This window comes from Ruditapes philippinarum, unplaced genomic scaffold (assembly GCF_026571515.1).
Source record: "Ruditapes philippinarum isolate M1 unplaced genomic scaffold, ASM2657151v2 ctg7058_1_1_1_1, whole genome shotgun sequence".
NCBI lineage: Eukaryota > Metazoa > Mollusca > Bivalvia > Venerida > Veneridae > Ruditapes > Ruditapes philippinarum.
Genome location: NW_026857052.1, coordinates 1 through 51,474, shown reverse-complemented (window position 1 = coordinate 51,474; position 51,474 = coordinate 1). Strand labels below are relative to the sequence as shown.

Below are 51,474 nucleotides of genomic sequence, written 5' to 3'. Positions count from 1 at the left end.
TTTCATTTTGTGAGTATTTTAATCATTATTTACGAAATATTGATAGCTGATTCATTAGTATAAAAACAACTGAATAAAAATGATTAACTTTTGTGCTTTATTTTTCTTATACCAAGATTATTTGTTTTATTTTGTTTACTATTCATTTTTGATGCATGAATTTTTTTACTTTTATGTAACAATGATGTGTTTTTAAAAAGATACTAATATCGTTTTAACTTATTGATGTCACTTGTATAAAATACTGAATGATTGGTTATATTAAAAAAAAATGGTTCACTGAACGTTCATCGTATGACGAATTTACTTAGAATAGTTCTAAGTTTCAAATATTAGGTAATTTATTTACTCTTTCAATTATATATTTATATGATACATATTAATCCATATTTTGACCATGCAATGACACTCGATGGCACACTGGCAATCATTTGTTGTTACAATAATAGTTGTGGTAACTTAAAAGTTCATCACGTATAAAGACTTAACTCCGTTTGATCTTTATTCGCAATAATATGTTAAACATTAAACTGCAACACATTTAGTTTGTGATCTTGAAGTTTTATTATCTTATAAGCTACAGTGGTGAATTCGTGTAGTAAAACAGTATTAGCCACAGATTTACCACTTTAAATGTATTCAAGAAATTATATTTATTATATGCACAGATGGTGCAGCTTTGACTTTGTTGCATGAAAGCAAATGTCCACACATCGACAGAAATGAAAAGGGAAATTCAATACTATTAAGAAATTACTTTTGAGTTTTAAAGGAATTCCACTCATAGCTTTGTGCATGATTTCCTAAACCCTCTAACTTTCATCATTCTAATTAATACTTTATATTTTTTGAACCTAGTGATATTTATTAGATACGTGAAACCTGATATCATACGTTTAACTTTAATTCGTTCTAAGATATAGGGGTGTCATCGATTCAATCGATATCGGTGTATCAACGATCTTTGTTATCCGATTCGATATCGATTCCATTTTTTAAATATCGGATATCGAATGCACATATATTTCTAGCTAAAGAGACTTCAGCGAACAGGTTTTATAGAACTGATAGACCTGTTTACTGTCGCAAAACGTTAAAATAAAGTACTGGAAGCCAGAAACATTTTTTTCTAAAATGAAAACGGAAATCAATGCCAAAGTTACCTCCCAGTGTCTCTAACGAATGCTGCCTAATTTCGTTGTAATCTCGCACGTCTGCTAAGTGGATGTCAAGACCCCTCAATTCAGATTTTAAAAAGGGAAAATGCCAAGAAAAAATTGTCAGTGTTTCTTTGTAAAAATTATGATTACAAAATGTTAAACTTTAATAATTATTCAGGTTCTCAACACTATAATTTGCCAATTAAACCCAGCTTAATTGGAACAGCAAGGATGGGATTTAGCACCATCAGTAACTACGTAATAGCAACAACAACAACTAAAGTAAAATGGAAAAGGCTTTAAACTTTGTAACTAGTCATTAGTTTTCATTTATAGCTATATGATAAAAAAACAACAAATTGTTCAGTTTTCATAGTTTATCTTTTTTGCATTTGTCTATGACTAACTGCTTTGTCAGTGTCCTTAGGAAACATTTAAAAAGACTTAAAAGCTAAAATTTAGCCTGGCAATTGATATATCGCTGTATCGCCGATAATTCATTACCGATATATCGATACAAAAATCCTTATCGATGACACCTCTACTAAGATATAAAATAATATTATTTACTTATTTTTTAAGTTACTGTAATAAATATATGATATACGGACAACGAGCTGTAATAAATATATGATATACGGACAAAGAGGGTCTGTTCTACTATTTCCATTATGACTAATGATTGTTATGCGTTGAAAATTCGCAAAATCTTTATGCGATGAAAATTCGCAAACTCTTTGTCAATGAAATAATCTTTGTACATTTTTGTTATTGTCATTTTTGTATTCAAACATATTTTTTAAAATTCTAAAAGTCACATTTGGTTTCCACAGACTAAAGGTGTCATTCATTTCTCAATTGAATGTTGAGCAATCTAAGAAATGCATATTTTGTTGAAATAGAAGACATACATTCCGGCTTAAGACAGCCATTTCGGCTTAAGCCATATTTGTTTGATAAGGCGAACAAAAAGTATTTTAGCACCTTTTTTTCGGCACAAGCCGCCGGCGTTGGTTCGGGATATTTACATATACAGTTGAGTTCACACTAAAGGTTACACAAAGTGCACTAGGAGTGCACTAGATGTTACAAACTAAATTAATTGTGCCAGAAGTAACACATTGATTTTCCCATTTGTACCCTAGAAAAATTAAAATACATGGCCATTAAAAAAAATGCTTTAAAAACACTTATTTAATTATCCATTACAGAGCATATTTACATTTAATCTTATTAATTCTATAAATTTGATTTTAAAGGGTATTATTTTACACTTACAGTTAAATACTGGTTAATAAAAATATGATTACAATAAATTTATATTTTTTTTAATTTTAAGCATGATATCACCTAAAATGTTAAAACTGCTGATTTTAAAATTTACTTATTTATATTCATGAATAGGCCATATATTCCCAAAGTTTTTTTTCCTTACAGCAGCTTAACAATGGCCCTGTCATTTGATATGCAATAATCCCATAAACCATTTAGGTGTCACCTTCCCTGGCCAGCCTGGTCATATGGTCTAGTGCACTAGAAGTGCACACGGTGTGCACTTCTAGTTCAGCTCTAGTGCACTAGAAGTGCACAAGGGTGGGAAGTTTAGTGTGGACTCAACTGTATATTTTTGATTGGTTTTTTTTTGTAACGTCAAAGGTTATTGGTTCGAATCTTTTTTGTTTTGTTTTTTTCTTAAAAAGTGTGTATTTCCTTTGTAAAGTCACTTTATGTTGGACTTTACATGTGTTTTATTCTTTAAAATAAAAATAGGAAAATACACATATTCTTCTTGATATTTTAGGTAAGAATTTTATATTTTGATTTTCTGACAGATTAAATTAAACTTGAATTTTATAAATTGTAAATGTGTCTATGTTTCTGTAATAGTTTAACATTTTTATTAGTTTTGTTTGTTAACGGACCCAGTGTAAATTGATAATTCAATTCCGAATCCGCTGATTTATCCTTTTCCTTGATTAGCGCCTCTTTTGGCTAAACTGATATTGTAATGACGCAAGCAAAATAGTTTTCATTGTAATTAAAGTTTTTAATAATTGTAGCAGTAATGCAGGAATATTTAGTACAGGTAATTGCATAATTCGTTCTGAATTATTTAATTGTATGTATTTAACTTTAGCTAGTTAAATGAAACGCACTGACAACGTTATAATTTATGCTTTTGATTATCACTTACTATCCGAAAATATGGACTGTTGATAATTTGCGGGAAAATGAAGAACGTTAAATTTAGCATTTATTTATATATATATTTTATATATATTTGCATTTACTTGTTAATTGTTCTTGTCATTGGAAATAAAAGAAATCTAAGGTTTATGAAACAAGTAGATTATACCGAATCATGTTTATAATTAATAGCAAAATATTTTATAATTAATTGCAACAGGTTTTATATTTCATGACAACATGTTTTATTATTAATTATGTCATTTTAACATGTTTTATATTTCAATCCATATGTTTGATGTTATCATTTTCACTTTATGTTGGACTTTACATGTGTTTTATTCTTAAAATAAAAAAGGAAAGTACACATATTCTTCTTGATATTTCAGAAGTCTTGGAAGAGAGTCACAAACAGAGGCAACAACTCCTGAATTACTTACACAATAGACACCGTGCAACAAAGCACTAAACTAACAATTATTGTCAAACGTTATCATGAGATATCACTGTTACAAGTTATAATAAAATTGTTTAATAATCAAAAACTTCAACGTTGGATACGTTTTGTCTGAATCTTAAAATGAAGAAAACAGGTTGCCTGGCAACCAAACATGACATTTGAATTTTTATTTGCTTAATATAAATGCGTTCATCTGTTTGATATTTATGCGTCCACTTGCTTGTATTAATTGTTTATTAATTCAAACATATCTTAAATATATGATTTGTTGACGACGAGCGTATGTAGAAAAAAATGGAAATATATAGACCTTTTTACGACGCGTCCGTTGCTATGAAAAATCGACGCGTAGGGCACAAAAATGCTTCGCCCTACATAGAAATATAGTAGAAGTTCATATACAATTCTGAGTTAGTTCCAAGGTAAACAGTAGAAAATTGTATATAATAGCTTTCAACAAATATAGAAAAGAAGACCATATAGCTTTGTGGCGAAGAATGCCATAAAAAGGCAGGGAAAAGATACTTGTTTAAGAATTTACAATCATGGACCTGACACTGAGATCATTTTTTTAAGAAGATGTGGAAATATATCTATTAGCAAATGAAAAGTCAACTTATTTGCTGTTGAAATAGTTCTAGAAATTATATAACATGAAATCGAGATTAATAATAATTCAGAAAAAAATATGAGAACAGGTGATAATGCATTTTTATTGTTCAATATACCTGATTATATCCTTTATCCGATTTTCCTGTGATGCAAACAGAAAAATTTAAATCACATAAATAGATTTTAAATATTTTTTTTTCAAAATCTTAAGAAGTTAAGATGGGTTGTTTGGACACATTTTATCCGCTTCTTCGTAATACGTGTTATTTTTGATAATGCACGTCACACAATTTTTCTCTTCTCAAAATCCATAAAACATTGATCGTATATTTAAAAGTTACATAAATTACCATTTTAATAAGCGTAACTGATTAACTATATCATGATATTTTAACGTCCCGGTTGAATAAACAAACGTTCGCGTGCCAATCTTTTTGACACTTGCCGCCTGACAAATCCAGTTATTCAAAGGAAGTGTACAATACAAATTGTGTAATATTATGTAATACAGGGGTAATAAAATTTTATCTTTAACACCCTGCTGTTTCAATTTAAATAACTGATGGAAAAGTCGTCTAATGATACCTAAAGACATGTGTGTGCCCGTTTTGACCATTGAATTATTACTCACATTTTCGTAGATCTGTTAAAAAATAAATTCACGTTTTCAGTACTTACCGCCTTAAGTCATCCCAAAATTAATATTTTTTGGGTGACATAACATGGAATCGCATCTATTAAAGCCTTAAAGTATGATAAACTGTAGAGATCGTTATTGCTTTTTGCCCTACGCAGAATGCGCATGCGCGAAATGCAACATTCGTTGCTATGAAAAATCGTAGTGTAAAAAGGTCTATAACAGTCGTATAAAAAACGGAATAATTGTTTTTTTCCTCTCAAATGGTTATGTTGACGGCGTGATTCAATCAGAGTGTCGAATATGGAACATCGACCCGGGTGTAGATATTTCTTCATTTTTAGAATAAGCATTTTTGCCTGACAACTTAACGGTAAATAAAATTCGATTAGAATACTACAAGTATGACATAGTTATGCATAGAGTTGAGCGGCACTTTTGTAAACTATTGATTATACATTACAGTACCAAACAGCTGTGACGTTTAAACAGCAGCAGCTAAGCACCTAAATTTTATTGTCTAGGGGGATAAGCACTGGTCAATATTTGCGTTGAATCTTGTAAAAGAATTTCTTAATGAACCGTTGTTCGTTTAATAAATCATTGATGGTGGCATGACATAAATCTCTATGATGCGGTGTCACCATACGACTTCGTAATTTGATTTCTTTCCCCTAGGCATGTTCAAGAAGTTAAAAAAAATTAGAAAAGTCTTTGGTTTTGTTAAACACTACAAATATATTTATCTGATATATTGCAGTTTAGGTCAAGGAGGATTATAAACAATAGGGTATATTCTCATCTTTATAATTGTCCTTAAAATATAAACCTGGAAGTGTACTTTCAAATGGTTCATCATTTTACAATAACAGCTTTGTTGTTATATGAATTTTGGCCTTTTTTCACTTTGGACAGACTTTAGTGAAAACAAACATGGCTGACAAAGCGGAATCACCTTAATTGGCAGATACTCCAAGTGTGTAATAAAATAATGAAATCAATAGAAATGTTATCATTTGTAAATTGTTACAAAATATTTCTTTCAAAAATGGTACTAAATACAATCAACATGATTATTATGGTTTTATAAACCTTCCAATATGGACCTCTTCACTTTAAAGTCACCAGTTTTAATGAATACTAAAAATAATTTAAATATGCTGATATTTACTAGACTAAGCCAAGCTAATGCATATGAACAAATAATATAACATAAATAGCAATAGATAAAAGATTCCATTGCATTGCATTGCATTTTCTGTATCATTGGACTGTTGGTTTGCCTATTTGTTGGGCGCCATCGGTTATTTTGTTGATGTCCGTGATGTTTCTTTCATATATGTCGATTTGTTTCTATTTTGGCTGACAATATTGCTAGTCAAACGTAAAACTTTGTATCTTAGTATTTAAGCTGGTCGCGTTAAAAGCTACGGGCCCTTTGCCTTTAAACTTATTTTTAAAATTAAAATTTACAAGTGTTTGAAAATTTATTTTTTTATAAAAAATTCCTCCGTTTTTTTTTGTTTTGCCTTTAAAAGTGATCACTTTTTTATTTAAACATTCTTTAAATTTTCAGATGCACAAGTATATTGGGTTACGATTTTTACATAGCTAAGCCCTTTTGTTATTTAAAAACTAATGCCTACCCTCAAGTCAAGTTTTATTTACTAAATATAAAACGTAATCATTACGGAATAGTAATTTAGTTTTCATTATGTATCACTGTTTTGTAATATCTATACATTTGTGTTTGGAAATGTTTCGATTTTATAATCCCCCAAGAACTAAAAGCAGTATGCACTTTTGGCTGGTTAGATTTCCATTTATATGATAAATGATGTAATACCCTTATTTAAAACAAATCTGGGATTGATTCATTGCTGACAATTGTGACTTTTTATTATTCCCCGTCCAATATTCCTAACATCGCTATATAGAAAGGCAATTTCAGGCAAAATCCAGTTTTGGACATTGCTGCAGTAATCTGTTGCATTAACTGTTCGGTAAGCTATTTGTACTTAATGCGACTGTGAGTAATAAGGCCGATTTTATTATCGTTGTACAACTTGATTTATTGATTCCATTAGTAAACATTTCTGTTATATTCCACAAACGATACTGACTTGACAAAAATCTACCCCGTATGTACACCCTAAATGCTGAAAGTTACACAGATGAATGTTAACGTGCGAAATATAGACACAAGTAAAATGCTACATTACTGTGTCGTTTACTGGATAATTTAGATCAATAATTTTATAGCAATAACATAACGGATGCTAGTAGTTTTGTAACTATGCGCCATTCAAATGAACATTAAGTTGCTTAAACAATGATTGTTGTTTTCCTAATGGATAATACTAAATTGATAAGCGTAAACGAAAAAATCAATCAAGAATCAACAAATAATGGATTTCTGAAGAAGTTATTTCTTTCCAACTTATCATTAGAATTTAAAAGCTATAAATAATTCGTCAATATGCTCGATATTTCATAATAACCATGAATTTCAAGGACACTTACGATATTTTATTTTGTTTAAAATTCATAGATGGATGCATTAGGACTTCATTCTATAACAGTATAGTGAAAATATTTCAAAACAAAATAAATGCTCCTCCAAAACCACGATTGCTATAGCTGTGGGGAAGGTTTTTTTTTCCTTTTCACCTTTGAATATTGTATTACAGCAAACTTAAGTAATTTCATAATTATACTATTAAAACAATTTTCAAACATCAAAGAATATGTTAAATATGTACAGTAAATTTACTATTCAAATATTCCCTTATAATATCTTTATATTAACTCCTTGAAAGTAATTTATTCATCACAAACCACCTCAGTTTTATTGCTACAACGATTTGCCATCCTGTTTTATGAAATCCTGAGATCAATCTATGAGAAGACATCAACAATGTTGTAACTTTAAAGAAAAAGCGGACTTGATTATACATGTAAATGTACATTTAGTAAAAGGTTTCGAATTGAGTACAAACTCCTGTCAAATTTTCTCCGATCACATCATCAAAACAACATTTAATTAAGAGCATCGCATGGTTTGCTAGGAATAGCGTATAAGTGTACAATTTGCTCCTGCAGAATTACGATCATGGTTGAGTGAAAATATTATTAGAAAGGCATTTTAAGAACCAACTTAACTAAATGGTAAATATGTAAAGACTTCGACACTATTTAGTGTTGAGAATTGCGTACCACTCCAGTCGGTGCCAGGGGGCGTGAGAGATGTTGCACGTATTCATTATCCCTCATGTACTGACTCAAACCGAGCCTGCTATTCTCTTGTTATTTTGTTGTGATTAATGCTACCGAGGGATCATTTTGTTTCCAGATTTTTAAACCCTTATTAAAGGTTTTCTCTGAAATGTATCTGATTCTTGAATTAATTGCAAATAATGTTAACTGCGGACCGATTTATATTTATAAAATTTAATAAGATAAACTCAAGTCTAAAAATGTCTAAACAATATCATTTATCATGTGGCACTCAACGTGAATATGGAAATATATTCATTAAAAATTAAAATGCTTATTGCTTCGGCAGACAATTTATTTGAATCCAAAGAAAAGTACAAATATCTTTGAGTTTTTACAGACATTTAACATGCATCCTTAAGACAATTTACGTACAGCTTTTGTTAGACAATTTATAAATTTAGAAATGTGGATATTGGTAATATTGCTATATAATATTTTGCTATTTGTATCCCGAATCATCAATAGACTTATGAATCTGAAGACTTTCTTATATCACGATATGTTATAATATTTTTCAAATATCTAACAAAATTTAATAATTATAATGTCAATATGTATCATGCCAATACATTGATTTCTGACAACAAAGTGCATACCTGGTAAATTGAGCTTTATCAGTCATCCTCAGCTTTACACACCCCTCAATACATATTGATTTTAATAAAGTGATTCTGCTATGTGTTTGAAAATATCTAACTGCTAAACTTTGAATCTTATAGACATTTAAACATTTAAATCTGTCTACATTTTATTTAAATAATTCGGGACTATTTCTTATCGATATGACCCATTAGCACATTACTGCCTGCGGCGTGAAGATGTAACGAAATGTGATTTAAACATGATATCAACATAAGCCTTGTCTGATTAATTTTGTAATATCAGACACTTGTATAGTTTTCTCTATATCACTTTCTTGTGATTATATGCCATTATATTATTTATATTTTAAGTTTTATTTGTTCTATACTGTATATGTATAACATTTGTACAAGAGTTATAATGGTGCCTGTGCACCTATTATCATTTAGTTGTCGCCCCTTGTACCCTCTCACGCGTTTTGTTAGGTGTCCTTGTGTGGCTTATGTGTGGATGGAGTATGACAGGGTGGCTTTATTTGCCCATTGCTCTGCTTGTTTTAGGTTCAACATATATTTATAAAATAATTCTCAAAAAAATTTATTGTTTTTATTTAAAACGATTTCTGGATATGATTTCCTTCATTAAGTGTTTTTTTCTGTTAATTGTGGTTTTAATTGAATGATTTACATATATTAGGTAAATTTGTCTGAATAATGAGGGTGGGAATTCATTTTACCAATAAGTTTAATTCCTGAAAGTCGGTAACAAAAAAAAATCTTTTTATAATCAGTTGCAAATTAAGGTTATGTACAGGTATGCATTGAATCACAAATGTTACTTGGTTCACTTTTCATATATCACCAAATATGAGCTTTAACATTGATAAAATAGTTTCCGAGAATGAACTGAATGACTTATTGGTCATTCTAACATGCTTCACACATCAAATAAGTACATAATTGTTCAAATGTACCTTGCAAAAAATAGCATCATGGAATGGAATTATGGTTTTAGTTCGGTCTCAATTTGTCTATGACTTCATATAAAGTCCATGAAGATGAGAAAGACAATAAATCAACTGTTATGTCGATTTAACATTACGATTATGACTGTAAAAGAAATCACAGAAATCAGTTTATTACTTGTAATTCATTTCTGAGCAACATTTCTATGTGTTTTATTGTATTGGACAATTGTGACGTATTCAAATACTCGATTTTGATTTGTTGATTTTTAAGGTCCATTTTGCTCAAAAGGCTATTCATAAAACAATTGAGAATGATCAAGAAACTTTCATGATTTTTATTCTTTGTGTCCTATTTCAATTTCAAAATGTTGCTTTTTGAACATAAAACCAAATAATCTTATGAATAGTTCGCGTTTTTAAACTAAGTACAATTAAAGTGATTATGAAAGTTTAAATATCATTATGTTTACATTTTGCTACCTTTATAAAAAAAATCGTTTTACATCTACACTATTTACGTCAGATTATAAGCATTTCCATCATTAAAACATTATAAAAACAAATGTTTGCATATTGTACAGACAGTAAAAAGATAATGTGCTTCAGATAAATATTATCATAATTGTCAAAAATGTCCAATTTTAATATTTTTGATTTTCAATATGTAAATGTTTGCATTTGCAATTACAAACACCAAAATGGTTTAGATATTTGGAATATATGGCATATTTATAATAACAGTTGAAATACAACACACACATGGAAATTGAGACCTCGGATAGGTTTCAAATATACTGTACACGAAAAAAATGTTCAGTTTCATATCTGTGTTACTCAAACAGAGACCACAGACTTTTTCTTACTCAACAAGTCTGAGATTAGAAATTAGGTTTGATAATCTATCAGCTACTTACTTGTTTTACATATTAACCTTAGTAAGACACATATTTCTTTAACAACGAATATGTCGTTAAAAGATATTTAAGCATAATGTTCCCGGTTTGCGCTATGGTTATTTTATGCTAAAGTGCTGTTTCTATTCGATCACTGTTACTAATGTCTGCCAAAACGGAAGGTGTAACTACATATGTAAAGGATGCAAACGAACGAATATTATAATAATACATGTCTCGAATCGGAGGTTAGATGTACCTATAAAGTTTATAGATAATCAATATTTTATTTTTTTCATTTGAACTGTCGTATTGACAGATTGCTTTTTGCTTGAAATTTAAAAAATATTTCAATATGATAACCATAAATTTTTACTCAAATAAAATTTAATTGTTAAATACGTACAGTTAGTAGTCTTTTAGGGCGACGTAGCATCGCTAACAGTTTTTCAATTCGTATTGTATTAACTCTTGCAAAATAGTATGTTCTTGTTATAAGGAATGAAGTTCACTATGTGGTGCTGAGAATTCCCCAATGTATTGTTTTAATTTCTGCCTGTGTGCAGACCATTTCTTCTCATTCTGTTCTTATGTATTATTAGCTTCACATGTATATTAATTCTTTACTTAATGAAATACAAATTATAAAATAAAACTACATGTAACCGATCTCACAATAAAGCCAAAGATAGAGGTATATGTAAAGGTTCTTCATTTTAAAGTATAATGTCTGTTTTGTTTAGCAGAAACATATAAATTTAACATATTTTTGTTGTAAGTGCATAACATTCATTAACATTCATTTTATTCCACAACAAGTGAAAGTTGTTTGTTTTATACACCTCTAAGAGAATGAATCACATGTTTATGAGAAAATCTTTGATATCCTCTAATTTTTAATTTTCATTCATTGAATGTGTTATTCATTTAGAAATAACACTGAAAAAGAATGTTTCAATTTTTGATATAATTAGATGAAACATAAACATATTTTGCATCTTCTACAAAAAATTTTTCTTCCATAAGTAAATTTTACTTGTTTATTGAGCTAAATGTATTTCTTTCTTTATATACAAGAACATTATTTTATATTTTTGAGGTCAATATGTTATTTAGAAGTGTTTCTCTCGGTCCATGTACATATTGTATTTACTTTATTTAAGTGTAGCTTTGTATATTGTAGATATAGTGTTGAATGTATTACTGTAAATATAAGTTATGAGTAGTTATGAGTAGTCTGAATATTTTCTCTTACAATTGTCGAGGTTTAAGAGAAAGATGTTTTAGATTTATTTCAGTCAAAAAAAGCTGATATTCTTTGCCTACAGGAAACACATTTTATAAAAGAAATTGAAAAGAAAATTTATTTTAAATGGAATAGTTTATGTTTTTAAGCCATGGTAGGTCTAATGCCAAGGGTGTGGCTATCTTATGCAGAAAAGGTTTAGATATTAAAATTAATTCTGTTAAAACTGATGATTCAGGAAATTTCAAAATTTTACATAAATTTAGTTAAATAAATATTTATGCGCCAAACATAGACAGTCCTAGTTTTTTTAAAAACATTTTTTATACTTTAGACTCTTTTGATGATAATGACTCTCTAATTATTTGTGGAGATTACAACCTTGTTCAAAATACTGACTTAGATTATTATAATTATAAATCAAAAAAGAATAATGTAAAGGCAAGAAGTATTATTGGAGAAAAAGACCTCATTGATCCCTTTAGAGAACTGCATGGTAATATGAAAAAATATACATGGAGACGAACCAACCCTATACTACAAGGTAGACTAGATTTTTTTCTTTATATATCAAATAATTTGTATCAGTATGTACGAAAATGTGATATTGACATTAGTTATAAATCTGATCATTCAATAATATATTTAGATTTTTGTTTTGCTTCTGTAAGTCATGGAAGAGGTTTATGGAAATTTAATAATGCTCTTTTATATGACATTGAATTCCTTGATATTATAAATAAAAAAATGAAGTAAAATTACAATATTGTTTACCAGTATACAATATAGACTATGTTTTAGATAAAAAAAAACAAAGATGTAAATTTTGTTATTAATGATGAACTTTTTTTAGAAACTCTTTTGATGGAAATAAGAGGTAAAACTACATCTTACAGCTCTTATAAGGTCAAGGAAAAAAATACCTATGAAAAAAAGTTAATTGAAGAAATTATTCTTATAGAGCAAAACCTGACAATTGAAAATAAAGACTTTTACACTTACAGAATGAATTAAATGAATTAAGAAATAGGAAGATAAGAGGTGTTATGATAAGGTCAAGGTAACAATGAATTGAATCTGGAGAAAAGCCTACTAGTTATTTTTTAAACTTAGAGAAAACACATTGTTCAGATAAAGTTATTCCTTTTATAGAACTCGATGATGGATCCTTTATATATATATATGATCAGAAAGATATTCTTACAAAGACATGTAGTTATTATGAAAATTTATATAAAAATGTTGATATAACTGAAGAATCTAAAATTAATATGGAATTAGAAAATTGTAATGTTACCAAGTTGTCTCAAATTGAAGCATTGAATCTTGAAGGTCTACTTTCATATGATGAAGTTTCTTTTACATTAAAAAATATGAAAAATGATAAAAGCCCAGGTTGTGATGGATTTACAGCAAATTTTTTAAAAATATTTTGGAATAGAATATGACATTTTGTTGTGAAAGCTATAAATTTTGCTTGTACTGTTAATTCTTTTTCTAGAAATCAAAAGCTAGGAACAATAACATGCATTCCAAAAGAAAAAAAACAAAAACAATTTTTAAAAAAGTGGAGACCAATAACTTTATTAAATGTAGTTTATAAATTAGCTTCAGGTTCCATAGCAAATAGACTTAAAATTGTTTTAGATATTTTAGTTTCAAAAGATCAGACAGGATTTGTTAAAACTAGATATATTGTTGAGAATACTCGATTATTGTATGATATTATGAAATATACTGAGGATAATGATATACCAGGTTAAGTAATGATGATAGATTTTGAAAAAGCGTTTGATACTTTATCTTTTACATTTATAGAGAAATGTCTAGAACTTTTTCACTTTGGTCCTATGTTTAAAAAATGGATATCTTTATTTTTATATAATACTGAAACTTGTGTTATTTTAAATGGATTTTTATCAAAGTTTTTCAAAGTTAAACGAGGTTGTAGACAAGGCGATCCTATTTCACCTTATATCTTCATTTTATGTGCAGAGATTTTAGCAATAAAAATAAGACAATGTAAAGATGTTAAAGGTATAAATATAGATGGGGAGGAATATAAAATTACACAATTTGCTGATGATACTTCACTTTTGCTAGATGGATCAGAAAAGTCCCTTAATACTGTTTTAAAGTTATTAAATACGTTTTCAGAAATTTCAGGATTAAAAGTAAATTTTGATAAAACTAAAGTTATTTGGATAGGCTCTCTTAAATATAGTACAAGATCTATTAAGACAAAATGGAAACTGACATGGGGTGATACATAGTTTAAATTGTTAGGCTTGATATTTGATGTTGATTTAGAAAAAATGATAGAGTTAAATTTTAATGAAAAACTTCAGAAAGTTGAAAATAGTATAGGATACTGAAAAAAGAATGTTAACACCAATAGGAAAATTACTGTTGTTAAGTCATTACTCCTTCCTTATTCACTCATTGTTTTACAAGTTTACCAACACCTAATTTAGCATTTTTGAGAATACTTAATGACTTATTTTATTTATTTATATGGGAAGGTAAAGCAAAGATAAAGCAAGCAGTAGTTATTAAAACATACCAGGAAGGTGGTCTAAATATGATTGATATTGAGAGTTATATACATTCTGTAAAAATAAAATGGTTTAAAAGATATGTTAGTAATAGTAACAGTAAATATTATAAGCTAGTGATGGCTTTATTCAATATTGATAAAGTGTTTAGCACAGGTAAATTGTTTTGTAAATTGACAATTGATGAAATTAAAAATGCTTTTTGGATAGATGTTTTAAAAGCTTATATGATTTTTACAGATAAACTTTGTATAGACAGTTTAGAACAAGTGTTACAAATGCCATTGTTTTACAATCATAACTTGTTAGCAGGAAATAGATATTTTTATATAAAAAAAATATGAAAAAGGAATCAGATTTGTTAATGATATTATTAATCAACAAGGCGATGTTACCTACAATACCTGGTTTTAGAAATAGTCTTAAATTGGCGTGGAAAATTTACAAAAATACAAGTTTGACCAAATATGTAAATGAAGGATGGCAAATTGTAAGAACTTTAATAAACTAATGGGCTACACTAAATTAATTTACCCCAAACTAATATGCTTTGTTTGTTTTGTTGGGTTTTTTGGCATAATACATTATCATACATAATTGTTATACTTATTATATGAAAATTGATTGAATGTTTTGAATATAATGTATATTGTAATAATTATAATTATTATAGATGATGATTCTAATATTATGTAGATATCATGTAAGGTATCAGAGGGATGACCTCGACCCTCTCATATCTATTACGGGGTCAATAAACGGGGTAAGTGTGGGCCTCAAAAAAAAAAAAAAAAAAAAAAAAAAAAAACATTCATTTTATCCATTCTTTGTATTCACGAATGGGTAATATTTATTGAAGAAGATATTGTCAGATGGTATTTATAAAATAATATAAAATAACTTCACATAACAGTCACATTGTCCAAAACAAATTTAATATAAAATACGAATGAAATAAGAAAAAAAATCGGATTCTATAAAGCAAAATAATTTGCAGACAGGATGTTAGGACTAACTGGCAAGGGTAAGGCATGGTGATAACATCATGCTTGACGAAAACAATCGGATAATTAATACACATGTTCTTAAACGCACACTAAGTTCAAAGTGATTAATGTCATAACGATGAAATCATGAGATAAATAATTCGTAAAGTAGTATCTTTTTAGATCTATTTTAGGCTTATTTATATAAATATACATTTTCATAGTCGAAATAACTCCATCCTTAGCACGCAGTTAATTAATCAAATATGTCAAAACGACGTTATTATGAAGCAAGCAACTAATTTTACATCGCTTAATTAGTTATCATGCATGACGACGTCAGCAACAATCTTAATGCAAGAACAAATCACCTAAGAGCAATTTATTAAAATTTGAAGAAAATTGTAAAAACTGCTCAATCTAAAACAGATAATCCAGCTTTGGTTGGTTCTTTTGTGCGAATCAGCGTTTGCAATCAATTCACCAGATAAAGTCAATTGTTTATTTTGCCTTTCCATAATCTCTGATCATTAAACTAAATCGGTAAAGAGTACATCAAGTTTGGATAAAAAGGTTTTTTACAACTGGTATGCAATTGTAATGGTTGAAAATCTAGGATATAACTTCAATTGGTGTTAAATCAAACATTTAGTTACTGTCTAGACAGACAATCCTCGAGAAGAAAAGTGTAAAGTCATCAACTGGTTTGAGCAATTGGCAAACTGTTTCTTCGGTTTGCGTTAAACAACATTGAACACTAAACGGTATTTAACCTGAGTTTTTCATGAAACATTACTGTATAAGTAAATGCATAACATTTTCTGATGTGTTTTAAGTTTATTTAAACGTTCTCAAAACTACTCAGACCTATTTAGAAGTCGGACAGTCGTTTTGTTTATTTTGTTTAGAGTTACATCGACACAGTTTAAACTATATAGTGACCTTTTGGCTTTCCTGCTGAAAGAACTCACACCTCATTAGAACAACAATCCTTTTGTAACTTTACTGTGTAGATAAAGTACAGGTAGAAATTCAAAACAAAAATGACAAAAAGCGTAGAGGGGCCAATATTTGACAGTCGGCGACAATAGTTCCTTGCATAGGGTAGAAGGAACAAATCAGGATAAAAAGCAGCCATGAATATTGGAAAACATAATGAATAAAGCAACCAATTCAAAGACTTACTGATTTAATAACACTTTAATAACTTATTGACACCAAGACATTGGAAAAAGAAAGAATGTAGAATCAAATTCATGATTTAAACATATTTGATTGCCAAAAAAATAGAAACATATACATACATGTTAAACCGTAACAATACAACAGTATCAGTCGGCACACACACAACAAAGAGTTCAAAAGCACAATGTAGTTAGTATAATACGTTAACTTAACTTAATTTTTTAACAAATCGAATCTGCAATGAAATTAGTCCAATTGTGTTTAAACGGTTGGCTAAGGAAAATGGTGTTTTTTTTATACAAATTATATACAGAAAAAAACAAATCGCCCAAACAAACAATGACCATCCCCGGCGGAAATTTCTTGGATATGACTTGGTTTAGGGCTTTGGGCCTGATATTTTACACAGACGACCCTTCAAACTTGTACAAAATCGAAACGGCATTAGAATCAGACAAATGGTGTTAAAACGGTTGGTACAGGTAAAATGTAATTTTTCACAATTTATATAGAAAGAACAAATCCCCGGAACAAAAAAAAAACGACCAGGTCACTCGAAAATCACCTTGACATATAACTTGTGTTAGGGCTTTTGGTCTTACATTGTGCACAGAAGACCCTCCATATTTGTACAAAGTCAAATCCGTATTGGAATCAGAAAAATATTGTTTAAACGGTTTGCTCTGTTTCAAAAATTATCCAAATACATACAGAAAGAATAAACTGACGGTCAAAAAACGACCAAGCCATGCGGAAATGTCCCGGACCTTTTTTTCTTGGGTTAGAAATTTGGGCTTTACATTCTGCAAAGAAGACCCTTCAAAGTTGTTTCCCAATTAAATCAGACAAACGGTGTCTGGAAAATAGTGTATACGAATTACATACATAAAGAACAAATCGACGGTTAAAAAATGACCATGACATGCGGAAATGTCCTGGACAAATTTTTTGGGTTATGACTTAAAGGCTTCATATTCTGCAAAGAAAACCCTCCAAAGTTGTACAAAATTTAATTCACATTGGACTCAGCCAAATTGTGTATTTTTCAAAAAAATAATGATTTTGTTCGAAAATGTATACGATTTATATACAGAAAGAAAAATCACCGCTGCAAAAAGGGACAATTTTACAGGGACTTCTTGTTATTACTTTTCTTGCGGAGGAGCTTTGAGCCTTATATTGCTGTGAATAAGATCATCCAAACTGATATAATGAACTTGATAATTACATGTTTCTCGTTGTATTTTTATTACGTAGCGTTCATTTTAAAATAACTAACTATGCATGACCTCAATCCCTGTAAGAATATTCTCTGAAGTTTTTAGTCGAGCTAACCTTGCTTTCATTTTTATAAAGTATCAAAATAATGGCAATCTCAGTTTTAGAAGGATGCTGTCTCTAAGATGTTGTTTTATCAGTCGATTAATGGCTATGGAGGGAGAGAAATGCAAATCGACGGTCCAGAAACAACCATACCACGTGGAAATTTCAAGGACATATTGCTTAGGTCAAGGAAATTGGTGCTTTTTTACAATTTATATATAGAAAGAACGAATCTACGGAAGAAAAAACGACCAATGCCACGCGGAAATCTCCTGAAAATATTATTTGGGTAAAACTTTGGGCCTTTTATTGTGCACAGAAGGCCATGCAAATTTGTACAAAATTGAATCCGCATTGTAATCAGACAAATGGTGTTTTAACAGTAGGCTCAGGAAAATGGTGTTTTTTTATACAATTCATATACAGAAAGAACAAATAACCGGACCATGCCACGCGGAAATCTCCTGAACATATTACTTTGGTTAGGGCTTTTGGCCTTACATTGTGCACAGAAGACCCTTTAAACTTGTACAAACTCGAGTTTGCATTGGAATCAGACAAAATTGATCCCTCATAAAAACAAACGGTCTTTAAATGGTTTGCTCTGGAAATAGTGAATTTTTCGAAACTGTATACGAATTACATAGTACATAAAGAACAAATCGCGGGTTCAAAACATGACCATGCCATGAGGAATCACCCCCGGACATATTTATATTGTGCAAAGAAAACCCTTCAAAGTTGTACAAGGTCCCGCAACCCCGCCAAGCGAAAAGTCGATAACTAACAAGTTAAAATGGCGGGGGCGCAGAGCGAAAACACGTTAACTGGTGAGGCGCGGCTGAAGTTTTATAAATAAAACGTCGACAGAGTGAAATTTAAGAAATTAAACGGTGGGGCGTTGATCAAACAATCGCTTATAAGTGGGGGCGCGAGGAGAAGTTAAATAAATTAAACTTCGCTCCGAACCCCCGCTAATTAGTGGGTTTTCGCTCAACGACACCGACGTTTTATTTCTTGATGTTGCGCTCCGGCGTGGCGATGTTTTATTTATTAATCTACACCTTCATCAGACCAATTCTAGAATACGCCGATGTTGTTTACATCAATTGTACTCAATATGAAAAGAGTGAACTGATAAAATCCAACATGAAGCTTGTAAAATCGTCTCTGGTGCTACACATTTTACATCCCTTCATGAGCTCAAACGAGAGGTCCCTTGGGAAGCTCATGGCAGTAGTGCTTTTAAAATGAAAAATGGACTCTCTCCTGACTATCTATCAAGTTTTGTCCTTCCTTCTGTAATAGAAACCTCGCGTTATAAATTAAGAAATTCGAATGATATACAAGGGTACTGTAATGCTTTTCTTCCTTCATCTCTCATAGAATAAACTACCAGATGATATACAAAATACCCCTTTATTATCCTTTTGTAAATGTCTTTTGGATAGAAACATTAAAATTTGCCCAAAATATTTCGATATAGGTATCAAACAATGGCTAATTTATCATGCACGTCTACAGAGTGTAGTTCTCTTAACCACCATCTTTACAGAAGAATATTGTAAATGCACATCTATGAAATTGTGGACTTCAGGAAACTTACCCTCATGTTTTTTCTTTGAATGCAAAGAATATATTACTTTTAGAGACAGTTTTTCCAAACAGTTTCAGCTTACTGTAATGTAACACTCCACACACTCCTTGACTGCGACACAAACTGAAGTGACGACAGCAACATTAGTATATATCAGGCAGTTCAGATAGTAAACGATTTCCATAGTCTATGCTATATTCTACTGCTCCTCCAATTTACCCATAATAGGTAGTTAACTTGACTTTTTTACTTTCCATCTTTCTTCTATCTACAAGTATTATTCAAATTCAATATTTCAAACATTTGTAAAATCTGTCATATAAATATAATAATATTATAATTGTAAATGTCTTTATCAGCATTTTAAGCTTTCGGACCTGGTCTTTTTTCAGCATTGTATTGTGTTATTCCTCATGTATATTTGTTTGTGCTAAATGTTCAAAATAAATTGTCAAGTTTCATTTACACTACCGCTTTATATGAAATATATCTTTTGTGCATATTTTGAACCGTAACGAGATTCAAATTACACCCGAGCTAGGTTGATCGTAAAAGGAAGTTATAATAAAGTTTGTATAAATTATCCACAAGATGCAGCGCATGTGTTGCAATTTTACGTATTTCGTAAGTGTTTAACAATTTAAGTTTACGGAGAAATTTATATCAACACTTAAAAGTGCATTTGATAGCTAAAAGACTGAACATTTAAGAAGGTATGTACCAAAATTTTGTCAAGCTTTTTCATTTATATTGGATAGCTATTCCGTTTGAATAAAATGTTTTATTTTAAGTTTAATGATCTCCTCAGTATAGGAAATACAACTTTGAATTTCATCTATTTGACGGTTTCATGTATACTGGATTATACTCTCTATTAAAACTTCATGATTTGAAATGCATAGCGGTTACTTAAACATGTCATATTTAAAATACACAATGTAAGTTAAAAATAAACGCATCAAAACGTATGACACAAAGTTAATACATGTAAATTTTATGAACAATGAAAACAATTAAAAAAATGTAGAGGATATAACAATGAGGTACAAAAGTATCGTTCTCATATTCACCAGACTATTATGAGTGTAGTTTACATACCGTGCATTAATGCCCAGCCCAGTGTTTAGTTTGAATTATATCTTATTTAAAATATTTACATAACGAAATAAACGCACAAAAACGGATCGACATTTTAGCTTAAAAACTCCTAAAACGACATAATGCTCATTTTGTCATTGTCAAATTGAGCTGAATTGACTTTATAACAAATTATTGACTGTTATAATGGTGATTAAGCGACAGTTTCTACTGTAGAATGTTTGAGATGAAATATAATCTGCCTTAAACAAATAAATGGCATGTTCAAAATGGTAGAAACAGACTTGAACGACATCAGCACACATGTCAGCTTTGTAATACGCAATATATCGAGGACGAATTCCATTTTGCATGTGTACACTTGTTTGTAATCTGTATCAGGAAATCCATACTAAATCCATTAAAACATAATTTATTTTATAAAACTTACGTAGTAAGAATTGCTTCAGTCATACGAAAAGTCTGTATTATTAGACTTATGTATCTCATAGATATTGTAAACGTTGAGTTAACGCTAGCGATGTTGATATAAAAAATGAAATTATTATGATATACATTTATTTTCTTTTTTCTTTAGCAATATATGCTCATTTTCTATAGAGGGCGTCCGTTGCTAAAGTTCCAGACATGTAAAGTGTTCCTTTTGAAAACTCCTTTGAAAATGCGAAGGTGTTTGTCTAGAATTTTTTTTTGCATTCGTGCTCAGCAAATAATATGCTTCTTATTCCAATCTTTTAATTGAAGGCACCTGCTTTTAAAAAACAAGCTTACATTTAGATCTTAACAACTGACCAACATGGAAAACAACATTTACAAGCTCGTATCGTCCATAACATATAATGCATAAAGAAAGTTTGCACACATATAGATATATTATCTAAACCTGAGAAAACATGTTTTCAGTTGTAAAACAATAAGATTACGTTTACACAGTAACGTGTTTAATATGACAAAAGTAGATTCGTGAAGTTAAACGATTTTAAGCTATGCAGGACGCTCCGCCCTTCTTTGGGTATAAACGAACTTCTGTAACGTATATGTACGAACAGGTATAAATCCCGGCGCCTCTCCCCTATTTCTAAATAGAATTAAATAATTTTGGTATCAAATGAAAGATAATTTCATAAGCTTTCTATGAATGCCTCAGAAATAAAAATGGATTAAATTGATGTTTTTAGTTTTGTTCATCAAAATTTATCATTTTTCCTCTGAAAATCACACTAAAAAAACACGGCGTCCACCCCCTCCCATTTTTGTAAAGTTTTAATCAATAATTTTGATAATTTTGGATTGAAAGAAAAGAATACTGTATAAGTTTTATAGTCTATAATTATATAATGCCTAAAAATAAAAAAATGAATTAAGAGGAAGTATTAAAATATTCATTTGAAAACAACACTCTCAAATTCAGTAAGAAAAACACGGCGCCCCTAGTTACTTTTTTATTTCTTGGTCAATTTTAATATTTTTTTGTCTATGAAAGAATCTTTCATGAACTTTCTAATGATGCCTTAAAAAATTAATTACGTAGAAGTATAAATTCAAATTTATCGTCGTTTATTTTTTCCCTCTCCTAAAACCACACTTATACATCCGGCAAGAAATTAATAGCGCTCCCTTCAGAAATTTAGTAAAATAATCAATTTTCAAAAATGAATATAGAATGAAAGTTAAGACCATAAGCTTCAAGTATATTAAAATGTACCGGTATTTATTTATACTGAAAACATCTTATTACAGATTGCACATGTGTGTTACGGATAAGAACTTGATTTCGGAAAGGAAATCTTGGTGGCCGCTTTAAAATCCTATTTTTTTCCAAATACTCGCATAAGTTTTGTTTAAAATGTAATTTGTGCCAAAACATTTTTCAATGATACCAATACAAATATTGGCTGTTTTGAAATTATTAGCTTAAAAGTGGTCAATGTTCCCATAAATTTTTTCAAATTGCCGATGCTGCTCAGGAAATCTTGAGGTTAAATGATATTAGTCAGTGCATAATCATTTTGTATAAAATTAATTGTAAAATCAGCAATTTTCAAGTCATGTAGTGCAGTGATAAAACAAATGCAACTAAAAATATGTTAGGAAGAATGTTAGTGATAACACAAATGCAACTAAAAATATGTTAGGAAGAATGTTGGGTGTTATCCTTCAGTTTTATTTAGAAATAGAGGAATGGCGCAGGGTTTTTATCTGTCGTAAGTACTTAAAGAGGGGAGGGGCGTCATGCATTAATAAAAAATTGTTTAACTTTGTGAATCTACTTTTGTCATATTAAACACGTTACTGTGTAAACGTACTTGCAGTTCTATAACTAGAAACACGTTTTCATAAACTCTTTTTGTCTGTATTCGAGTTATACAATTCATTTGTATATTTCAGGTACAAATAGATATATATATATATATATATATATATGTAAGAATTAGTGTGCAAACTTGCATATGTATTGTATGCAATGGAAGATACGAACTTGTAAATTTGTTGTTGTTTCCCATGTTAGGTAAATTGTTACGATCTATATGTAAACTTGTTATATATAGGAGGGAACCTTCAATTAAAATATTGGATAAATCGGCAAATTATGTGCTATGCACGGATACAATACAAATTGTAGGAATACAAGTCCGCATTTTTAAAGAACACTTTACATGCCTGGAATTTTTGCAACACACGCACTCCATAATTTTCCTATATACTGTACATCATTGAATAATATCATGTGATCAGCTATTAGTCATAGTTGATATGCAAAGCGTAACAATATATTGTATTGTATTCATTTCGAAATAAAATTTATGTTCTGTTCAATATAAATTGAATGTCGCTTATCCATGTATGCTGATTGTACTCTTTCTTATACAAATTTTGTTTAAACATAATTTGTAGTATTATTTTAGTTTTTGTCTCGTGCAAAATGAGAAATAATTGCGGAGAAGTCACTATTTAATACACATTTTTAAATTATAAGTCGTTTATATCGTTATGACTCAGGCAAAGTCACAACTGCTTGTTAAAACACTTTTTATTTCATTCCTTAATCAAAATACTTACCCTTTTATAAGTGTTATTGGCTAAAATCTTGTGATCCTATTGCAATATCTTTTCATTTATTCCTATAGAATGACTTACACTGCTATATGTTTTAACCGATTATTTGCCAGTTCAGACTTGTCTTGTCAAAGAGACATCGAGATAATTTTAGACGGGCGATGTCTTTTGACAGTATTAAAACATGTTAAATGAATGAGTCACACCCTTCACGCCGAATTGATTAGGCTACCCTCAGATAATGATTTGCTATTCTTGAACGGTCATTTTTGTTGCAAGATGTTTACTTTTGTATACAATCAAAGGAGATTTAAGGCGCACAAGAAAGCAGTCTAAGTAATAGACAACAACATTCTCAAGTTATATCATTCTGGCTTTGAACTAAGCAGTGAATTTCTGATGTTGAACAAGAAACCAGAGGTTTACTGGAAACTCACACGCGACTAAATTCTCACGCAGAAAAAAGATTGTTACTTATATACAAGTGTTTAAAAAATTCAGGAAAATGACTGACTTTGATGTTATTTAATCCCAGGACAGATTTAGTACATGTATGAAAACTATAACCAATTTCCATGATAAGCAGCACTGCCTGACTTATAATAGAAATATTCTCAGTTAACTAGCAAGTATTAGTTCAGTTAACACTATTTTTAGGTATTTTTATCCTTTTAGGGGGGTTTCATATTGTGAAGACAGATAAAAGGGTTTTTTAGTTTATTTATTTTTTTATTCTTTTTTATTTATTTATTTTTTTTTTTTGGGGGGGGGGGGGTTGTTGTTGGGGTTTTTTGCTTATGATACAAAAGAGTAGAACAGCAGCGCTATTTTCTTGAAGATGATATCCATCTACCAAATCTGAAATCATTATTTAAATATTTTTTAATAATTAAATATCAATAGATTCGTGTTTGTACTTTCTAAAGAAGGAAGACTCTTTCGTGTCTGAGGCACGATGTGCCCTAAAAATTTTCCATTCGAGATATTCTTGAGAAACGTGGATTACATTTTACAAAGGAAAAATGAAATCACTGTACATACAATGTCCTGTGATCTGCGATTACAAACATCTTCTACGTACATTCGATCGATGTACTTTTCTTTAAAGATGCAGCAAAATTATTTGCAGTTATCATCTTCATCTTTACTTGTATTATTAAGATTTGCAGCTTCCATATTTTGATTTTGTCAATCTATTTTACTATAAAATTTTAGAAAACAGCCATGTTAAATTAAGGTGTTCTAATTTTATTATCATTATTATAATTTCTTTTAGAAAAAGTGGATGTATTGCATAATATAAATATCTTTATTATGTTGTTATTTATTATGAGCACTGGATTGTAGTTTCAACGTAACATCATTAAAATTGGGTTTCTGTTTGTTCTCAAATTCATTATCTTTTACTGAGTTGTAATTCATTGTTAAATCAACACTTTCTGTTACCGGGTTTCAATTCTTTGTTAAACCAAAACTATCTGTTACCGGTTAGTAATTCATTGTTAAATTAACACCATCAGTTACCGGGTATTAATCCATTTTTAATTAACTATTTCTGTTACCGGATTGTAATTCATTGTTAAATAAAAACTATATGTTATTGTTTACCGAGTTGTAATGCATTGTTAAATATACACTATCTGTTACCGGATTGTATTTCATTGTTAAATTAACACTCTATGTTATTTTAACTGGGTTGTAATTCATTGCTTAATTAACACTATCTGTTATTGGGTTGTAATTCATTGTTAAATTAACACTATCTGTAACTGTTTGAAATTCATCCTTACATAAACACTATCTGTTACTGGGTTGCAATTTAGTGATAAGTCTACGTCGTGTTATGACAATTTGATGTATGCAATGTCATAAACACTATCTGTTACTGGGTTGCAATTTAGTGATAAGTCTACGTCGTGTTATGACAATTTGATGTATGCAATGTATGAAGGGAAATTTACCTCGATGTAAAATTGTTTGTGGTAAATAAGCCCTCCTGAGAAGCGATTACACTATATCATGAAATTATTTGAATCTCTTTACAAGTACGTTCATCACTTTGATGAAAATAAAAATTAACACTGTTAAATAAATTCAATGTATTGTTTCAGGATGTTCTTTTCGATTCTTGGCTATTTTTTACTCCAATGTAAGTATAATTTTTTATAAAGCATTTCTATAAACTTAGGAAATAGATATCAATTCTGAGTGCATTGTTGCATAATCATGCACGGTTTGAGTTAAAACGCGTAGTAATATAATCACGAAGGCCGATAGGCCTGAGTGATTAATAACAAAGCATTTGAACGAAAACGTGCATTATTATACAATAATGAATGAAGAATTAATATCTTTTTTCATTCTAACACGTCAAAAAAATATAATTATTATTATAAAGTTGGACTTTATGTTTGGTGGTTAAATTTCCTTCCGCCTCAGAGTTTCCAATAGAAACGTTCTTTAAAGGCTGTTCCAGTGGGTTGAAAAAAAACTGTCAATAAATCTTCCGTGTGTAGAAACATTTTGAGAATAACGAATTTTGAAAACGTTGATAAAACTTTGTTTGTTTATTTTATTTCACTCTATTTTTTTTTCAAGCGAAATACAAATTATCAAAAGTGAAATAAATGTAAAAGTTAACTCGTTTACGACATTAAAATAGCGTACTTGATTTGATTGCTTTGCACGTGCTGTTTGACGCTACATTGTGACGTCACGTAAACAACACTTTAAACGTCTTGACAGCGTTAACGACTAAATTAAAGATATTGGTGTCCGGACTCATTTTCTTAGTTAGACCATTTTTTTTCATTCTAGATAGTTTTCACAACAAAATTCGACAAAGAATTGTTTTTTATTTAAACAAAATGGCGCCCTCAATGTGAAAATACACAGGGAGATAATAAGAACGGCGAGTACATTCTTGTAGAATAATGTACGCTTCGGGCCTTCTTTGTTTATATAGAAAAATTGCCGATAGTGTTAGAATTTTATTTAGAATATACTCATTTGTTCTTTGTAGTTTTGTTGTACCGATTCTGAATGGGAAAATGTGTAAGAACGGTAAAATATTAAAATGTCACTAGAGTTTTAAATTACTATTGGTTCTTCATGTTGTTTTGCTTTTTTTTTAGTTTTTTTGTTTTTGTTTTGTTGACATGTTGCTACCGGTTTCGGAAATTAATTCACATTCGACGCGATAAGAAATTTGAATTTATAGTATCATAAAGCTAATATTGTATGTAATCAATTTGACACGTCACCACCAGGTATCCACTAGGTATTTATGTTGATATAAATACAACTGTAACAATATTCTGTTATGAAAGTCAATTAAGTTACATTGCCCATTTGGGACACGATTTTTAACAATTTAACTGCACTAGTTCTTTACAAAAAAAGGATTTTAAAATTTGCCGACATATGCATCTGTTCATTATGACACTATGGATTGACAAACATGCATTTACAGTTCTTATTTTGAATCTATAAAAATGTTATAAGTTAATTATACCTTATTTCAGCACTGGTAGCACATATTGTCAATTGTCAAGCACCAACATGGCAATCACCTACAGATGGTACTACTTATACTCTAGACATTAGTCTAGCTGAAGCATGTTCAGCAATTGAAAATGTTGCTGGTGACGATTTTTTAAGTGCGTTTTCAAGCGGGGATATTGTTTATTATAGGTAAATATAATTTTTTTTTAAGTTTGTAAAAGTATCATAATCACGGTAGGATATCACGTGACTTTTACGGTACCGACAATATGGCGCCTAAACACGTCGCTTCACATGCATTTTCAGGTAATACTTTATAGTATCCCTTATACTTACGTACGAGACTTGTATATTAAATGAACTTCGATATAAATGAAATAATCGCCGGGGTGCATATATTAGTTATATGTAAGAGTATATATATAGTATATAGAGTATATGTATAGAGTTATAACATTGCTGTAACAGATTACGTCAAAATTGTTGTCACAGGTATGGCGTTTTACTATTAAGATTTTAAAGACATTTAAATATATGTCCTGTAGTTTTTATTACTTTTTTGATAAAAGACCAATTCTGATATTCTGTAGGTTGTTTTTATATTATATTTTATACTAAAAAGTTGTTCACATTCAACTCAAATTTAATATATGGATATGTCATAGAATTACGCATGTCAAGTCCGAATTTAGTCATGATTCGATGATCTTTGACAGAGTTATCCTTCTTGAATTTTGAAAAGAATAGGAAATTTTTGTTTATGTGCATTATCAGCCCCCAACTGTTGTACATATTCGACTTCTAATTTGAAATAAAGATGAATCATAGGAATAAGCTGGCAAGTTAGAATTTGATTATGGTTCGGTGATTTTGGCCAAAGTAATTCCTCTTTCAGATTCCGCACTGTTACTTTTTTAGGCATGCATTTAAGGTTTAAGTCGCATATGCAGGTATTTAGTCAGAAAATATAGAAAGTTCGAATTTGGTTTTGGTTCGATGATTTTTGACAGAGTTATCCTTCTTGGACTTAGAAAAAAATAAGACATTTTCAGTTTCTGCTCCTACTTTTGTAGGAATTTTTATACGAGGTTGACATTGCATGTACTTGTTTTTATCAGAAGTACAAGTCAAGTTATAAGTTGTTCATGATCAAATGTTTTTGACAGGTATCCCCTTTAAACTTGGAAATGATAAAATTTCACAATATCTGATAATTATCTCGGATACAAATATGCAATTTGCAATAGGTTAACACTGAATAGTTTCAGGGTCTTGAACGTTCTATACTATTGAACTTAGCATTGAGTAATTGGAGGGCCTTGAACTTAGAATGAAAATATTGTTTCTTAAAAAAAACTGGAACTAAATATCATTATAACATTTGAAATTTTGTCTGTATGCGAGGGCATTCATAGTGTTAAGACTCATTTTTTGTTTTTTTCTGGATTTTTTTTTCTGCTTTAGATTTTGTTTATTAATAAAATAATTTACATATGTTAAACACTAAAAATAATTTAAAAAAATAACTTGTTATATAAAAGACTAATTAATTGTTGGACATAGATGTTTTAATATTCTTAATTTACTATTTCAGTTGAACAATAAAGATGCTTTACATTTGAACATTACATCTTTTTTAAATTTTTAAAGGAATGTGAACTGGAATTAAACAAACAGAACACACATATAATGTTTGGAGGCATTGTGTCATGATCTCGACTTAAATGCGAATAGGATAAACGCAGTACCCAAGAGCTTAATATTTGCAGAACCATATTTCAGGGGTCCCTGATTTTATGTCTTATGTAAAGGCTGCACGCACAGGTGTACATCAACGGAAAAATACATGTATTAACGGAAAAATCCCATAAGCTGAGACCCCCTTTTGCACGTTTTTGATATTTTTGCGCCATGTGTAAATGTTCACGTATTTAACATTTTTATTGTTCAATTGAAATAGCAAATTTGAAATATCAACACATTATGTGTCCAACAATTAATTAGTCTTTCGTTGGACAACTTATTTTAAAATAAGTATGTGTATTAGATACGGTCATGTAAATCCTTTTCTAAAACAACCTACAGAATATCTGAATGGGACTTTTTTAAACTGAGTGATTTAATCTAGAGGACTTATATTTGAATGACTATACCTATGACACACACTATTTGCTCGGCTGTTAAACGTTAATTAGGCCAAGTGCCGAATGGTCATAATATGGTCATAAAGATCCTTCCGGGAACGAAATGTTTTCCCAAATTATCAAAAACAATATCCGAGCTGGAACCTTCCATATCTGCAAAAATAAAGAATGACTATAATGCAATTGTACTTAAACTAAAATAAAAGACCACCTACTTATATTTAAGACTTTTGTTTTAATTCCGTTGATTAATTCTTTGATATCAAATTTCATTTAGAATTTATACGCAAGAATTCATTTTGCTACCTAGAAGGGTTTTGTTTGGGGTCCGCCTGTGCTTCTTGCCATTGGTTCTTGTTGCTGGGTCATATGGGGGTTGCATTCATTGAACGCCGCCTTTCCTTGTTGATCTTGTTTATCATATTTTTTTTAATTGTGTCCACGACTCTGTGACTCTATTCTATGAAAGATAAATGCATCTCTCATAATTTGTTTAATTAATATCTAGGCTATCACTTGAAAAGATATTACCTGCACATAAATAGTTTGTGGGAGTTATCAACAAAACAAGAACCAGTGTTCATTACCCAAATCATTTTTCTCTCTTGTACTGGAACAAAAAATGACTAGTCAACATTTAACATGACTAATATTTACATTTTCAATTAAATAAATTCTATGACTTTTTTCTCTTTTCTTACATTAATTATTTAAGAAAAATATTAATTTTGCGTGAATGTTACCCTCAAAATAATTGTCGACATTTAAAATTTCGCTTGAATTATTTAGTGTTTGTAAACACTGTAATCACTGGGATGGAAAATAAAGAATAGGCGACAACAATTCTTTATTCCACGTAGGCTGTTTTACGTCTCGTGTGTAAGTATACGGTATTATAATAAAGAATTACCTGGAAAACACATGTGAAGCGAGGTGTTTAGACCGCCATATTATCAGTACGCGTTACCTTAAAAGTCACGTGATTTCCATCCGTGCTAATGAGAAATTTTAGAAGATATTGAATAATAGTAGGTGCAATACTGAAATAATGAAACGATTTGAATAAAATTATATTTTTTCGAGCCTCAGCTTTAAATTGCATAGTTATTATAGTGAATATTCAACATACTTGATACTGAAGATGTATAACGAGTCGAGTTGAATAAAAATATATTAAGGCGAGCCTCTGGTGAGTATAGTTATATAAGATTTTGAATGAATGTATGTAGAATACAGAATTAATTGAACTAGCTGAATAACATTATATTATGCCAGCCTCTAAATATATACACGACCGTGTAATACTATCTTAAGAAGTTGCGAAAGAGACACGATTCTATGATCAACGAGTTCAATATCTTACGTATTGAAACTACACTCAATGTAAAGTAAGAACTATTTCGGTAGAAAGAGCTGACTCCAGATTGCGTTGCAATGTCAACAGTTTAGTTATGCTTACATAAACTAATACTCGATTGTCGAAGATTTGTTACATAAGATATCTACAAGCAAGGTTTTACGCACGCGTAAAATGGCTGCAAAAGAATGTCATCAGTGCGTGTGTTGAAAACTAAAGGGAATCGTTTCATTGCGTCCGCGCTAGTAGTTGTTTCATACTATGGCAGGACGGACCCGTACGCTTCAGTTTATGTCATGTGCCAATGACAGTGTAACTCGTAATAATTTATCATAAAGCTTGAAACATTAATTGATAAAATCTCGTTTAAAAGATACATGTATATAACCTTTCAATAAGCAAATGACCAACGATAAAACATCAAAACATTGAGATACCGTAGTATATGAGACATTAAAGGCATCAGACCCGTTATCAAATCTCACCAAAATAATACAGCACACATGTGACCTCTCTATACTATAAAAATTGACTATTTAAGTTTATTAAAACTAAACTATGTCGATAAATCACTATCTTAATCATTTCAAAAGAAAATACAAACTTTTAAAAGGACTCGTTTCATAGTTTCTAAATGTCATGAAATTGATATACAGTTGACACTGTATTAAAAGACAACTCAAGCGACTTCCAAAAAGTGGTCTCTTAATAAATGGTATCTCAATGGAATTCTGGAAAATTCGAGACTTTTTTATATCACCAGTGATATATATAAATCTTTTTATAACAACACAAACTGTACAATATTATGTGTGTATGTATAAAAGTTTCATAATTACATTTATGCTCTTTTTTAAGTCATCAATCTGTGTTCGCGACTTTTTGTTCCATGAAGTATCGCGGCGAGATAGAATTAAATCAACCGCGACCTTTTAAAAGTGACAGTTCCATGCATAATAAGTCGACACTTATTGCTCTACTACATCTAAGATTTAAATGGCGTCATGAGCTACCTACAGTAGTAGGCATATATTTATATAGTTTAGTCTTCTACTCGACTTTTTAGGACAAAAGTGTAAAAAAACTCGAAGGTTTCTTTAAAATGCAACATTTTATACCATTTTAAAAGTTTCACGCGATATTTTATAGACTGGCGGTAAAAGTTCTCGCGACTGTGAAACTGGACGCTACAGACCACCATAATTGTACTTAATTAAATTATGATTTGATTCTTAATTTTTTATTAATTTTACCACTTGAAATATCGGGAGAGTTGTGACTATATATCAAACTACTATAGTCACGAAGGAGGAACTGTTATATGAATGATAACTTGTCACAAAGTGCGTTAAATGCAGTGAATATAATATCATTTTCTGTTTAGATGACTTGTAACAGGTTAGAAATAAAATTTATTATAATAAAATTGCATGACGCCTATAGCTGCATTTCATTTCAAGCCTTTTTTCACAACTTTTGATTTTCCTAAATATTTGGACAACATGATATCGCAAATGAAAACGTATACAATGTCGAAAAAATATTAACATAGTAGCAATAAAAAATTGTAAAATAATTTGTAACTTTTAAAGAATTATGTTCGTTATGACTCAGTGAAGTGCGGTCGTCTGCCTGATGTTACAAAATGCATATGTTACTGTGACACGCTCTTTGGTGTTAGACTTTGACACTAAATGCGTAACGCACTATGAAGTTGGACCCCAAAGTACGTAACGCAGTTTTGGGTGGGACCCAAAAGTGCATTTGACCCTAAAGTGGGGAGTTTAACGGCTGATTGTATGTATTGTTTATTTATATGTCTTGTTATTCGTTTAAGATGTCTATTGTATTTCATCTGTTGTATTTTCGCATTGTTTCATTATGACTTTTTTCTCTGTTATGCTTTGGCTTTTTCGCATTGTTGTATTTTGACTTTCGCATTGTCGTTTTTCGTTTTTTAGAAATGTTGTGTTTTCACATTTTCGTTTATTCGCCGAAGCAATTCAAACATTTAACAATGAAAAAATGCTACAATGCCAAAATGTAACGATGCAAAATGTAGCAATGCGAAAATGCGAAGAGACAACAAAAATATGTTTTGTGTTCTATTTTTGTTTTCATATTTTTGTAATTTGAAAGCGAAAAAGCGAAATTTAAATACGACGAATATACGACGGTTCCTATGTGTCGTATTTTTGCCGTCCTTCTGTCGTTGTTTGCTTTTTTGCCTCGAAAACGATAAAAAAGCGAAAACATGAAGAGACAACAAAGTCAACTTTGTCGTCCGTTCGTGTTTCTGCATTTTCACATTTTGTGACAAAGAAACGAAATACGACATGGCGTAAATCAACCACCATAGAAACATAACATTTTGGAAGAAACAATCGTATTACACGTACCTGCTCAGAAACATTTGTTCCCGGTGGAACGGAAAATATTCGCTTTTGTCGAATTGCACGGTCACACGTATTTAAAAGTACTTAAAAGCCGGTGTCAAAAATCATGATTGATCGATCGAATAAGGGACGTCCTTTACTTCGCCATGCATATGTTTCAATCAAATTTGGAGCATAACATGGAATCTATGGCAGCCATAGGTGACGCATTCGCGACGATTAATTTATTTCGCTATAGTTGTTGAAAAGATATCGCACTTTATTAGTTGTCTTTGTAAGGTATATACTTCTCAGTCTCAACATGTGTCTATTTAGCTTTTATCTACGCTCCTCCTTATATGCCAAATTCATATTGCTTCCTGCTCAGCATCGAACATCTCGCTCCATCTCTTGCCATTTTGCTCCACTTCTTTCGAAAGATATCGATATACAAATTTACGAAATCCACCAGAAGTAATTTATATTGCACGAAGTTCTTGTCACGGGTTGATATTTTTCTAATACACTTTTGCAAAACATTCGAATGGTAGAGCATCTAAATGGTAAGTTCAATATTCTACAATCATTGTTCACTTCGTCAGGAAAAATTTTCCCGGGGTTCATATAATTTTTCTTTCTATTACAGCTTAGATCATTGGAACCCTTAAACAGTTTAACACTCCCTCACGAAACTACATTTGTCGTTTTTCGTAAAAATACAACTTAAAAAAATAACAAAACAAAAACATAAACAATATTTACAATTAGCCGTTTATATCGACCTTTCGCCTGTTTTTTCTGTACACCACAATTTTGAAGTGGAGCGATAGGTTGCCAGGCGTGTAGAAGGAGACAACGTGTTTACGCATGATTTATTTTTAGGTTGGTTCCTCGAAATAAAATCATGGTTAACTACAGACAGTCGCACAGTCCATTATTTGTATACAGAGATAAGAAAACACTGTCTTTCCATGTGAAGAAAATGTAAATAAAAATTTGCAACAAAGCCAGAAATTTAAATTTGGTCATATAGTAAAAAGCTGTTGTATGTGAATGTTTTTATGCACTTTTGTTCTTATTGACGACTCGAAAAATAAATCAAGTCATTCGGTAGTAAACAGGCGTCTTATTCAAAATCAAACTCGGCTGCTTCGAAGACTTATGATACTACTCTACGTCAACAGAATAAAATGTTCTGTAACAAAATATGATTCTGCTATTTTAAGTAGGGGTTTATCCGTTTAGCAATGATTTCGTGCATCCGCTTTTCGTTGTTAAATTAGATCCATATTTAATTCATACAGAAAATGGAAGTGTAAAGATTATATTGGTTGGAAAGAAATACAAAAGAAATACTTTTAAAATTCCTCGAAAAGAATATGCCATCATTCATCTCAGAAATAGATTTATTGATCTTTGACATTGATAATTATAATCATTGATTATATGAAATATATTCATATCTTGTTTTTTGCTGATAGAAATATATAAGACATAGGCTTGGTTGGTGGATATATACTTTACTGTGATGTTTGTGCTAATAACATTTCTAAACTCAATAAAAAAACATTTTCATGTAGATGTGTTCATTAATCAAATTAAAGTTTGTGTGTAATCCTTTAACCCCAGGGATTATCGGTTCGATCCTTACTTTGGTCACGACCATGTTTCTTCATATGACACCAGTACTGGTTTGTTCCAGGAAGCCGACCCGAAAGTGATCAATATAAGTTGCAAGAACTTGTTTCGCAATCGAGCTTAAAATAATTTAATTAAACTAAACTTATCCATTTCATTATTTTGTTGTTTCTTATGATTTTGCTTTTTATTTTAGAAAAGTGTCTGAATCACCGGACGATAGTGCGTTCAGTGTGACAGATCATTTTTCATCCGACAAAATGATCAAGTGTGAAAAGAAAAATATCAAAGCCTCTCAGTATCAAGTGATTCTTGGGTAATAATATTGTTCTTATATGCAAAAAGCATGCAATTGTTTTCAGACTTCTTCGATTTCAAATCACGCATAATTGTGTATCGCTTAGTGTTTGGTAATCAGCATTAATGAAATGAAATTAAATCTTAATGAGTGAGTGAGTGAGTGAGTTGGTGAGTGAGTGAATAAGTTGGTGAGTGAGTGAGTCAGTGAGTGAGTGTGATTGAGTGAGTGAGTGAGTGTTGGTGAGTGAGTGAGTGAGTGAGTGAGTTGGTGAGTGAGTGAGTGAGTGAGTGAGTGAGTGAGTGAGTGAGTGAGTGAGTGAGTGAGTGAGTGAGTGAGTGAGTGAGTGAAGAAAAAAAGAAAACTAATTTTGATGAATGAACGAACGGATACATTAGACATCAGAAGTTAAAACCTATACATAAAGGACATTAATTTTAACCTATGTATTGTTATGAAAGGAACATCAAGTGAGATCTAATTTAATTTTGCCTGCGGTGATATACAAAAGTACGCTTATTTGCATATTCTGTGACAGTAATCATATCTTTTCAATATAATCGTCCATAAGATTAAAAAAAGAGTAAAATACATTTTTACGATTCTCATTTCTACAGACAAACGCATTTTCTTTTCTTTCTTTTTTTTCTTTTTTTTTTCGTTTTTTTATTTGTTCATTTCCTTCCACAGTGCATACTACGATCCAAGAACAGCCGACACTGAAGCTACTATAACAGTGACAATAAATGTGCAAGGATTACCAGAACGTAACTATCCTGCTATATTACTTTTACGTGTTATGGTTTTATTTCAAACGTTAATTTACTCATACAGTGAGTGAAATATCTATGTAATATTTAAACCTATTTTGTACTTTTTCTTGTAAGTATGCAAAGAAAATCATATTTCGTTTAGTGGCGCATCATGAAAGAATATATTTTCTTCATTTTTAAAAAGGTCATACATGTTGGGTTTATATATATATATATATATGGCATATTTCTGTCACCAGATAACCTGATAACTTAATAGTTAATTAAGAGGTTAACTAGTTACGTAACTAGTTAACCTGATACCTACATTGTAACTAGTTAATTAAGAGGTTAACTAGTTACGTAACTAGTTAACCTGAACACTAACTAGTTTATTAAAAGGTTAACTAGTTACGTAACTAGTTAACCTGGTAACTAACTAGTTAATTATGAGATTAACTAGTTACGTAACTAGTTAACATGATAACTAACTAGTTAATTAAGAGGTTAACTAGTTACGTAACTAGTTAACCTCTTAATTAACTAGTTAGTTATATGGTTATCTGGTGGCAGAAATATGCCACCATAATATATATATATACAAAAATTTATATTATGTTACAGATATTTAAATGACAGGACAAGAAAACTACACATCACGATAATCCAATGAAAAACGATGTTACAAACGTGCAGTATTATAAAATGAATAATCTTCTGTTCTAGAACTAAAATTATCTAGATATACAGATGTGTAATGTGACACCATTTTATATGTGGTTTGTTGTCAATAAGGATGCTACATACTATCCACAAAATTATTTATGGTATTATTAACCTTCTACTTTGGACCAATTCTTTTTTAAAAAGTCAAATAGTTGATCTCATGAAATTCTGGGTTATAGAAAAAAAAGTTTAAAAACATTCTTTGATTATTATTAAGTATTCTGAATTCGATTAAAGCAAATGGCATCTGTTATAGGGTCATATGACTTTACGCGGGATGTTCAGAATGTTTTGAGACTGATCGGATTTTTTCTGTTACAATATAACTATTAATGCATTTTATCAAATATATAGATGATATTTGTTTGTTTGGCATGTAAGATTGAAATATAATTTCACTGAGTGAACACCAGATGCAATATTTTCACGAGTGGCGTAGCCACGAGTGAAAATATAATAGCTGGTGTTCACGAATGAAATGCATTTCAATCTTGTAAGTAAAACAAATAAATTTTCTTTTTATTTCATGCTTTTTAAGTGATTTTAAGTACTTTTTACTGATTTTGCCGCGTAACGTCGCGCATTCTCCTTTTTGACGTCATCACATCATGACGTCACCTCATCAATTTTGAAATATAGTTCTGTTAAATTTCTCTATCTTTGTTACATTTTTAACATGATGTATGGTGACATCGACTTTTAATCCTAAAGAAGGAAACTTTACGCATGGCGGCATTTATTTCTGCCTGTTATTCCATTTAGTTATGATTTCCTTTTCATCTGCATTCAGATATAGTTCGGCCACAGTGAAAATTATATATAGTTGATTACGATTTTTTGTTTACAGTCAAATTTTGGTAGTTGCACAGATAAAATATATGCCATGAACGTAACAAATTATATAAATTTTAATCTTTCCGTCTTTAATTCCGACATTCTGTCCCAAAACTTTTCGAAAAATAAATTGACAATGTTACTTTAAAAAAATTGCATGACGAACAAATAATTAAATCATTATTATTTAAACGTAAACGATACATTTGATTGGATAATCGTGAGTGTATACAATATATATACATTGGATAGAGCTGCTGTAAAGATTTTGAAAGGCGGCGTAAAACAAGTTGTTTACAATACACATAATAAGCTTACATCCGCATTATATTCTTCGTCATTTTATTCATCCGCTTTTAATTATTATTATTATTATATTTATTATTATCATTATTATTATTATTATTATTATTATTATTATTATTATTATGTTGTTGTTGTTGATGATGTTGTTGTTGTTGTTGTTTTTTGATGTTGATATTGTTCTTATTGCATAATTGTATGATACAGTGTAATTTGGCATTCCATTTTATTTAGTTCCGCCATTGTTTTCTCGTTTAGGGCACACGCTTTTATTACTTGGGACCATACGCCGCTTTTCATGGAATGGCACGGAAGTGTCACATTGAAGGTTCCATGATAACCGCCGTATGAACACATCTTTGGATTGTTCAATTTCAAATTTTTTACTATTTCATGTTTAAATGTTGAATTCTGCTTAAGCCGGTGCTAGGGGGCGTGGACGGTAACTTGCACTTTCCAATACCGTCCATGAACAGGCTCAATCAAACTGAGCCGGCAACATTTTCAATTTTGCCGTGTAGGGCTTGGGCTTTCTTTAGGGATTCTGTATTTATCTATTTCACATGCTTGACATAAAAACCAATGGCCGTAATTTATGTTAAAATATAATTATGACGAATCTTTAAAACTTTTGTACAGGTAAGAAACCTGTATGGGTCAAGCCGAATCCCGACTCAACTGCTGATGACCACGTTATAGATTTATTAGAGACTTCTAAAGCTGGGGACGTTATTCTGACACTGTCAGCCACTGACGCCGATACTGAGACTGCAGGTTTATCATTTAACATGGATAAAAGTGTGAGTTATATAGTATATTAAAATCTTTTTAATCTTTATATAGTCTTTTTTATGATATCATTTGTTAAGTGTTTGGCATCCCACCTCCCCTGATGTTTTCATCTACTGTCCACTCATCAATTCACCACCCCTCAACTGCAAGCATAATCAAAGTTTGCCATGCAATTTCAAAAACCTACTCCTAATATAACTGTGTTTCATTTGTTCATATTGCATGCCGTCAAAACAAAACCATTAAAAGTAACAGAAGTATTTATCTGTTGTAAGCTTTAAAGGCGAAGCAAAGGTTGAACCCTGATGTCATTGTAAATCAAAATGTTTCATGCATTTTCAATGGCTTTCTCTTATTTTTAAGTCATCTAGCGAGGTTTAAGTGAAGGTTACATCAATTCTCAATAAATATCTAAAGGGGTTAAGCGCATGTTTGTTCATGTTATCAGGATGTAAAAAATCAAGTGTTTTATTCGTCGGCTTATATTTTTTTCGCTGAATTTATATTCAAACATTTCGGAGAGCTGTTTTAACAGAAATATGTAATACTTTAACAGAGCCTTATCCCTGTTTGTCCAAAATGTCTCTACCTTATAATATGTTCGTTACTGTTGTCATGATCATATCGTATTAAGCAGTTACTAAAACTGTTCTCCTAGTATTTTCGACAGTCCTTGACTTGCTTTTTGACCTCTAATTCTTTACATAACGTTTAAAAAAACATAGCTATGCTAGCAACTAATTGTTTAATATGTCTGTAATGTATTTATATCATCATAATTATATAGGTTCAGGCTACTAGAGACGTTTTTTTTGTGGAAGGAAACGAATTAAAAGTTAAAGCTGGCGTAACAACTGACACATTTGATATAGAGAAAGTGGGCGTTGTTGAAACGTATGCGATTATTTTAGAGTAAGAATATTTTTTCATAAACTGATGTAAAATTTAAAAAACAATCTTTATTGTTCTAAATGCTGGAATTTAAATTTATTTACATTGTATTTAATGTAAAATATTAGTTTTTTGATATGATAACATAATTTATCTGCATTAATGTGAAAATATTATATTAAAAATATTTTCTTTAACTCTTATATCGGCTCGAAAAAAAATTAAAACACATGTTTTTCTTTTTGTGATGTAAGAGTGAGTGATGGGACATCAGCAGAAACGTTATTAACATCAATTATTTTACAAGATGTGAATGATAACAAACCAATATTTAGCGGCTCATTTACAGCTTATATTGGAGAAAATGCTGAAGCAGGTATGTTTTTTATATAAATTATTGTATATTTTGTTATTGTATTATATCGCAAATTTTCCTGAGTATATATCTTATGAATCGATAAAAATGATGAAAGTAATCTTGATGATAAATGACCTAGCTCAAGGACTTTATTTGTAAAATGATAATTTTAAATTATTTAATATATCGTTATTACAATTTCGAAAAATTATTTGAGCTGCAACAAACCAAGATAATGCATCCGCGCAGTCTGATCATGATCCATGCTGTTCGCCTACATACCCTATTACAAATAGAGAAATTGATAGCGAACAGCATGGATCCTGGTCAAACTGCGCGAATGCACAGGCTAGTCTAGATCCATGCTGGTCGCAAACGCATTATCTTGGTTTTCTCATAGCGCGGCTCAAAGTTTTAATATCTGCTGTTTCTGGGGGTCATTAAATATACAATAAATGAAAATAAAGATATTAAACAAAAGAGAACAACGTTTCCGAAATGCAGCGCTTCAAAGGAAACAAGAAAGAGCACCAAAGATGCATCACAGAGGTAAGGGCGGGTGAAGGAACGGTTTATTATTCACGAAAAGGATATATTTTAATAAATAGAAAAGACATATGTCAAGTGGAGGGATGTTATATGATTAGGAAGGATGGAAGGGCAAAAAAGGAGCGGGAAATACCTCCCGAAAAGATGAAAAAGAAAATGAATTGCCGGTACAAGCACTTGAATTTACACAAAACATGTAAAGAAGAAGGGTGGTGTTTTACTTGGAAATTAAACCCTGTTAATTGTGCATCAATCTGCGCACATAAAATGTTCCTTTATCTGATGCAGTGTAATTAAAATGATATTGAAAAATATGTATAAGATTTTACTTTTAAATGTTTTATTCAGTATTGTAATTATTTGATAAAAATGATTCAATACTATGAAAAAATAAACATATGATAGGTGATTGAACACTATAATTAACTAGTAAATCAGCACATTAAATTTGTAAACAACTTGGTCATTATCTCGAAAAGATGTATCATTATTTATTATCTTAATTATTACTTGTCATAAGAGTTTTTTGTTTTCTTTGTTTTTTATACATAAAACTTATTAAGAAATTAAGGCAACGAGATAGACAAATAATACTTATTGCTAAGCTATACATTTTTTACAGGTACAACTGTTATCACTATCACAGCATCGGACGCAGATAAGAGTGCAGAGTTTAACGTAGTTTCGTTTAAAGTTGACGGTAATAAGACTTTTCTCCAATCACTTGCAAGATGCATTTTTTATTCAATATGATAGAAATACACGACATTAAAAATCAAGAACAAATACGAGTTGATACATGTAATAAGGCATATAATAAGGCCCGGAAAACTGGTAGGCCCCGCCTACTATGTGTTAACCTAAAACGATGTCATGGCACGATACTTAATTTTCTCGAGATTAACGCACCATTTAATATAGGTTTGGTCACCAAATTGTTAATCGATTTTAACACGATCCGAACTGAAAATAGCACAATTTAATTTTCATTATCTTTTTCATTTTAATTCCTTTCGGATTGTTAAGTTGATCAAAGAATTTTTATTTTATGTTTAAGGCTTTGAAACATTCGTGGATTTGCAAAGTTTGTTCGCAATTTAAAAAAGCATGTGCACATTTTAGTTGAAGAAATCATGATTTATGTTAATTCAGAAATTGTTTTAAAAGTGTATACTATGTCAGGTGTACACGTCGATTCATTTATGAATTGTTTCAATTTTACTAAAATGATGGCGCGTACAATATGTAGAATATGGTTGTAATACTGTTGAAATGGAAGCAGTAAATTTAATTCTGGTATATTTTAAACACGCTTAATATCGCGTATGAATAATATAATATATATATTTACGACTTTTATTTTACTTATCGTACGTAAATTTGATTGCTAAACGACAAGCTTAATATCTTTCTGGAACCGTGTAGCCTAATTTTTGTTAAAACTATGGCAACTTCAATAAATCTTAAGTTAGTATATAGTTGCCATTATTTCGTTCTTTTATAAATACAATTAGCGATATACAAATGCATGACATCTCAAAAAATATAGTTGTTTGGTATTCTACACAAAGGTTATAGCATTTTTGTTGTTGTTGTTATTTCAATCAATGAAATTTGTGTTTAAGGGGTACTCGATTCAGTTTTCATATTAGATGGTGACAAAATTTTAGTAGCAACCGGCGCTACTTTCAGTCGTGCCACTACTCCAACTTACAAATTTACGATAGAAGCTTCCGACTCCACTAACACTGAGACACAAGAGTTTACCGTGAACAAAAAAGGGCGGGGTTTTGTTTTTTTTCCCTTGTTTGTTTTTTTTTGGGGGCCAAATGTTAAAAAATTTTTAGTCATTTTAGGCGTTCTGCGCCCAAGTAAAATTTTAACAGGAAAACCAAAATAATAAGTTAAAAACCAATTTCTCCCAAATAACGACTGAAAAACCCAAATAAAATTTTGGGGGCCCCAACAAATTTAGGACAAGGGAAACCATTAAATTCAATGTTGGGAAGATCAGAGTCACAAGTTTTTTTTTTCCCAAAGGGCCCGATTAAAATCGAACCCGCCCCCAATGGATTATGTCGAAAAATTTTCAGAATCAAAAAAAACTATTATTGGGTTAAATTTATTCATTTTTGTCCCCTAACTTTTGGGGCCTGGGGTTTTAAAAGGAAAAGAAAATTTTGGGTCCAGAAATTTAAAAATTCATCGATGAGACTATATCATGAGAAACAACATACTGACCCAAAACTTCTGATTCAACATTTCACAATTTGCTATCTTTTACCTTACTATTTTATAAATTATTAAGAGTTTTACTTTCCATAAGTGGGATCCTTTTGTAAAGCATGCTTAAAGATAGTCTCTTGCCTGCAATAGAGGTTAGAATCGACCTCTTATTTTGTTGGCGGCAACAAATTTAAACACATGCGCGGGATTAACTGGAAAATCGGCAACCTCAAATCATAGTCTTAAGCGTTCGCTATTCAGACGGTACTTATTGTGAATTTGTTCTCAGCATGTTGAGGGGTTTTATCCCAATTAAAAGAGGGACAAATCCTTTCAAAACATTTAGCGTGGTAAGGGATAATTTATGATGGTGTTGATTATAGATACATTTTACGAGAACACATCACAGGTGTTTAAAGTAGTAGTGTTTAAACATTGTCCTATGTAAATAGTTAAAAACTTTGAAAAATTGATAAAGGCTAGAGGTTAGATATTTTGCATGAAACATTGTGTAGTAATAGTGATAAACAGAATCCCTAAAGAAAGCCCAACACGGCAAAATTGTAAAATGTTGCAGGCTCGGTTCGATTGAGCCTGTTCATGGATGGTTCTGGAAAGTGCAAGTTACCATCCACGCCCCCTAGCACCGGCTTAAGCAGAATTCAACTTTTAACACGAAAATGGTAAAATTTTGTGTTAGGAACATCAGCAGATGTGTTCATACGGCGGTTATCATGGAACCTTCAATGTGACACAGTAGTGCCAATTTATGACAAGCGGCATATGGTCCTCAAGTGAAAGAATGCTTTTGCCCTAAACGAGAAAACAATGGGCAAGATTGTTCAAAATGTAGCCCTGGGATCAAATTTGGCCCCGCCCCGGGGGTCATTGATTTTCAGTCATTATGTACATACTATGATAAAAAAATAAAAACTCTTCTTGTCTGAAGGTACAAGGCTTAGAACTTTGACATTTTGTATATAATATCATCGATGGGTCCTCTAACAAAGTTGTTTAAATTTCGTATGCCCCTAGTGTTAAAATTGCCCTGCCCCAGAGGTGAGTGATAGTTTTCTTTACATGTATATAGTAAAAACTTGAAAATTCTTCTTCTCTGAATTGATAAAGGCTAAAGGTTAAATATTTAGTTGATACAAATTTATTTTAGTTCGATTGTGTTGGAAGCTGTAAGCTTATTGAAACACTCTCGAATCCATTCCTGTAACCAACCAGTACTAAGCAATGAATGTAAAGTTTCTTGCTCAAGGAAACAACGGCTTGTCCCTGACAGGGTTTGAACCCACGTTAGATATTTGGCATAAGACTTTTGATAGTGAACCTCTACCAATCTACCAAGATTGTTCAAATTATAGCCCTGGTGTCAAAATTTGCCTTTCCCGGGGTCATTGATCTATGTACATATAGTAAAAAATTAAAACATTCTCTTGTCTTAAGGTACAAGGCTAAGAGCTTTGATGTTTGCTTTATAATATCATCCATAGGTCCTCTACCAAAGTTGTTCAAATTTTGCCCCTAGTGTCAAAATTGGCCCTGGCCGGGGCATTAACTTTCTTTATGTTCACATAGTAAAAACTGAAACTAAAACGGATGTTTTCTAAATTGGAGAAAGCTACAGCCTAGATATATGACATGAAATGTTGTTTGGTGGGTCTGTATCAAGATTGTTTGAATTAAACCCTTGGGCCAAAATTTTGTCTTGCCCAAGGTTACAGTGACCTACTTTTTTGTCCTTTAATGAAATTAAGACTATGTGCACAGTCTTAGTTGTAAAATTGAAATTTAATATCAGGTGACCTAGATTTCGATGATGTGACCTACTTTCTTGTCCTTTGATGTGCAGCTATGAAATTTGTATCATGTGCACAGATTAAGATGTAAAATGAACTTTTATATCAGCTGGCCAAGAATTTGACAAAGTGTCTAACTGTGTTGTCCTTTGATATACAGTCATGGAATTTTGGCCATGTGAAATATGACCTTCACCACGAAATTCACTAGCCTCAACTGCATTGATAGATTCCCACTCTGATCTTTTATTTGAATAACAATACATTTAACCACTAACCTGAAGAAACAAAAAAATCTTTCCCTACATTATTATTTAGTGTTATATTAATGCGGTGGCATAGCATTTTTTCACAAATGCAATCTCGTTTTTTGTCTAAGATCTTTTGATAAAGTTGTAAAATATCATAAAGTCGTGAAATATATTGTAATTTTGGTTTCTTTTGTGACAACAAGCGCCAGTTTTTGTTGACCCGGATCCGGATAGCTCAAAAGAAAAGCATAAAATATATATGCGTGAATCTCATCAAAAAGGAGATACAATTATGACACTGTTAGCTATTGATCAGGATTCAGATGATAGTGCTTTGATTTACAGCATTGGGGATAGTGTAAGTACTATTAAACCATAATATTTTAGGTTTTATAGATACTGATGTTTTAGTTATCAATGAATTTGACCTTGAGATATAAGCTCGGCTTGGTGTTACTTTTACTTCTTTTAAAATTGTTTGTTTTAATTATTCAAACAAGTGATCATTCACTTTTTGTATGAAGTAGTATCATCACCAATTAACGTGTATTTTTGGACTTAATGTGTTGCTCAATACTGCATGTATTTGATAAATTTGATATTCATGTTGATATCGAGGAAATTTTATTTACACTTGTATTTAAGCATAAAATGAAAATATGCGCGCGCGTGTGTGTGTGTTTGTGTGTGTGTGAAAAGAATTTCATCATATACAACAACAAACAAATATCCTCTTTATATACCAACATAATATAAATAATAAATAAACATAAAGTAGATAAGGCTAGATTGTTTACATTGATAGTAATCGATTAAAGTATGTTTGTTGTTACAGCATTCGAAAATATATCTTAAAAACACATCTTTGTTATTTGTAGAGCGCAATTGTTCAGTCATTATTTGAAGTAGATGGAAACTTGTTAAAAGTAAAATCTACAGTGGCTGAGGATTTCTTTGATTATGAAAGAGAAGGCGCAGTATTAAGTTATGCAATCGTATTGAAGTAAGTTGTTGATAAGAAAATAAGTATCATCAAACTGCTGTTTGAGTTAAATATTTGTACACGTTTTTGGAATGCGGAAAACTCATTGTTAGTTTATACGCCGACAACACAAAATTTACTTTCTTAGCTTAACGTTAACATTGTCAAACCATCATGAATCGGATCATCATAAAATTCTATCCCACCAAGAAAAAAAAAAAAAATTTAACCTTTTACCCCTGTCCCCCCCCCCCCTTGGAAGAAAAAAAAAAAAAAAATGGTTTAAAATAATTTTTTCAAGGAATTTAAAACTATTGATAGCTACTGACTATATTCAACGACAAATAAAATTTACTGAGGGAATTCCAATTTGCATAGGAATTAGTAACATTGACAGTTAGTTGAGCTGCTACCTTACCACTTTCAAATTTTCAAGTCAACGAGAGTGGTTTGTATCCTTATATATAGGAAACATTCCCTTTTGTTAATTCACCAACTTTAGTTTTAGCACATTATTATGCTCATTATAAGTACAAACGTTGTTACATTATTACATAATATTTTAACCAATTTTGCATTACTTGAATATCCAGTACTAGAATACGTTTTAACAAATTCAGAAGATATTTAAAGTCAACTGTGATGCAGTTGGTGTATGTGAAATTTATATCAATTTTATATAATTTGAAATATTTTTGTACCAGCAAGAGTTACCTCTCTTTTTATTCTGCTTTCGTGCAAATTGGCTTCATCTATTAATTTTCGTCTATTTCGGTGAAAATTTCATATATGGAAGTAGGAAAATCGTTTACAAATGTTAATCGCGTTAATTGTAAAAGGAAAGTGTGGTGTTGTCAACCTGAGAGTGTTAACTGGTGCAGTAACATTCTCAACGTCATGATGCACAGCATTAAACGTGTTGTGTACGTTCTATTGTTTACATTTCTATATGTCGAAATCTAAATACAGTTTGCAATTTATGTAAGTTGCATGTTAAAGCTTCCATTTTATCAAATCAAGATATTCAAAATGCTTAATACCAGTGCAATATGTTAATCTCGGATCGACTATTAGAGTTTTACTAATCTGTTTAGTAGAACCGAAGTATGCATTCTCAAATTTCAAAGGCTGGATTTTTGGCAACGAATAGCCTCCGTAAATCTAAAGTCTTACGTGGTGTTAGATCAGGGCGGCGTAGGTTTTTTTCTTATTTATATTTTCAATATTTTTTGTGCTATGATTGTTAATGATGTCAATAAAATCAGAAAATAATTATGTTTATTTCCCTATGCATGTACTATATAAGAAAGTAACAGATTTTAATATTTTTCTATTTTAAAATTGTCCCTAAAAGTTACTTGGTGAAAGTTAAAAAACCTTCATTTTAGTTCTCCTTTTTTGGTTTATAATATAAAAAAAATTTTAACATAAAAGGAAAACGGGGCATAATTAATTTTAATTGAAAATTTTTAAATAAAAAAAAATGCAAATTTAAATTGGACAAAAAATTTTCTTTATGATCTAATAAGTCATATCGAATTCAGGGTAACTGATGAACTTGGATTAACATCAACACTACAAACAACAATAGAAATCAAGGATGACAATGAATTTGCTCCAGTGTTCACAAGTTCCACAGAGGCTTTCGGATCCATCACAGAATCATCACCTGGAGGTACGTTGTCAGACAATAAAGATAAACATATACTAAGCTCATTTTTGGGAACGATGCATTTTTTTACAGAAAAAAATGTTTTCTGATTTGGAGAAAGCTACAGCTTAGATATTTGACATGAAATGTTGTTTGGTGAACCTCTATCAAGATTGTTTGAATTAAGCCCTCGGGTCAAAATTTTGCGTTTTCCCAAGGGGACAGTGACCTACTTTCTTGTCCTTTGATGTACAGCCATGAAATTTTGGGCGCTATGTGTTTCTTTTACTCTCGAAATATTTGATTGTTTTGATTCAGTCTATTATTCCGTCCGTTGACAATTTGTTGTTGTTGTTGTTTAAAATATTTCACAACTAGATTTATAATTACCAAACATTATTTAGCTTGGATCTGGTTAAAGTATGAAGGTTGTGATAAAATATGTTGACCTTTGTAAGTAAACTGCATGTGTAAAGAAACTTTTACATGTATATCACTTACTTTTGATTATTGTGTACATTTTAACTATATTTGTGTGTAAGAAAAAAATAAAAATTTACCCAAATTTTTATAGGGGGATTTTCAAAGTTTTTTATCGAAAGGGGCTTTAAATTTTTTTAAAAAGGGGAAACTGGGCATGTAAACAAAAAAAATCAAAACATATTTAAAATAAGGGTTTAACTGAAATTTTGATATATTATACGGCAACCCCAAATTTGATTTTCAAAATTAAACGGGGGTTTTCAGATAAAAATCGGGGGCCAGTTTTAAAAAAGTCAAATTTTAACATTAAAAAGCCCAAATTTTTTTAAATTGAATCCAAAGTTTAACCCGGCTGAGTATTTGAAATTTAAAAAGGGAATTTTCTCAATCAGATGGCATTCCTATTATTTCTAAAATGGTTTTGTTTTTACATAATAATATACCCATTTGATTTAGCAAAAAAACAATTTTGTGCCAGTTTGGTTCTGAAGAAGGTATAAAAGCAATGCCGCATAAGTTGGGCTCAGTTTTTTACCATATAATATATAGACCTTTTTACGTTACGATATTTCCATTGTAACGGAAGTAGCATTTTGCGCATGCGCATTCTAAATAGGGCAGAAAATAATAACAAAAAATAAGTATTATCAGTAATCAACAGTTCCATAAATATTTTGATGTAATCTGAAAGATTGAACATTAGTTTTGAATTGTTTAATTTGAAGGAAACAAATAACCGTACAAAGGTTCGCTTGTGGTATTTTTAAAGCACTGAACTCCTAAATTAAGGATCTTGAATACGAAATTGATGGGCAATATTATCTGCATATTCTCATACTTAAATACTTCAATAAACACGATCAAGTTATGTCACCTGGAAAGCATTAAATTTAGGATGACTTTAAGCTGGGACAGAAGATATCATTTAGTCCCAGCTTAAAGCGGTAAGTACGTAAAAAGTGAATTTGAAGTTAATTACAGATATATGAAACAATGCAGGACAATTATCAAAAAAGGGTATGCACAAGTAACATTAGACGTCTTTTTCAGCAGTAATTTAAAGTGTTAAAGATTAATTTTTTACCCTGTATTACATAATATTACACAATAAGTACTGGTTATGCGGATTGGGTCAAACAAATTGACACGTGACCGGTTGCTTTTTAATAATATAGTAAATGCGTTCCAGAATAAAAAAGGAAATTCCAGATGTCCTTTTTCCGGGGGTCGACCTAAAGCCACTTTTTCGACAACAAATTTACATGCCCAGAGAGAGATAGAGTGTTTGCTGACTTAGAGGAATAATTCCCCTTTCTTTTAAACCTCATACGAAACGCTTGGTACCTGTCCGTTCTGTGGATAATATTCCATTACCTTTTATACGAGTTTATTTTCTTACGATTATGTTGGAAAATCGTTTTTCGGGGCTATTTGATGAATACATATAGAAGAAGATTTTGCTTGCTTTTAAATGGGTCAATATTATTGTCATTTGTGCGGATTACAAAAGCCGTTTTAATTAATTGTAGACGTCCAATGTATTTTTTAAATATAAAAAAGGAAGGTTAAATAATAACGGAAATGTCTGTTAATTTTCGATACATGTTTTCATACTTCTATTTGAGAATATAAAGAAGAAACACAAAAAAATACACCCAATAATAATTACATTCAATAAATAATAATTATAATAATGGTTTATATAAAACTGTTGACATTTATCTGTAAACTATTTCAACTTATTTTTTACAACATAAATATGTTTATCAAACAACCGTACACGTATTATCATTTAAGTAAATTGAAAACATAACAAATTGATAGGCATGCTGATCTTTATTTTTTTATTCTTATGTAGTTGTAGTTGTTTATTCTATACTATACATGTAGTGTAAAGTATATATAAAAAATATTCAGATGTATTCATCAATGAAATGCGTATTTTAATTTTCCATATATTTCTCTTTATAAGATTACATTTACTGCTGTGTATCATATTTTCCGTACTTTCATTCGAGTCGTAACTTCTTTCATTAATATACATATTAAAATAAATAAAAATGGGACTGTAATATCTGTAACAATTTTAAATAAAGTAACCGCATTTAATAAACAAAAAAGTTTATTATTTTTCCAAAATAACGGGATTTAATTTCATGATTATCCAATTAATTATATCTTATCCGTGTTTATAACAAATTGTATAATAATCGTTTTCATACCACTCGATGAAATTAATCATGTAATTATATAAAAAAAGTCCTTGATATCATCTTTTCATTATATTATTAAATATCCTTAATATAAGTTTGGAAATATTGAGAATTATTGATAACATGAAAGTGAGTAGTTTGTTTCAATATTTTCTGTTTCAACATATTTCCGTATTTTCACTACATTCTTCTAAAATCAGCCAAATCACGAAATTAGAAGTATTTCAAATTTAAATGTCGAACAAACGGAATAAACAGAAAATTCAACTTTTTTTCTATACCTACGGAATTAATTAATTTTCACACTGTGGCATGAAAGTTCGAATATTTAAATATTCGCGAAATATTTATTTTCATACTAGTTTCAATCGATAAAAACAAATCCTGTATTTATTGAAAAGAACTTAAACATCGCCTATTTAATCATCTTTTTATCTTCTTCATTTTGCGTCTTTAAAATACATATGAAAATTTGGTCGTCACTTATTTGTTATTGTTAAATAGTACGATACATGTATAATCTATTGTTCAAGATATGTTTGTTAATTGATAAAAAGAAGAAAAAAACAACAACAACAAAAATAAATAAGCAAAACATGATAAAATAAAGTTTGACATGCAATCGATAAAATTTTCATTCACGTATAGAGTGATATCTTATTTCACGGCGTCTCAACGCCGTGATATTGTGATGGGTAGTTTTCGGTAGCATGGGCAAAAGTCACGTGACAAAATTCCTTTCGATTTCTACAGCCGACATTTTATTGGCTTTTTTACGCAATCATTGTACAGCCCATTTCCGTGAAAAGTTACATAGAAACATTTTCCTTTCAAATCATATACATTACAGTATTTCTATCAACACGCGAAATATCAGCGTGATATATTTACACAATTTCGCAAATCCTTTCGACACACTTGAGAAGTTTGAATACTAAAACCCGGATTTCGAATATCGTTGTGGTCTACATTGATGCCGTACATGTATCCATTCGTTCATTCATTTATATATTTTCAAAATTTTCCTACAAGAAAGTTCACCTGCCAATTAGTACATGTATAAGGATAGGTAATGGACTGTTATAAACGATTATCCTATTAATTTTATATATTACGTTTATCTGTTGCACAGAATGGTTGTTTTTACAAGGTGTACCAGTATCCGGATGTTGAAAGCTATCCGATTTTCTGCAAAAACTGCTGTAACATGGCCATCTATTTTTTTTATGATTACTTTACCATGAATTTGCATGGCTTAATAAAACTGAGCCTGCAACACTTCTTAATTTTGATGTTTGGGGTGTTCTTTTGGGTTTCAGGTTTTCTCTATTTTAAGGGGAAGTAACTCATGTTTACTAAATTATCTGTTCTTTTCTGTCTATCTTAGGTTGAAGTTAGGTATTACTTACTATTTTTGTTTCATAAATTTACCAGTTGTAAGGTATTAATCAAAAGCATAGAGGCCATGATGAGTGAATATTGATATATATTTTTTTACTGGCTTTATATACCTTT

General features: G+C 30.5%; 2 protein-coding genes across 2 annotated transcripts; both read left to right on the top strand.

Annotated features, from left to right (window-relative positions):
- The first annotated feature begins 20,231 nt into the window (after window positions 1-20,231).
- LOC132748626 (protocadherin Fat 4-like) lies at window positions 20,232-44,532 on the top strand. The gene is made up of 11 exons (XM_060738237.1): window positions 20,232-20,382; window positions 25,936-25,973; window positions 27,349-27,517; window positions 35,039-35,158; window positions 35,831-35,907; window positions 38,395-38,555; window positions 39,335-39,459; window positions 39,693-39,814; window positions 40,968-41,045; window positions 41,971-42,132; window positions 44,489-44,532. Exons 2-11 carry the CDS (start codon window positions 25,937-25,939, stop codon window positions 44,530-44,532), a joined length of 1,095 nt encoding a protein of 364 aa, XP_060594220.1. The 5' UTR covers window positions 20,232-20,382; window position 25,936.
- LOC132748624 (uncharacterized) lies at window positions 42,549-47,287 on the top strand (the record flags this gene model as incomplete). The annotated part of the gene is made up of 3 exons (XM_060738236.1): window positions 42,549-44,988; window positions 45,509-45,633; window positions 47,157-47,287. Coding segments are annotated over exons 1-3 (355 nt in total), but the record flags the coding sequence as incomplete, so codon positions are not given.
- Window positions 47,288-51,474: the final 4,187 nt, after the last annotated feature.

What these genes read in the sequence shown, in the direction of transcription:
- LOC132748626 (XM_060738237.1), top strand. Translation starts at nt 25,937, where the DNA reads ATGTTCTTTTCGATTCTTGGCTATTTTTTACTCCAAT. An exon ending in GGGGATATTGTTTATTATAG is followed by an intron (nt 27,518 to 35,038) that starts GTAAATATAATT and finishes TTTTTATTTTAG; the next exon opens with AAAAGTGTCTGAATCACCGG. An exon ending in AGTTTCGTTTAAAGTTGACG is followed by an intron (nt 41,046 to 41,970) that starts GTAATAAGACTT and finishes TTTGTGTTTAAG; the next exon opens with GGGTACTCGATTCAGTTTTC.